At 37.1% G+C, this 72,089-nt stretch overlaps 1 protein-coding gene and 1 long non-coding RNA gene across 3 annotated transcripts in view; one reads left to right on the top strand and one right to left on the bottom strand.

Annotated features, from left to right (window-relative positions):
- Positions 1-9,467: 9,467 nt before the first annotated feature.
- FRK (fyn related Src family tyrosine kinase) lies at positions 9,468-57,762 on the bottom strand. The gene is made up of 8 exons (XM_066315281.1): positions 56,944-57,762; positions 36,144-36,265; positions 29,524-29,684; positions 28,715-28,883; positions 19,731-19,889; positions 14,535-14,720; positions 12,229-12,390; positions 9,468-10,310 (listed from the first exon to the last, which is right to left on the bottom strand). Exons 1-8 carry the CDS (start codon positions 57,372-57,374, stop codon positions 10,123-10,125), a joined length of 1,578 nt encoding a protein of 525 aa, XP_066171378.1. The 5' UTR covers positions 57,375-57,762; the 3' UTR covers positions 9,468-10,122.
- An 833-nt stretch (positions 57,763-58,595) lies between these two features.
- The window catches only part of LOC136359053 (uncharacterized), a 945,479-nt gene continuing 931,985 nt past the window's right edge, over positions 58,596-72,089 (top strand). For both annotated transcript variants that reach the window (XR_010743216.1, XR_010743215.1), the window contains exon 1: positions 58,596-58,657. This is a non-coding gene — a long non-coding RNA (uncharacterized lncRNA). The remainder of the gene's footprint in view (positions 58,658-72,089) is intronic.

The following is a 72,089-nucleotide window of genomic DNA, read 5'->3' on the forward strand; positions in this document are numbered from 1 at the left end:
TAACTTGCAAAGGCTGTGGAACTGCTGGAGTGTTCCTTTTTAATCTGAAACACAGAGCTAGAGAAAAAGCAGAGGAGGAACCAGGGTGAGGGTCAGACTGGAAAACCCCAGCTCTGAAGGAATGAGCTTCTTGGTCGCATTTTCCACAAGTATGAAAACTAGAACTATACTGGTATTTTGTAGCTTCCTATTCATTACAGTAGAAATGTGGATACTGTAAGCTGCTAGATGCTGAGATCGGGTCTGCCCCAGCTCTACTCTGTGCCAAAGAGCCTGGAGACAGAAGTGACTGTTCTGTAACTACATATCTCGTCACTGCAATCACTACAGAGACTGTGCTGAAGGTTTGCTGATGTCATGCACCACATAAAGTTTGAAAAAGCCTTTTGCAAATTGTATCCCAGCACTACTACCTCTTATGCCAACACAAGGAAAGCCAGTCAAACTGCCAAAGGAATTAGTGCCTTTGAAAAAACTTGATGGCTTTCACTGAATTAATTTTTCCTAGCCAAAATAAACAAAGGACATCTAAATCCTTCTGGACTCACATAGTGTCACAATGAGACCCGGACTTTTAACCTCATTATCTTGGAAACATCCAAAGGAGGACCCCAGGTATTTAGCTGTCATGTTCTTGACTGCAGTGCTGGTCTTTAGACAGGAACATTTTATCCCCATAGGCATTCTCACTCTTTGCTTGTCTTTTAATCCTACCTTCACCCAGTTAAGGCAGACAAATTATTTTCAGTACCTTTCACTGTAAATCGAAAGTAAGTCCATGTTTTGCACAGGCCATCCCTCACCCATTAAGTGAATCCAGTAGAGGCATCTGCAGTAACACAGGGTAAAATCAGCATTCAGCTGAACACCTGCAGTGTACTGAGCTCCAAGTCACCTGTGATGGGTAAGAAACAATAGTATTTTAAGAGCTAGCACAAAATGCCTCTCAGGAGGCTCTTAAACTTTCATCTTCCACTTTCAAAACCAAAACACTGAACATGGATGACCAGGTGATAAAGCCTTCACCTAATCAGTTTTTCAGAAGTACAGGGAATATATATCTTCATTGCAGTTATTGAAATTTATCCTAACCTACTTGATATTACTTCATCAGCTACTGCAGGCTAACAGGGAGGCCAATCACAAAATTGCAGAGACTAACTTGGTGATAGTTTTTCCAGCTTTCTCATTAAGTCTGCTAATAGATTCTAATTTTCTACAACTATGTGGTAATGGTACCAAGTTACTTTGTGCTGTAAAGCTTTCTCTATTATATCCACAGAGAATGAAGTAACACCTTTGCCTGCAGCATGGAAATAGCATGGACAAAACTGTTATTTCTTAATTTCAAAAAGCCTCTTAGAAGTGCCAGAAGGTTTCTAAATTGCTTTCAGAGCCACAGAAATGTGTTCATGCAGAGAGCATGCAACAGTAAATTTTAATTTTAGAAGGACAGAAGTTTAATTTTGCTAATAAAATATAAAAGATAATAAAGTAAGGGGTCAGATGTTTTTAGCCTTAAGAAACAGCACCATTATGACTTAGATATCAGTCATAAGTCAACGCCAGATCAATATCTGACACTTGCACTATATTTAAATTATATTGCTCTAAAGTACATTAAGAATTCACTGTTGAGAATACAATTATTCCACCCATCAAGATAAAGAAGGACTATAATAAACAACTTATAATTTTAAGTTTTTTTCCTGCAATGACGTTCCAAAACGCATCCTAAAGAAATCTTTTATAATATCTCATTATAATTCATGATTTAGTTATATGACGAATTAAAGAAAAAATATGGTTCTTCTCTAATACTCTGAATGTTTTATCTCTGCCCTTAAGAATCGTTTCACATGATAACTGATGGCTGGAGCCACATTTCTTTTATCAATGGTGATTAAGAAAAACAAAATTATATTAGAGTTTTGGGACCTATGAGAGGATGTGATATGCACTTATCAGACCACCAGAAGCAACAAGTATATGAAACCTCTTATCACTGTGTGAGGCAGGGATTAGCAAATACCCTTCCTTTATTAGTATGATAATTGATTAGAGGGAATCATAGCTACACTGCATGGTCCTGAAATGAAGAGGGTAAATGTTTTTAGGAGACAAACATGCAGATATACAACCACGTACCACTGCAGTGCCAGGATAGGGAGAGCTGTTGGATCACCCTGAAGCTGTGTCATCTTACCAGTGACCTACCAAGGGACCTGTGGCATTACTGAGCTGTACAGGGCTAAATCTACAAGCTGGATGGGAAATGAGTTTGTCATGGCAGTGCTTCCAACTTTTATCTAATTTGGTCAATTTGACACTAAAAGGTTTCACTTGCCAACGTAAACTAAAATTAGCTAGAAATTCTAGACAATAGTAATATCTTTGGTTAGGACTTGCGTTTCCTGAGAGGGGAAAAAAAACCCCAACAAATGTAAAATACTTCCAAGTTTGAGGGGTAAAATAAAATATCCATACAAACCTGAAGATTTAAATTGATAACTGATTAAAAACCCAATTCATTTATTGCTCTGAGTTCTCTGCTTCCTTTTTATCTCTTATATATTTTCTCTTGAAAAACTACGCTAACTTACCTAGATCATTCTCTACTTCTGCTGATACAGAAAGTCATTGGCAGTAGGATTGGGTCTTCTGCTACTGCAACCTGAGGTCTTGTAAAATCTCTCAGAGGTCATGGAAAAGCAGCTGAGCAGGTTATAAGCACTTTCCAAAACAAAGCCTTTCCCTGCACCATTTCTGAGACAAGAACACAGTTTTGGTTGTGTGTGAGCTCCAACACGAACCAATGTTATTTCAGAAATCAGATGTCTCATCCACATCAAAAATCAGAATGATCCCAATCAGGAACAGCTGTTTTCACATGCCATAGCCAGATGACAGCATCTACTGAAGGCAGACAGCTGAAGCTAGTTGGGATATTCCTACACATATCCACAGTGTACAAGCAAATATTTAAAGTTTGTGACAAGTGTTTGCCTTACAAGGCAGAAGTTTTATAAAAGGTAATTGACAGTGGTGAAATTTCTTCTCAGTTTTGGTTACCAATGTGTGTGTTTGCCTTTTGAGACAAACTCATTAGGAGCCAGACCCTCCTGTAGTCACAATACACATAGAAAAATATCTTGGCAGCCTTCTCTCTCACCAACCAGCCACGTTCACAGATTTATCCTTTAGTAACATCTTAGATTGGGGTCACACCCTGTACCATTGGTTTTTCCTGCACCAAAGTCTAGTCCATTTTCTAATTCTAGCTCCACAGTAAAATGCCAGATCAACATTACACCACCACATCAGGAATTTAGGGAAACATCACATTCTCTTCTGACCCACCATCAATGAATGTCTCTTTCCATCACCCCTTCCCTAAAGAAACAGGCCTGTGTTTCTATTTCAGGGAAGGCTGTTGTGAAGTTTGTAAAGTAGCAGCTCTCATAGTCATCTCTTCTAACTTTCAGGTCATTATTAATCTGACTATAGTAATGTTATTCATTCATAGTTGAGGGTTCCCAAAGATTTGCCTTGAGTCATTTCTCAGCATCTCCAAAGGCAGTCTGTCAGCTGCAATAGGAATCTATGTTGTTATTGTAATCCAATGTTTCTGTGCATGGCAGGGGAGTTAAATAAATGGGAGATGACTTCTGGATTTCTAATACTGCATGTCTCTCTTTCCATAACTGATCTGGTATCTGGCAGAGATGATAGTATGGATGAGAGCCAGCTTGCTAAGGAGACAGCCAGTGGTGATGGTAGAAGAGGAGACAGTTATTATCTAAGTGGTATGGTAAAGAATGTGACTTCAGGTGACATTGCTGACTATGGAGAACTGGTGCCTATATTCGGAAAATGAGGTAAAGGAATGATGAAAGGTACATTTTTCCAATTTTTTGTTTTGTTTTGTTTTGTTTGGGGTTTGTTTTTGGTTTTGGTTTTGGGTTTTTTGTGCAAATTAATCCAGAGCTAATGAGTTCTAGAAGAACAAGCAAGTTCAATTTTCACTCTTCTGGCTTTCTGAGAGGGCTGTGCAACTAAGATGCTGATGATAACACAGAGAAAACAGGTATTTCCTACAAGAAGCTGCCTCAGAGGAAAAAACAACGTACCAAATGTTTTGTATTTTTTCTAGACAATTTTAAACATTTGGCAGAGTAATAGAGCACTTTGGAATATGAGTGGGCTTTGCTCTTTGCAAATGTAAATAAATAGATCATAGCACTAAAACATCCAAGTAAATGCTCTTTTTTTAAATATCAAGAACAGAAAAAAATAGTGAGAGAAAAAAACCAATGTTGAAAACCATGAAAATCTTCATGACCAAAACCAGAAATTTTAGAATGTTTAAGCAGAGATGTAACTGTCCATCTAGAGAGAGAAACACAAAATAAAATATTTTTATTGCTGCACACATATATTTGAATTCTCTTGTATTAAAACACATAGGTCTAATCAGTATGTTCAGATAGTTATATCAAAGTAATTAAAGAAAAAAAAAAGAAATGCAATATGCTTCCCTTTGATAGTGTAAATAGCATAATCAGCTTATTCAGAGCATTAGTTGCACATTCAGGAGCAGCTTTCTGAAATGCTCAATTTCTTTGCTCTGAAATGTTCCCGATTGTCTTTCCTAAAAACATGAACAAATGTGAAAGTATGAAAAATCATTGCTCGCTCCCTCTCTTTTATTTTTAAGGTAGTTTTAGGAAAAGTCTTTAAGGCTTAACTTGTTTTTTGTTGTTGTTGTTGTTGTTTTTTAACTTTAGAAAAAGAACAGAAGAAACCTCTTTATTTCTCAGCATAACTAAAGAGTCTTTTTACTCAGTGGCAGTTCTAATCTTCCTGTAAAGATATTGGTAAATAACTGGGGGACAGAGAAAGAAATCAAGACATTGTATCTGTCTTCTCCATATCTGCTTAATTTTGAGAACCTATTTTGTTGAAAATAGTGGTGGGATCCAAGGTACAATTTCTATCACACTTTTTTTCAATTCTAGTGATGCTGAGATCCAGAAATTGGCTAAAATTAATTTCTGGGCTACTGAATGCTTCAAGCATACATTTTAATTTTCTCTATACCAAAGTAAGGCTAGACTGAATTCTTCAGCCCAATATAGCTGTGAAGATTAAAATGCCAAAGTACTTTTCAGTGATTTCCCCAGCTTGCTCCTACATGCCATTGATTATTTTTTTCCTTTTGAATTAGTCTTTCTTGAGAAGTCTGACACTAAAAAAAAAAAATTATATGGACCTACTAATAGTAAGTGTAGATAGAATTAAGTGTTTTTTTCATAGACCCCAGTTCAGTATTTTGTTCAAGCATAGACAGTTCTGAGCAAACTTTTGCAGCAGTGGTTGAGGCACACACTGGCCCAGATCTTGATGGAACAGAGTGAAAAACACAGCTTTCCATAAAAATATGCCATACATTTATATCCCTTCGAGCACAGTGGAGCAGCTCCTACATGCAGCATTTTTATTTCCTCCAAGATCCATACCCTACAACAGCTGACCAGTGACAATGGCTGCAGGGCACTGAGTGGATGTGTTGCTACAGCAATTTTTAGTATGAAACAGAAGCATGTGGGAGAGAGAGTACAAGGAGCAATCACCAGAATAAGTCATGTGCTCCATTTCTACGTGCTGATAATTTGCTGTGTCTGAACCACCACAAAATAATGCACTCTACTGGTTCAGTTCTTTGTTTGCTGCAAGTTACAAAAACACACAGAGAAAATTTCTGCGTATAGTCAAGTAATTTGGAGACCAAGTACAGGATACAATAGACAGTAAAAGAAAGCAGTACAAGAGACAGAAACTTCCCTGTTACCCTATCATATGCCCTTGAGTGCAGATTAAGTGAGGAAAGTTCTCCAATAGAAGTAAAAAAATAAACACCAGGGACTCTCTAATACTTACTTCTCAATTGCATTGTTCCATAACTTTCTGAGGAATGAAGAGTTTAAGAAAAATAGAGGTTCTTTCTTTATGGCTGGACATTTTTAAGTTATCATTTGTAAAACCACATAAAATGATTTAGTTGTCAAAGAATAACTGAATTACATAAATAAAACATTACATAAAAGACATCTCAGTACAATTTATGTGAAGTGAATTTCACAAGGACCAGTCTATTGTAGGAAATTCAACTTATCTCTTCCTGATCCTTTTATTCTATCTAAACATAGAAATTTATGTCAGTTCAAAAAAAATCTATTACTGGTTCTCATAACTGAATCCATTATTTTCCCTCCATGATCCATCAGGTAAAAACAAGTGCAACAGACAGTTCTAGCAGAGCCTTGAACATAAAAGGCCTCAAGAATAAAATGAGATCTGTTAAACCTACCTTGCTGTGCACTATAACTGCAAATGATAACCTTGAGATTTAATTTAAAACAAGTAATAGAAAAGACTTCTGACTGTAATTGTTATCTGTCACATAAATAAAATTATTATAAAATGGAAATGGGCTTGAAAAGGTACAGTTTTGCTTGTTGCATTGCCTGTAAGCAAATTGAACTCTATGAAGGTTTATCACTCTTTGCTGCCTTCTTCCTCCAGTCTTTCTTAATAATGGATCCATTGACTGCAAAAATATGGAAAGAAAGAGCAGAAAACAAATTATTAATTTTCCCTATTACTTTTTGTTTCCAGAACTTTACTGATTCTGTTGTATTTTGTGATTTTTGTCTCCTTTGTTCTCCTGCCAGCCCAAGGAAAAACAAAAATCCAAAAATAGACCTCATATTACAGTGGTAGTATTTCCCTTGTATAGAAGCAGTTTCCAGACAGGCAAAATGAGGGAGTGAGTGTAAGTGCATGGATTAACCCAAAAAGAGAAACCAATGGATGTTAGATCAGCACCTGCAGTTTCCAAGCTTTGTCTCCATTGGATTGTTCATGGTGGCAAAGGGATCAAATTTAGTGTAAATAGAGCAAGGGAAAAATGAACAGCCTACTTTCCTGCTTTTCCTTGCTTTTCCATTTGCTATGAAAAGGAAGTGCACTGGTCTCAGGACACATAACAGCAAGGTGGCAATGGAGCTCAGGCTTAGAAGACAAAGATTCACTGCACTTTTTCACCTAAAGTACATTTTGGGGAGGCCAGACATGCACAGCCTGCCTCAAAGATGAACACAAAATTAATTTATTTGTTGCAGTGCCTATAATGAGGCACACGAAAACGAACCTACCTGTGGCATTTCAGACAGCACTGCAGGTCTCCCACCCTGGGCCAGCACATAGGAGAGGCAGCTGGCAGACCCAAACTCCATTAAGCAGCTGTGGCTGTGCAAGCATGCAAAGAAAAATCCAAGATAGAGAGGCAGGATGCAACAACAGGGAAAGCAGCAGCCCAGTGTGCCAGGCTGCATCACCTAGGGGCCATCACATGCAGGTGCTTGCTCCTCACACAGCTCAGCAGGGTGCAGCTCACTTGCATCTTCTGCTCCTTTCAGTCTAAGGTGGCTCCTGAGGCCACACTTGGTAAAGGGAGCTTGAAACAGCTGACTGCAGCTTGCACATGTGGATTATTACACACCCTCCTCAGCAACGGGTCTCATCTCTGCCAGATTCCTTCACAGCAGCAAACACAGAGAACCCTGCAAGGGGTGCTTCAGAGGAGAAATAAAGTTTTGGGGCACTGATTCATGATCTCAAAGAGCTTCTACCTCCTTTGACTATAGAAAAAATTAAGGAGACAAAAAAGTCAATTTAGCTGGACAAATAGGCTTCCTACTCCATAAATGTTGGGTTAAGAATATATTCATTGTGCAGGTGGGATTTCTTCAGAATTACTGATGTCACTTAAGTGGAGTTCTGCAATATCCTGTTGACTTCTACCCAAGGGCAGAGGCCAGCACAGAGCACCATAGACCAGTTGGTGTAAGTTGGAATTCTGAAAACTTTCCTACTTTCCTGCTGTCAATACTGATTTTTGTTTGTTTGTTTGTTTTTTCCTGGCAGCTCTCCTGTGAAATGCACACATCTGTACTGGTATTTTATCAGCAGTTTTGTATGGTTTTTTCCATTGGGCAAACTCAACTTTTATTTGCAACGTTCTTAATGCCAGAAGTCTGAAAAATCATGTTAGAAATACTGCTTGAACAGGAAGATCACAAGTTTGACACAGAGATCTTTCCACATAACAGCATTCCTATTATTATTACATAAACCCACTCTGTGCGATTTGTTAACCTCATACTGTAACAGTGGTAAACACAGTTCCTAGCTAGATGAGAGATGCATGGATTGATGGAAAATTGGTAATCATAAATAACATCTTGTTGAGGCCATGAGCCAGAAGCTAGCACAAGTCTCAAAACAACCATGGACAGAGAACAGCAGGAGACTTTGCCTGGGAATCTCCCAGGTCCTTCCATGCCAATCCTTATCAGATGGGTTTGGCAAAGCCATTTAACCTCTTCTTCTTTCAGAGTGGATGATTACTTTCCAAAATCACATGGATGCTGTGACAGCTAATTAATTATAGCTGTATTATGCTTTACAAATTTAATTAGTATGAAAGAGGGTTAGTAGAGAGAAACACTGCACAGAAAATTAGGTTGAACATAGACACAGTGCTGGAAAGCCACCGTAGTGAGTTAGAGGAGAAAAATGATAAATAAGGAAAGGGCTTTTGAATAATGAGTACTTAAGAGGTGTGTATGAAAGAAACGAGCAGTGTGTTGCCTTCCAAAGGCAGAGGAGGGGGAAAGGAAATTAAAAATTAGAAGCAAGGCAAGCAAACAAGATGAATAGATTTGAAATATAAAAAGAAGATAATCATATGGAAAAGATGTAATAAAAGCCACCCAGATCCAGTAATGGATCTTTCTGATATTAGAGGAAAATGGTAGCACACTTGTATTGACCTCACACTAGGTTAACACAATACAGCTCTTAATTCTTAAATTATGTTGTTAAATAATTAACTGATTAATCATAAGTAAATTAAAACTTGATTCTGTAAGTCTCACAACTGAGCATATAAAACTGTCTCAGTGATGTCAGATTTTATCAGTATCAATACTGTAGTTAGGGAAAGAGCAAAAAAAATTTAACATCTATAGCTATATAGACTGCTAGAGGAAGTGCCTAGCTCCATTTCTCCATGGAACAAAATAAAATGGATCATCTATTACTTAAATTTCCTGTATTAAAATTGAATCTAAAGAAGGTAGAAGGACTGCTAGTTACTCTGCAGAATACCTAGACCTGCCCTGTTCATGATTTGAGGAAGCAGGATTGAAAAGGCCGTCACTCTAAAACACTGAGACAGTCTTGAGTTCATGTTAAAATATCTTTTCCTCCTTATCCCTACAATTAAGAATCATGAAATAAATCCTCACAGTTCAATGGACAATAACCTAATGGATATTAACTCACAGATATTTAACAATCTTAAGAAAAAACAGCTTCAAGAACCTAATAATAATTTTGTTTATTCTTGTAAAAGAAGTACAGTAGACAAAATATAAAAAGATCATCCTGTGCATCCACAAAATAAAATAATTCCTTCCCTCCCATGAATATCTGTTTATTTTCAGATACAGCAAAAGCACATGTACTTCAATTCCAAGCAAGGCAATTAATTTGGATTCTGCCAAATCAGAACCATCACAGTCACAGAATTGCTTTTATTATTTTTTACAATGAAAGGACTCTGGGAGCACAGATCCTGCTGTGTAGAGCCATCACATTCTTTCATGAGAACAAACTGATAGGAATGAAAAAATCTAACAGTAAATAATTATTCAATAAAGAGATTACAAAAAGCTACAATAGTTACTTAGCTAGACTCATTTCATTTGTTTGTTCTTGCAACATGTAATTTTAAAATAAATAGAAGACTCTTTATTTTTTAGAAACACCCACTCTCTAGCTTCCTGATGCTTTGTCTTACAAAACATTTGCCAGCAGCAAAAATTTTAAGAGTCTTTGAAGATCAGGGAGGGGGTTAAATGTACCAGGATTCTTCAGCACCCCTAAATATCCCTCAAACCTGGGGTTAGGCTGACTCCAGAGCCTTCATTAGTCATATTGGCTAGGACTTGTCCTTCAGGAGCATCCTGAGGGTTCATGTCCCTTGGCCTGGGCCTAGGCAAAGGAATAACCTCGGAAATAGTCCTCTAGCTTCTCATTGAGGGCCTCAAAGGTGGGCCGCTCGTCAGCCTCCGCGTTCCAGCACTGCAGCATCATCTCGTAGAGTGGTGCTGGGCACTCCTTCGGCTGAGGAAGTCTGTACCCATTGTCCAGCAGCTGGATCACCTGGTGTCCCAGCATACCTGCAAGCCAAAATGAGCTCATCAATCTATTCAGGATCTGTTATGGATATCACGTGTTCCTCTCTTCAGCACAGAAAGCACATCACCATGGAATGATTTGGGTTGGAAAGAACATTAAAGATCACTGAGTTTAAAAAAAAGACATTAAAGATCACTGAGTTCAAAACCCCTGCCACGAGCAGGGACAGCTTCCACTAGACTAGGTTTCCCAAAGCCCCTTCCAGCCTGGCCTAGAACAATTCCAGGGACAAAGCCTCATCCCTTGCTGTTTACCAGCACGTAAAAACCACCTCCAACATTTCCCAACCACCTCACCCTGACTGTGCCAGCTGCAAGGCATCGCAAATAGGTTTGTCTAGGTGTGAGGCTTTTCCTCCACCATTAGGGTTTGTCAAATATTTTTCTGACCTCTAATTAGCCTAAATAGTTCCTAAACGCTTCTAGTCTCGGTGACTACAAAATCTCCTAAAAAAACCTGACCAGCTGCTGAATTTTCCTCACATTTAGAAATCTTTTCCTAAAGTCAGCCCTAGGTCTCCTCGAGGGCAGCTGGACAATGGTACCCTCCCTACTCCATCACCACCAGCCATGGAAAAGAAACCATTCCCCTATCTTTGCTACACCTTTATATACAAAGACTATTGTCCTGTTCCCTTCCAATTTTTTAGTCTTTAAATAAAATCTTGAATTGTGTTAACTTCTTTTCCCTAGATCTCTGAATAGTGTTTCCTCTGCACATTATCCACTGCCACTACAAATCAACATAACCTCTTCTAACTGATTACTGAGGACAAACTTCTGAAAGTAATACCAAGTAAGGAAATAGCCATGGCAAAAAAAAAATTTTTTTGCTTTCAAGATACAGATAAAAATTATGCCTTTGCAAAGGGGTAGTACTGAATGAATTTTCAGATAATATTCAGAGCCACAATGTTACATATTTTTTATATTAAAATTATTTATTTATGTGTGTATGTGTTTCTATATGCACACACTTATAGTTTATATAAGACTTCAGGATATTTCACTTTACTTTTATTTCTTCAGAGCAATTTCACAGGAGGTGAGGGTGGGAATCAAAAAGCAAAATCAATTTTTCCTTTTACAGAAAATACCAGTTTGGGACCCTGTGAAATGTAGTTTATAGGAAACACACCACCCCTCAGGCCTGTACAGACACAACATAACTTTTTTTCCCTTTAGTCTTTCCCTAGTGTTCTACTCACCAGCACAAAATGAGTTACAGTCAATCATCCCACTGATATCTGGTGTTATTGGAGCCACAGTTCCTTGAGCATTTCTCACAATACTAGAAATAGTGGCTGCTTTCAGACTACTATATCTACTTTTGAGGTTCATGACATTTTCTTTTTTAATTATTTAATTCTTCTGATCCTTTCCTTTATGAAGTCTTTTCACTGCAAAAATCAAATAGGACGAGGGAGGGGGGTAAAAACACCCCGATTTATTTTTCAGACACCTTCTTCCTGAAGTGCTTTTGAAGCATTTCACACATAATCTATTCTTCCATAAAATACACTTTAAAAAAAAAAAAAAAAAAAAAAAAAAGGGTTTGGGGAGTAAAAAACTCATCCTTTATTTCTTCCCTTTTTTCACATTCGAAGAATTGCCATATTTGTTCTGATGATGGAGGAAATTAGCCAGCAGCTTAGGCACCTGTGCAGTGCAGGCTGACTCCAGCAAGGGGAGCTAACCACAGCCTTTGCAAATCTGCCAGGGAGCCTGGAGAAGCCAGAAGGTCTAACCCTCTAAATAGACCTCATCTGAACAATTTTCTTTCTCACTTCAAGGTCTTAATCCTTTAACATGCCTGTAGTACAGGCATTCAACTTCTTTTTTTATGTCACTCTGAAATCAAGAAAAAACTAGACGTCATTCTTTAGGTAAAAGTGCTTACCTTGATAAGGCATCTCCCCATAGGTGATTATTTCAAACAGAAGTATCCCAAATGACCAGACATCTGATTTAATGCTGAATCTGTTGTAGTGGATTGCCTCCGGGGCTGTCCATTTCACTGGGAGTTTGGTTTCAGTCCTAGGTTCATAGACTTTATCATTTTCTACCTATCATGGGTAAAACAAAGCAAGCCTGGTTGCACATCTGCTTCAGCAAAGCACTTAAGCATCTGACTAAGATCAGCATGTGCTTAATCTTACCATCTTTTAACTAAACTCTTGTCTTTCATGTAAGTACCCATTTTCTGAAGTCTATCATTGGATTCAGCTTTGCAGTTGAAAAATGTGGAGGCTTCATCAAAGGCCTTTCTAAAGCATTCAAGCAAGCACACAGCATTGGAGTGACTCCTGATTAATTATGACTTGCTACTGTGAATTCTGGACCTGGCATGCAAGATTTCAAAAGTCTGTCAGGAGTGGCAATGTAAGCATCCTGCTGACACTAGAGACCAAATGTCTCCACGTCTGGTCTACAGTAAAGAGAGAAGGCAAGAGCAAGAGCTAATGAATTTCGGAACCTTTCTTCTGTGATTTATTGTGGTGCTGAAGGACCATTGACTTTGATAACAGTCACTTAAGCAGGCTTTCTTCTTGGGGAAGAAAGAATAAACTCTGACAGACTCAAATTCACGTATTAATTCCCAGTGAGCTAATTAATGTAAAGTGTAGGTGAAAGATGCAAAAAAAAATTATTGAGTCGCAAATTTGTAGAATCATGTCCTTAAAGGTTTATCTCACAGACATCTAAATTTTGTGAACATTTCTTCTCTCTTTAATTCCTACATGCAATTTAGTGTACACAAGTTGCACCTAAGTCTTGGTCAAGTTTTTCACATGCAAATCCAGACACACATGTACCAGATTTTGCTTTTGATTGTTTAAATACGGAATGTATGTTTCCCAGCTGCAATGCTCAATAGTTTTGAAAACCCTGGTTGCTATTGGTTTGTATCTCTATACTTACACAGTTGGCATCTTGACCATAACACTCATCTTCAGAAATAAGAAATTATTTCATTACACTACATAACACTTTTAAAAATACAGATTTCATTTCTCACACTTAATCCTTTCTATGTGACCATGTTAGTGTTCTGGCTTAGGAGACAAAATATTCGTAAGAAAGTCTGCCCAAATTACTCTGTGGCTGAGTAAAGTTCAGTTTTAAGAAGAAATGTCAACAGCTGTAAATTATAACTCTCTCTAGTGAGAACAGAAGAGAAATATCCATTATGAGCATTGTTAATTTAAAAAGATACATTTTTTTTGTGTTAAAGAAATTGTAATATGAACTTATGCATATTTAGAAGAATCAAAATGAAATTAAAAGAATTTCTAAAGTCCCTTGATGTTTTTGCTAAGCCATTGTTCTATACTTCAGTATGTAATAAATCTAATTCTGTTCTGAACTTCAATTTCTGCTGTTTGAATGGAAAAACCATACGAGAAGCAGTAGATTTTTTCTTTGTTTTTCCTTCTCAGTGCAAGAACATAAATAAATAATAGTACCCAAACAAACACGGACTCAGAAATTATGAATTTCATATTGAAAGCCATAAAATATGGCAAAATAAATCTTTCCAACACTGACTAAATCATTTTCAGAGGTAAGAAATTTCATTTCTAAACCACAGCCCTTTCGTAGGGAAACTTTGGTCACTGATACTTGGCATTCTCTGCCTTCAAGGATTAGAGAAAAAAGCCAAAATGGTGCAGTGCAAAGAATTTGCAACTGCATCAGATTCAAAGCTCTGAGAGCTCACTTTATGAACTTTGCTGTTAGCTGTGCAGAGGAACAAGGTCCTTTTATGATTACTACCTGTGATCACAAGCATCATGGAGGGATTATGGAGAAGTGAACAAGGAGAGAATATACGCCAACACATATTTATGTGCCCTCCCTCAGAGCACCAGGTGTATTATCTTTCCATCATTCCTCTCCATGTTGCAGACACTGTAGATAAAGCTTGTCCAGCAAAGGGTATTGTTTCCCAGGATCCTTCCTGGGTGGCTGGATGAGAAGCAGACACCAGGATTCTTCAGACTAAGGCACAGACCACACAAAGGCACAGGACAACTTCTAACCTTGCATGGGATAATGCAGGTAGAAGATACAAGTGAACATATTATAGGTCCTTTTCTCCCTGGGCTTGCCTTTGTCTGAATCCATCAATTCAGGGCCACATTTCATTCCTCTTCCACCTTGTTCTCCAGAGATAGAAGCAAGGAAAATTAACGCTCTCACAACCTACCTTAAAAACTCTTGCAAGTCCAAAGTCTGCCACTTTGTAAACATTATGCTCACCAACAAGAACATTCCTGGCTGCCAGATCCCGATGGATATAGTTCTGAGATTCAAGGTATGCCATCCCAGAAGCCACCTGAGCAGCCATGTCTACTTGATGTGTCAGGGAGATTTGAGAGCCTCCATCTTCTATTTAAAAAGGAGATGACAGAAACAACATAAGAACAAGAACAAGATGCTGATTTCAGACATGAATTACTGAAAAACTGACTGGTTCAAAAAGCTGACATAAATAAACCAAACCATGCAATACAATAAAGTAACAGCCCAGCCAAATGATAGGGAATAATGAATGACATCACTTATTTCCCAATAACCTATTTCTCAATAACAATGCTTGTCCCATCTTCTCTAAAAGAGTAGATACTAAATTCAGGAGTTAATGTAGGCCAGGAAGGAGCTGCTGACACAGTCCAAAGAGAAAATCTTTTATCTACTGATAGTATACCATAGTATGCACCTTTCTGATAGGTTCATAAAACTGTTCCAAACTGTAAGAGTTAATATCAGTACCCACTGGTGGTAGTCAGAGCTGACTAAAGATGGAAAAGCACAGAATTATCCTTGTTCCCTGTTCTCTGGTGATTCTGACTAGGAAAAATACCATCTGCTGTCAAGTATAACTCATTTTCACTTTCCAGTCCACTTGACTGCTTCACACTGCTATCACTACTCAAGAGTAGGAATCCTTGAGATGCTTTCAAGCTGCCTGCTTCTCCAGTAGAACCTTTTGAAGCAATGCACATGTCATTCCCACAACACTACGACAAGCAAATTCCAGAAATTGAGATTTGGCAAAGATGATTGTTCAAACAATGCAATAGAAGAACTTGGAGCTGAGGAACTTGCCTCCACAAATTAAGGAAATGCCATGAAAAACAGCAGCCAAAAATTTTAGGACAGTTTATAAAAAAAATAATTATTGGCATATAACACATTAGAGTACAAATTCAGGGCCCTTGTGGCATTTTGGGGAGAGCTAACTCAATGCAAAGAATTTAAACCAGGAAACAATCAATGGTAAACCAAATCATTGTTACATTCAAGGACCACTGTCGCCCAATCCCAAATGCTGCAGCACTGAAGCACGGCTTTCTGCCTCTGTAGCCTCTAATACTCAAAACCATTTCAATTTTCTGTATCAGAACCTTAATGTCAAAAAGCTGAACCCTTGCTGCTAGGCTTATTGGCAATTCTTTGTCATCCAGTTGGTGACTTTTACCTACTGCACATGTGACCAGCTGGAATACACCTGTGTTAGAGAAATAAAACTTTTCTAACTGGCAGTTTTCTTTCATTTATTTTTAATTGATTTGCATTGATAGTGTGTCTCGACATTGTTTTAAATAGCCTTCTCCAGCTCTGGCATTTTATTTGATGTAACCTTGTGATCCCACCTTATGAAGAGGGTAAAATGCCATTGTTTATTAATCTATTCTGCAATCTCCAGGCCTTGAATTTCCTGCTCGTGTGGATGCTCTGACATAATTAGGAAAATAAATTTAAGAATAAATTAATAAATTAAATTTGTCCTGTATGTGTCTTACTCTTCATCCTTTTGGAGGATAAACTCATTGTCATAATAAACCAGGACCAAGATTATTTACTTCTATTGTTGACTCAGAATGTCTTTTCCTCTCCTACACATGTGTTTCATATTGCCTGGACTTTTCAAAAAGAGTGAGGGACAAAAATTGTGCTGTGTGAAAATCCACTCAATCCACAGAATAATATAACACTCTGAATATTTTCAGTTCTGATAACTGGTAGGCATCAAGATTTATTATTCATCTTGTTAGACAAAGGTATAAATCCACAAATGATGCTCATATTTTATTTAATCAGAAAATAACTAAATGGTTTGGTTTTTTTATTTAAACTAAATAAGCACCTTGCATTAGTACTTGGGTTTTGGAAGTTAGCCTGTGTCAGTCAGCTTCAAATATTCCCTTTCACATGACTTAATCTGCATGTGCTGGGAATACTTGCTGGTGAGAGCAGAGAAGGATACCAACAAAGCTGAGCACAGGTTTGTCATTGCTCTGCTGATGCTCCAGGACAGCCTGACTTGAGCTTGCTCCAAGAGGCAAAACAAAGCAATGCAACAGGAAAAAAGGGTAACTCATCAGCATCATGTTTAATGAGCTGCTTCGGTACGGAATAGGAGCTAGAACTGCTAAACCTTCCCTGTTTTATTCCCTGAAAGACACTCAGGTGCACTATACTAAAGGACCACCTCTAGAGAGATCTGCCTCTAGCCCTTAGGCAGCTGAAAGACCATTTCTTTCATTAGGGCCTGTTTGGACTACCGGACAGAGCTGATCTACTGCCTTTAGCCTGTGGGCTGAGGGAGGGGAAGAGGCCATTGTTGCCCTGGCTGCTGCAGTATTTCTTGGATCTCTCTCTGTAAGCTGGTTCTGCATTGCAGCTGTTGTGGAGCTAAAGAAGGAAAAGTTTTTATGAGGAGCCTCAGCTGACCAGGAGCTACGACTTGTGCACAAAGACAGAGGATGAAATCACAGGTCTCTTTGGGATCTGAAGTGTAAATCATGTATGTCTGTATCATAAAGATTTCTTACTACACCTCTGGAACTCCAGGCTGGGCCAGAGAGAGCACAGAAATTCAAGCACAACTTCACTGTATAAGGTATCCCAGGACCTCAGCACCCTCATAGTGAAGATTTTTAAATTACCTAATGTAGACCTACCATCTTTCAGTTTAAAGTGATTCCCCCTTGTTCTATCACTAGTTGACCTTGTAAAAAGTTCCTCTCCAGCTCTCTTGTAGGCTCCCTTTAGGTACTGGAAGACTGCTCTAAGTAGATAGATAGATAGATAGATATAGATATGTTTATATAACTTCCACATTCAAAATCAGGCACTACTGCTGAATTTATAAAATTTTCCCATGGATTATTCTTAACTGATAAAGAAAATGTAGCACCTCCATGTCCCTTTTTACCAATATTTTTTGACAAAACCCTTGACCTCATATGAAAAATTTATTAGAGAAAATATTAAAGAAATCTTTGGGTCTCCACCCTGTTCTAAGCAATCTAGCACAATCACTCATATAGAAAAGACAGGAAAATATTCTCATTGACAGATATCTGACAATAAAAAAGAGAACAATAAATAAGCAGCACTTTTTCCAGTGAGGGCATTGCCTCCACAATAATTCACCAAACTTCAAGACTCCATAACTGCATGAACAAGCCCCAGGTCCATCAGAATTGATAAAAGCACTCATACATTTATGACAATTCCATTCACTTCCAATAACAATGAAAAGTTTTCAGGTGCATTTTTCTCATACTGGTGGCAGCTCAATAACTCTGCATAGCAGTGTTCATCGAGAACTCCCCCAAAGTACATTTACTGTGTGCACAGGGAATTCACATGTCCATCATTATTAAGTAGCTGTCATTATAGAGAAATGTGATAGATAGTAACTGTGAATAAAATATTAGAGACTTTAAAAACTGGAAAAGCATACCATGCAGTTCTAGGAGGGGAATAGGAACAAAGAATATCTCTGGACTTTACTCTGCTCTAGTTTGTCCTATTTTTACCCATAGTGGATACAGAGACAGAAGCCTTTTGGAAATATTTTCCTGTTTCCTGCAGAGGCTGAGTCTCAAGAAAACCTATCAGGAGCTGTGCACTCCAGCTGATATAGTTCACTTCTAGTCACAGAGCTCTATAGAAGCTTCAAATCTTTTTCCTTATTAGTCTCATTGACAGCAATGACTTTTCTCTGACCACAATACCTATCTCTGAATCTCTGCCTCCACCTCTTAGTTCTGTGCACCAGCCATCAAGGAAGGAGAGATACCACTAGGCTGGGTTTCAACTGGACATTTTTATGGAGATCTTGATGGCTGCCTGGACACCAGCTGACTTTCCACAGCCTCTGTTGAAGAGCTACAGGAGTCCTTAGGCAAGGAGCAAAGTGCTGTGCATATGCTGGCAACCGATCCACACACAGGCTGCAGCACAGATTGCTCTGGACATGTTTACTCTATGCACACTAACAGGCCAATTTTCACCTCTGCAATAGCTGTGACTCATCCTGGCATTCTCAGAGCTATTTCTCCAGTGCAATAAATGTTTCCATGCACAGCAATCACTTCCTGATGTGCCAGGCTCTCTCAATCAGATAAGCTGCAATCCGCACACAAAGGCACCAAAGATGAGAATTTAAAGGAAATTTGTGCCTTGCTACCTCTGGCCAGCAAATGCCTACAAAACTGTGGATGATCTGGCCCAAGGTCACGGCAGATCCACTCTGGGCAGTTCCTGGTAGGGCTGTCTCTGTGTCAGAGATTTCTTTAGCTGTAATTGTGTGTGGACAGGCCCTTGTTTAAAAATGGTTCTGCAGAGAAGATTGGGGAAGGCACGTGTCGTGGTAAGTGCTGTCTGTGGTATTACACAGGGCTTTGCTTTATGGGCTGGAAACAGAGAAGAAATTCAGCATGACAGCCATGGCAAACATTTTGTCTTCAAGAAATCATTACAGCTTTAAAGACATTTAGCATCTCACAGACATCTGCTAAACTGAAAATGGGTAACAACACTAGAATCAAGCATTTCCCAATAACAGGAGTGAACTTAAAAGTGCAATCATTATGCTAGTCTGTTCCAGGCTGTACAATTTTATTTTTAATTATTATTTGCCTTCAAAAGAGCACTTTGAAGTGCTGCTGAGATAAAAGCCCTGATGAGATAGGCAAGGGACAAATTTGTAGTGAAAAGCTATCCCTGACTAGTAATAGTTTTCAAAGCTGTTAAGTACATTTTGTGGAAGTGCCTCTATTTCATGTCAAATATGATGACCTATCCTTCTGTATACTTATGGTTTTATTCCTTTGTGTATGTTCCCATCTACTCATAGAACTGGATGAAAAAATATGGGCCATTATAAGGCAAGAATCAGACTGTGAATGGGATTCTTTCCTACTTCTCAAATATTTTGGCATGTCAAACATTCGTAAACATTTCTTTCCACTTTTCACACCCCCACACATGACAAATAATGCAGCTTTTACATTAAACCAGGGTGTTAGAATTCTATCTTTTATGTTAGTGTACTTACTAAACCACAGTACCCTTAAAATGAATTTGGAGTAATTTGCTTACTTTTAAGATATTCTAGAAGACTTCCATGTCTCATCAGCTCGGTAATAATATAAATTGGGTCCTCCAAAGTGCAGACAGCATAAAGCTGTATAAGCTTTGGATGTCTCAAGTTCTTCATTATTTGTGCTTCCCTCAGAAAGTCTCTTGGATCCATTGAACCTGAAACAACAGCATATAACAAAACATAAGCTGAGGTTATTAAAGGGCTTTCTATCAGCCTGGCAGTCTTAAGGGAGTAACTGATATTGTTTTCTGTCTTTGAAAGTACATTAGCATCTCAAATCTTCACAGTTCCCACAGAAAACAGACAGTGCAGCCGAAACAAACAATTAATGAGTGAAACATGCCAGTTGCATAGGGGCAGAGAACATATGTGTCCCAGCCACCAGAAATATAAAGGCTAAAATCAACCACCCCCTGGGCTTCCCTCAAACAGGAAAAAAAAGTGAGGCTAGAATGCTACATTTTAAACAAACAACTGGTTAGCAAAAGGAACAGAAAACGAGGTGAGAGTGTTTAGGTAATGAACATCAAATTTCTGAGAGAAAACTAATGCTGCAATAAAAATTTGTTGCACTATACTTTCAGCTTCACCAATCAAAGCCTGAAAGCACTGAATTCAGTTTAGCATATGCAGAGATGTGTGCATTTTATATAAACAAAAACAAATAGCTATTTATAATGATCATGAAATAGCAACTTTATCAGAAATACCAATGTATGCACAGGTAACATTGATTTTACAATCCCTTAAATACCAAAGTGTCTTAACAGCAAATGATGCCAACTTTTTAAGTGTTATATAAGATCATAACATCTCTAGTTCTATTCATATACATAGTGAACCAATGCAGAAACTGTCAAAAAAGCAATCATAAATGGCACACGAAGCCAAAGTCATGGCAAATATAGGATTAAAGCTCATGTGTCCTGAATAGAGGATTAATTAGGTAAACATGCACAAATAAAGAAGTCAAGCTTTCTAGATGAGTGATCAAGTAGTGATCAGATATTGTCAGATGTCTGAGGAAGTTGGTGAATAATATTTCCTTCAAAATGCTTGTACGAGGAAATGTGAAATTATTCAACTACTCAAAGGTCTCCTTCCTCCAAATCAAAATAATTAAGAAAATATTACTGTTAAGGTTGGGGAGGAAAATATGTAGTTATCCAAGTTATTCTGCTTTATGTTGTGTTTAAAAACAAACTCAACTTATTCAGTAAGCAGGCAAAGTAATTTGAGATGCCAAGGCTGCAAGAGGAAGAGTCTTTATGGGTTTTTTTAATGTTAGGTAACCTATAAAGTTCATTTGGGAGTTTGATTCTGTTCCAAACATGGATCTTTAAATTAAGTGAAATCCTTGGAGGATGTTAAATGGCTCAGCAATAAAATTCCAACAGAAAATCTGTTCTACAAAAAGACTTATGGAAATCAGCCTGTTCACCCAACACATACCTTGAATGCCACCTCCTGAAAAATGCCCCAGCCTATTTCCCAAAACATAGTAATGATGCATGATTTCATATCCTCGCATTAGTACAAGAGGAATGATTCAGAAATGCTCCTGACACAGACTTCAGAAAAAAAGAGCCATTTGACATTGCTGCTTGGGAGACCAAAGATTATATTACAAGGAACAGGTACTCCTCACTTCTGTTTCCTCATACTTCCTTGGCAACCCCATGCTGTCCAATTTGGCAAGACTTTATAGGCTGAGATTAGGAGGACTGGTCAAACTTGATTGACCATTGATTTCCATGCCATCAATAAATGGCAAGCAGCCAATAGTACAACTCCTCAACAGGTAAAAGCTGTACTCATTTTCTTTAGTCACTGTCAGAGGAAAGTGAGGGCCTGCACAGAGTAAATGATCACACCTGGTCTGCATAAAGCAGAGATTATGACAGAGGGAAAACCCAAAATATCTGCAGTGCTTACTCTATGTCCTTTTCTTGTATAGAACAGCACAATCTTTACAGATTTACTTGAAATTTCCACCAATTCTAGATAAAAAAAAAAAAAAAAAAAAAAAAAAAAAAAAAAAAAAAAAAAGTCTAGGGTTGTTTGCATAGAATTTGGACTCACTTTGATATTGATTTAAATTTTTGCCCCATTTGCTTACTCATTTCAACATATATGTATTGTCATAAAAATCAACCTAAAATCTACAGAGAAGCTGCATGGTGTGAAGCATTCTGCTTCCAAAAGCAAATGCATGTGTGACTAATGATTTAGCATTGATGCCAAATTTGACAAGTTGATCCTAAAAAGAATAAACTACTTGCTCACTTAGGGTCTACCAAATCATGGATTCTCTATGGATCATTATACAGGATTTCTTCACACGATAGAATTTGACAGTCTGATTTGTTCCCACCATCAAAGTGTGCCTACAAGGAATTTCTCAGTTTAATCATGCTGTAAACTTCTTCCAACAAACTGAAACCAAGCAACATGTTTTTCACATATGACAACTTTCAATAAATTGATCAAGAAGGAAGTATTCCATTAGCTGAATAGCTGCAAATCCTTTTCTACACTGTAAAAGCAAATAACAGTGACAATAATGATAACAAACCAGAAAAAGATCAATAAGTATTTGCTGCATATTTTGTAGAGCATATGTAACCTTCAATTTTACTTAGTTTACAGCTTTAAATAGTACAAGTAGCAGACAGCCCCCCAACCCCCTACAGCCCTCTAGATCTTACATTGCACTTAATAAGAAGATTGGGTGCCAACTGAAAACAAATTAAGTGTCTTCATGAGTGTTCTGCCTAAGATTAGGTTTCAGCAACTGAATGAGCAAATTAAAATCTGCCTCTAAAAGCAGTCAAACATGTTTGTTACAAATTAGTTGGATAAGGCCTGTCACAGTAGTGGTAAAGAATTTACAGTACATCCCTTTGAGGAAGGACACACATGGACCTTCAAATAACGGAGGGGAAGATTAGCTTCTTGCTAATTTTTGTGTTTTTAATGAAATATACATTTCCACCTGTAAGTGGTAAACACAGGAGGAAGAGCAGGTTACTGTAAGTAGAAACCACTTGGTCACAAAATGATTAGTTAACATAAGCCTTTATTGAAACAAACAGAGGCTTCTTTTGTGCAAGATACCAGTTTGGGAGTAGATTTATCAGGACCTGAAGAAAATACTGTCTTGATAATCTGTTTTTTGAATGAAAAACATTTTTCTAAGTGTCAAAGTCATTCTTAAGAACGGAATGCTGGAATCTCTGTCTTTGAGATGGTCTATGTTGTGTTGCTTTGTCAGGAAGCACCTCTAACTTCAGCCTACTTAAAACAGATATATTAGTTCTGATTAACTTCTCTTTGAAAATATTTTGTTCTAGATCTGAAGAAGCTTCACATTCTAAGATAAACACTGATAATGTGGAAATGAGTTAGAGAGGAAGGTCAGTTATTTGCCAGATTCCACTGGCCTAAATGTAAATGCCCTTCAATGTTTGGTAAACCCATCACAAGACCCTTTGTTTGCAACTTTTCAATAAACCTTCCCAAATTGCTTCAAAGTACCCTTGTACCTTAGGGGAACCTAGTCCTCTAAGCAAAGTTTATAGAAAGCTAATTTAAGTGGAGACTGCATTAAGCATGTAACTATGATCTTCTGAAGAAGTTTATGAGTAATAAAGAAATAACATTTAAAAGCTAAGTATTTGGCAACACAAGAGATTAAAATAGCCTATTCACATTAGCAGATGAATAATATATGTTTCTGGATGTTCTCAAGCTGCTTTGTGACCATACAGAAGTAAACTTACAAGTCAGTGTAAGGCCACATACTGAATTAAATGGAATAAAAAAATCTATTTTTTTTCAGGGAAATTGGGGTACTTCCCTGAGTAGAAAAATTTTATATTGCATATGTATTAAAGAGATGACAAATTAAAGATCTGAAAATGTTATTAAAAATGCCGCTGACACTACCAACCCAGACACTATTTTAGGAAGCCTTTTGAAAAAAAAGAAAATCATGCTTGGACAGTTTCCATGCAGAGAGAAGCTCAGGAGATGCTTTACAACGTGCTAATGACAAATGTATCCGTCAACTTCAACAGGCATAAAGAACTTTATCAGATACAATTAATTGGTGATGATAGATGTCTGCTTCACATGCTGACAGCTGGAGAAGCAAGCTAGCCTAGACAATAGGTTCTAGAAAATCCATCACACTCAACATAGGACAAAGTGCAAATCCCTGTTTCAGTGATTTCTACTTAAATAGAAGAAAACCCAGTGTCTCAGTGAGGAAATAAAAACAGAAATGTGAGATTACATGTTCAGGGTCCTGCATCAAGACAGCACTGTGCAAAGCCAAAACCAGAAATAGCAATTGCTGGTTTTTAGACTGTTTTCTTATTTACTGATCCCTGTGCCTCTTTGAAAACTGTGGGTCAACAGCTCAAAAGTCAGAGATGTTCCTTAAGGCAAAGATGCTCTTAAGTTTTGTTTTTTCATTCACACACTCAGAGCTTTGGTTGTAGCTGGTAAAATGTCATAGATGTCTTCAAAGCAGAAACAAATGAACTAGTGAACAAATAAGAGAATTATCTGAATGAAAGCATGGCATTACTACTACTTTTTGTTTATAATAACACTGATCAACAGATTGTAAAAGGAATAAGGAGAGGTAACGGGCAAGACATTGACAATGATATTTGAGAGCAAAGAGTGGAATGATCTCAGGGAATTTCAGTTGTAATTGTGTTGGAGCAACAAGGGGTGGATTATGTGTAAATTGCTGACTTTGGTTTTGTGATTATGGTGTTTTGCTTGTGGTGTGGAGAATTCTTTTTCTTGAAGCAAGTGAAGTTTATGAATGGGGAATATGCCACCCATACTGGAGCAGTCTGCTCCTGGAGGACTGCATCCCATGGAAGAGACCTTGCTGGAGCAGTTTGTGAAGAACTGCAGCCTGGAAGTAGAACCCAGACTGGCAAAGATTGTGGAGGACTCTCCTGTGGGAGAGACTAATGGAGGAGCAGGGGAAGAATGTGAGGAGCCTTTCCTCCGGGGCAGAAGGAGCATCAGAGACAACATGTGATGCATTAACCACAACCCTCATTCCCTGCCAAGCTGCACCACAGTGAAAGAGGAGGTAGAGAGTTTGGAAGTTAAGCCTGGGAAGAAGGAGGCAGGAGGAAGATGTTTTAAGATTTTTGGATTCCTGGAATCCAGACTTTAAAATCAATATAAAGAAATAAGCTTTAATAGCATGTCATTTTCTCATTGCAATGTGCATTTTTAATCTAGAATATGTTTTATCTAACATATCAGTGAGTGCCTATTTTGTCCTGCTAATTATTAAAAAATCCTGATATAGATGGGATGCCAGATAACTAAAAGGAGGGAAAACGTTGCTAGTATGCTGTACATCAATGTTTGTGAAAGAAACAGTTGTGAAATTTTGAATTTGTATAAAATATTTGAAAAATCATCTCTTGCTCCAAATTGGAATGGAAACACACTTCTGAATACCTTAATCACTCACAATCAGGAATCACACATTTGCATCAAGGGAGAACTGACCTTGGGGAAAACTCATTACTGCCATCTTACCAAAATTCTGGGAGATTAATTTTTCCTATATATAGGAAGGTCATAGAGTCATAGAATCATAGAATCATTAAGGTTGGAAAATATTTACAAGATCCCTTAGTCCAACCATTCACCCAGTACTGCCGTGTTCCCCACTAAACCTTGACCCCAAGCGCCACATCCAGATGTCTTCTGAGCCCTTCCAGACAATTCCATCAGTTCCCCAGGCAGCCTGTTCCAGCTTGACAACCCTTTGCACAAAAAATATTTTCAATAATATCCAATCTAAACCTCACTTGGCAGGATTTGAGGCTGTTTCCTCTTCTCCTATTACTTGTTAGCTGGGAGAAGACATCAATCCTCACCTCACTACAACCTCCTTTCTGGCAGTTATAGAGACTGTTAAGATCTTCCCTGAGCCTCCCCTTTTCCAGACTAAACCATCCCAATCCTGTCAGGCACTTCTCACAGGATTTACCCTTCACCAGCTCCATTGCCCTTCTCTGGACACACTCCAGCACCTCTTGTGTTCTTTCTCTACTGAGCGGCCCAGAACTGGACACAGGATTTGAGGTGGCATCACCGGTGCTGAGCACAGAGGGACAATCATTGCCCTGGTCCCCCTGGCCACACTATTGCAGATACAGGCCAGAGTGTCGTTGGCATCATTGGCTTAAAGCCTTTTAGTAGCAATTGCTAGAGATTAGTTTAAGTCCAGAAAAATATTGTTTGAGAAATGAGAAAGATACTATATAACAAGAAATTGCATTTCGCCTTTTTAAAGACAACTGAAAATTGGTTTAACCCGCTCTGTGTTTACCTCCAGAATGGAAAGAAAAATTAATACATGCTAATACACTACAAGAAGACATACCAAGGGTTAAAGACTGAATTCAGGTGAATTCAAATGTGAAAGTAGGTGCGCAATCTTACAGTGCCTTCATCTTAGGACTAGAGGACTTCTCATTATTGTGTAGTCAAGAACAAGCTGTGTTTTGATTAAATGTAAATGCAATCTCAGCAGAAAGATGACATGTAATGGCATATAATACCAAAGTATTCTGACTATATGTGATCTAGAACTGATGTACAATGCAAAATAATGCTCAACAGAAAAACCCAAAGTAACAGAAATACTTTCTGGCCTTCAGGCCTATAAATCTATGATATTCTGATTGCATTATGCCCTTCTCTATTGTTCAGTCTGTGATTACTCTTGATCAACCTGCTCCTGCTTGGTAATAAGAGCACTGCTTCATATCACAATTTCTTTGGTGGTAATGCCTTTTTAACAGAATCTTTTCCATCTCAGCTTCTTATATTTACCCAATCACTCTGAGTTTAACACACTCCTCTGTTCTTCTGAGCACTTGGTTGTCCGTAGAGTCTACACTGTAAAGCAGCTTAGTGAAAAATCTGTAGTTTAAAATATACCCCGTCCTGTCCCAGTGTAAAGACAAGTGATTTGGATCTTCGATATAAGCAACAGGAGAGGCTCATTTTGCATTGTGTTAAATGTGAAACATTGCTTATGCGAATATTGGAAACTTCAGTCATTAACAAATGTATTTCTTGATTACTCATTAACTATTATGTTTTCCATTCGTTTATCAACTTTAGATTATGGTGAATGAAATTACCAACCCTACCTTTTGCTAAAATTTTATTTTAGGTAAACATTTATTACTTAGATTAGGGTGAGGATATTTTGGTTTGTCTTTAATTAGTGAAGTGTTATTCCTCATAAGTAACAATGAGAACAAGCTATGGAAAACCAATGTGCAGATTACTGTAAGGCAGTACAAATGCCTTCCACTACCCAGTGAAAAAGGCTGTATAGAAGAGGGTAATTCCCTGGAGAAGTAATACCACAAGGTTAAATGTTTACATTTGTGACTGTTTGAACTAGTTTTGTAGAATGAGATAGTTCTCAAAGTATCGTGATAAGAGATACAGCATTAACTACATAATTTATCAAGATGGCTTTGGGAATCAAAGTCTTCATTCTGAGAAACACTGTGTGCAATGCACAGCTTCCTTATCACAATGTTAGGTCACAAACTCTCTGCTATACAAGCACCACATCCAGGTGGGGTTTCTATCTGCCCTGACTCAATACAATCCACCATGCAATCAGTGAAGCTACTGCTGTTGACCCTAGCAAGAGTCAGACTAGAGTGGAAAAAACTGAGATAGAAAAAGTATTGATTAATCGAACCCTTTTTCCCAGGGGAACCATGATACTACAAAAAGAATCACAGTTGAAGGAGTTTCTTCCATTATACTGTGCTAGTCTGTATGTGATAACAAGTTTGCAGTGGGTATTATGTTTATTCCAGTGAAAAAGAGATTTCAAGCTGGTTTCTGTTTGCTGAGTCACTAGGGAAACGCATCTGTTCACTGAAAAAAAAGTATTGTCCTTCATATGAATTACAGAATGTCTTTAGTCTGAGCAGTTTTTATATTTTTCAGTTAAGCAGAGAGGAAAAAAAAAAAAAAAAAAAAAAAAAAAAAAAAAAAAAAAGGTGCTTATTTTCTTTCAGTTTGCATGTCCCAAAGCACAAAAGATATCCTGATACAAGAGAGCCTCAAAACATATGCCTCCCTGTTCAGGAGACCATTGAAGCAGTACTCAAGCATATTGATGTTATTCTGAATCAAAGGTCTGAATCTGTTCTGCTTCCTGAATCAGGTTCATTAGTGCCCAACACAAGCTTTTTCAATTAACCACAGCTCATGTTGTTATCTGTTTTTTTAAAAAAACATGTATATCATCCAGGCTGCCTCTCTTATCTATGCGGTTCTTGCCATCTGCTGGCAGATATTTTATGCTGTCAATTGAAAATGCACAAATTACTTGAAGTTAATGAAACATAATTAAGAAAAGTGCTAAAAGCTGTATTAGTCACTATCTTATATTACATGCAAATAGTGGGTATAAATGTCATGTATCAAAAATTTGAAAAATTTTATTCAAGCAATACTAGGATTAATGCACTCCCTAAGTACAAACTTAGGATAGTAAATATTCTACATTACCAAAGAAATCACTGTAATATAGCACCTAATCACTAGAAAAATCCTACAGAAGACAAACTGCAAAATCAGTTACTTCAACAACAGATTATTCAATCTATAGTTACTCATTTCCATATGAACAATACCATAAAAAATAGGTACAACCCTTGTTGCAGTTGCCTTTTTATGTGACACAGATGTTGAATTAATTCAGCTTTTTGAAACAGAAAACTATATAAAATTCTAATTCAATATGCCAAAGAGTATCTGGACCCAGAGCTTTTCTAATCTTTGTGTCTAGATGTGTGGATTTTAAGAATGAGTGCACATACAGATAGGCTGTAGCATTTAAAAAGTAAAGGAGCATTCTTGCTAATAATTCATGCTATTAACATTCACATACCTGGTTTCAATGTTTTGATTGCTACAGGGGTGGTATTATTCCACAGTCCTTCCCATACTTCACCAAACTGACCAGATCCTAATTTTTTCACTAATTTCAGAGATCTTCGGTCTATCTCCCACTGATCAACAGTTTTGTAAGACAAATCAAAAGTAGCAGGAGTTTGTACCTGTTAAAAGAAAATAAATAATACAATAATTCAGACTTGTAACATTTTTTCAACAACGTATACAAATCATTGTTAACTATATCATTTAAAGCTGGAACAGTCATAAATAATGTTTCCTTAGAGTACACACATGCAATGAAATGAGCCAAGAATATAAAATACAACCCTCATACTGGGTGCTCTTTGTTAGAAAAAATAAATATGCTAAAGAAAGTATCCTGCCATTAAAAGCAAAATATTAGAAATCGTCCCTCTAACATGCTTTTTGAACAGTGAGGTATTGTTTGCCACAACCTTGTGGTTTTGTCTCAGTAATTACATATGGACAGCTAGAGTTATGAAGTTGGAGATTTCATCTCCATATATATTTTTTAAAAGATATTCATAAATCATGTTTTGGCATATTTCCCCCCCCTTCCCCCCAGCACTTGATGATTTTTTTCATAATTGCATGGTACTTTCTTACAGTTTTGTCAGCCTCAAGAATGAAGCTGTAGTATTACTCAGAACTTCCTGAAAACAAGCAGATAATTAACATTCTGAAATGGTAGAAGCAGATATGGAGTCAACACTTTCTGACAGATATCTGATGAGTTAGCTCACAAAAAATACTTTGCACAGTGTAGCATCCGCCCCTTACCTTTAGGCATGGCTGTCCGAGCAACATGCAGAGGCCATCACTGTTCTTGTTATAATAGTCAACCAAATCATTCAGAGTATTGAAAGTTTTCCTTTTGGTTAGAAAAAAGCTTCCATCCATCTTTTTGATCCTATAGTGCTTCACAGATGTACCATCAAAAACTAAAAAGATTTAAATTTATTTAATGTCCAGGAATTATTGCAGTGGCAGAATATCATTTATACCCAAACCATCATAATGTTCCTAAATGTATTTATGTGGACCTTAAAATAAATTATTTGCATTCCAAATATGACAACCATAAAAAGCCCTTTTCAAACAAAAGTGGAAGTACTGCTGTTGACCCTAGCAAGAGTCAGACTAGAGTGGAAAAAACTGAGATATGTGAAAAAGTTCAAATAGCTTAATGCATCTTGTCTATTAGGTAGTTTTCAGCTATTCAAATTTGGAGATTCTCCACCATAAGAACTGATGTAAAAGTATATAAACATATCTTCTGTGAGGCAGCTCATGTTTCCCATCTTTGAAGACACCAAAAACAGCCAGAAGCATCTAATTGACAGCAATCATTTAGCCAGTTTTTAATATTTCTTTATCCTCCTTTATTTTAGTGTTAACATTCCAAATAGCAGCTGCTGGGCTGGCAGGAATTTTAGAGGAAACAGCTATACTCTCTACATAGCCATAGTTCTCTGAAAAGCACTCACATTCTCCAAGAGATGTTTTGAATTTTGTGCATGTTTGGAATATGTAAAAATCTATATAATAATGCTCTGTTTCAGGTAGTTGATGAATTCCTTTTCAGTGGAATGCTTTTTATCCTAATCTGTTGTGTGTTAATCAATAAGACTATTCCTCACCTCCTGTAAGTTACCTATCTGCATGTCTTGACAGCCAAAGTATCCCCTCCCTGTGACCATTGCAGCACTCTCTAGATCTGTCAGAAAAAGCACTGGGCCACTGCATGCTGGGGCTAGACATGGACCAGCACAGGACCAGAGAGAAACAAAAAATATATCTAAATCACACATATACACACTAAAAAAACAAACAAACAAACAAAAACCAACCAACCAACTAAAAAAAAATTTAAAAACCCCAACCCAAAAAACCACCACAAACTTTGGAGACCACTAGTTTGGAGATCTTTACAAAGGAAGAGTAGAAGTAGAAGCAATAGCAGGCTCAGAATCATCAGACAGGGCAGTTCAGAAAAGCTGAAAAGGTATTTAGTTGCTTGTGTGGGGTAATTTAGAAGACACTCCATTATTTAAACATCATTGTCAATGGGCAGTAGAGGGTTTATATTACATACAGAAGGGTAACTGATTTAGCTCCAAAGAAGTCCACAGCTGTTACCTCTAACATTAACAGTGTTCCAAAATAAACCTAGAAGACAGATTTATTTATACTGTACCATTGCATCTTGGCAATAGCATTGGCTATAATAACAGAAGAATACATGGTTACATATTGTACATCGAAAACATATAGAATTGATTGCAGGGAATTAGCAAAGCTGAAAGGAAGAATAATTTCCCTCACCATCTGAGTGATGAAATCAGAGAGGAAATCTCTCCTTCCTTAAGTACTATCGTGGATGATCAACTATTTTTGCATTGTACAGTGTGATTGTCATCCAAGACCACCAGAGAGCAGACAGGAGCTTTTCAAAATACTCCACCTCAGGTAGTATTTTTAAGAATCTGGGAACTTAAAATTCTTCATGATGACAGAAATGAGAATATTTGTTAAATATATTCCACATTACATTGCACTTTTCAAATTACATTTCTTTTTGAATTAACATCCAATATTACTACATTTTAACTGTAAAATTTATTAATGTTTTTGTGAAGTGTCATTTGGAAATGGAGCTGAAGCAAAGTGAAGAAAAGAGTAATTCAATAGCAACAGACTGAAAATGTAATCATTTTCCAAAGTTCACAGGAAAGTTAGTCCAAACAAATTAATTAGTCTTTATGATGCATTGATCAAAAGGCTTACAGGATGACTGTTTTAATCCAGTCTCAGTTGTATATCACAAATAATAGTAGTTTGACTACCTGATTTATTTATTAGCAGTAGTATAACTATTATTTATGAAGTAGCTAATGTTAGTAATGCAAGAGCTGGTTTGAAGGATGTGCTCTAATATCTTAAATGAGCCTTTAACAAAGCCTTATGATTGACAGCATCTAGGTCAGGTAGTAATTTGTGTGAAGAAGCTTGAGAAAATTTCTGCACTGATACGGTCTCATCCTGTAATAAGTAGCTGAGATCAGTACAGTATTTGACAGGAGGTTGTTTACTTGTATTTTAGGTCTGAGTTTGGCTGTACAAGTCCTGCAGCACACATTGGAGTTTTGCAGCACAGTGTGGGTCTTCTGCCAAAATTATCATTCAGGAAAGAACCATCTCTAACCCCTTCCAGTCACCTCTACATCCATGACAGACTACTAACCAGGACAGGGTTGTAACTTCAGTTTCACACAGCTTGATAGTAGCTGGATTTGAAGACTGCAGAGGTTTTCTCCACAACTTGCCTTTTCCAAAAGAATTACAGCTCTCCACTAGATTTCTACATGGCTTCAGTCTAGCAGAAATATTATCCTCTCCCACCTATCCATCTTCACATGACTGGGTTAAGCAGAAGTAGATTTTGCCACCTGAAGAATGTGAATAAAATATTTACTACTTCCCCAGGGCACAAAAATTTATGGTGGCATCAGGAGAGTCAACACCTTCACCATACGAATGGAGGCACTAATATCCCATTACTGCCAAAAACGCTGTGCCCCAACGTGGCTCCTGTGAAGAGTCCTCCCCCAGCACTCGCCATGCAGCACTGCCACCAGCACCTCTGCTCTGCTTCCAGGCCCAGAGTGGATGTGGGAGGAGGGTGACACATGAGATCACTCTCACCAGCACAGAATGGGTGCAGAGACAGACCCAAAATCATCCTTAGTATGGCCATTATTTTGTCAGTTCTATGAGACTGCTGCCTAAAACAACTACCTGTTTTTCATGTGCTGGAACCCAAAAGGAAAGCACACAATATTCTTTTAGGAGCATGATAAAAATAGCTGAAGAAAACACAAACCATTTACATTGTTATTTAATCCAATAAGTCTTTCAGATACCATTATTCAGTGATGGGCTAAGTACAGAGCCTCCTGCTATCATTGGCAATGAACTCAATTAAGCTGAGCACATCTAAATTATGGCTTTTAATTAAAAAGAGGCAACATCTAAGATGGCACCAACATGTTTAAAATTTAATGCATTTCACACCAGATGCTGGAGTCATCAACATAAAAATCTGTCGACAACATGTGCATTTTTCAAATGGGAAAACCTATTTTTAAAATGTCAAACACTCTAAATTTATAATAACACATGTCAGTGGCCTATCTGGCTTGACAAGCTTCCCATTTCACTATTCACAGATGATAAAAATCTTTCTGAACATGAAGTTGTGGTTTTAATTTAAATAATTATTTATTACCCAAATCTTACAAATTGAGAGTTTTCCCATCAAGGCAAGTTAGAAATAAAAAGTGTAATTTTCATGAAAGATTGAATTTTTTTGAATTTTTTTTCTTACTAAGGACATCATTTGTCTCCTTAATTAACATTAAATCTTTTATATATCTCATTACCCACATGAGTATGAAATCAAGCATGAAAGTCATAAAATCAGTTTATGGGTTCTTGGGTAAAAACCTCTCTTCCTTTTCAACTTCTTTGTTACCTAAATGGCATGCTGGACACAGAATTGAAATATTTTCTTAAAGAACTTTATTCTGAAAGCCAAGTTTTCACTCTTCAAGCCATTATCATCCATTCTGCAATGAAACCAAACCAACAATAAAAAGTAGAGTAAAACCAATCAGATCTAGAGAAGATGGAACTTTCGAGGTCTAATGTTTCTGGACTGAAAAAAATGGAAACAGAAATTAGGGACTTATTCCAAAATATTGGGTGGTGACTTCTACCTTGTTAGTGTATCAGCTACCATGGAGATAGAAGCCAGCCTTCTGCCTCAACTTTAGCGTCTCATAATTCCTACTAATGGCACGAAAAGGAAAGATGCAGGAAAATTCTTCTCTGTAGCACCTGGTGAACTGAACAACCTTCTTTCCTAATGCTTCCCACAATACAAACCATTTCATTGTTTGCTTTAGAATGCACTAGCTTTCCAAGAAGTAGACAGTAAGTGATGAGATTATGGGCATAAAACATCTAGCCCATGATGTATACTACTAGGTTGGAAGCAAAAGAGCTTGCACAATACAAACAGATGCCATTCAGTTAAGCCAATTCAGTAAGCAGCAAATAATATTTAGGTTTTTAGGATGAAGTAGAATGTTAAGGATAAATTATGTTCCACTCTGGAAAGCTGCTAAAAGATACAGCAGCACTGGGAAATGATGCCACCAATAGTATCTACAGATTGCTTCAAAGTTTATCCTCTTTCTTTGCCTACAAGCGCACAAATGTTTAATAAATCTGAGATGATAAATACATTCATGCATACATTTTCAGAGGACAACCCATGTTTGTGCATGAAGGAGAGCTGCCTCCTGCTGCTGGAGCCTTTCCTCTATGTATTTTCTTTTCTTCAGTACCATTCTTACCTTCCCAAATCAAACAAACCAGCATGAAATAAATCCACACTGTTGGTATCATACCTTGCTCTTATCAGTCATCATCAAATATCTTCTTCCTAAATAAGCTTATAGAAAAGTATAAAAATGCCTACCACAAGCCTTCATAATTAAATCAAACATACTAGATCAGATGGAATAAATTTTCTATCCAAAATTTGTAATGAAAAAACAAACAGCAGCATCAAAGAATGATCTTATACTACTATAAATGTTGGCTTAATATTTATTTTCCTTCTCTTGGATTTTTCCCTGGAGTATCTCATAGATTACCTAAGGTAATTCTACTTTCCTGTCAGAGAAGTGGTTAAGATGCAGGATAAAAAATATCATATTTTAAATCATTCCTAAAATGCTACAGTTGGAGAATAATAAAAAGAATTTGCATTTCCACCCCCAGATGCACAAGTCAATGATTTTTCATTGATTTTTAGTAATGTTCTATGTATTCAAATGCCATCATTAAGAAGATATTACAAGCTTGTCTTTCCTTCCCTGCTTAGCAGCACCCTGTTATTAGTCTAGCACAGTCCTTGGATAAAATCAGTTCACTGATGAAGAACACTCGAAGGAAGCTGAAACCATGTAATACAGCAATAAGTTGGCACATGGAGAGAAAACATTTTGAAAGGTCTGTGGCTCTGCTACTATCCTTGGATGAAAGTGTGCACACAAAAGGGTCAGCTCTGTCACACCTCAGGAGCAGTCTGATTCCTTGCTAAAGGTAGTTTTCCTTTAAGCACTTCATGGCAAGGACCAATTTCCTTGAAGGCAAACTGAAAACTGGGGAGTAAATTGTCCCAGTACTGTAAACATCACATTTATTTCAATAAACTTCCCTGTATTTCACTCCACATTGCTTTGTCTTGGCAATAAAAATCATTCCTTACATTACCACAAGACATTGAAGGTACATACCTCTACTTATAATTGGGAAAACAAAACCAACAGTGTGTCAAAATTTCATCAAACTGTTTCTGTATAATGTTCAGAGGGTGAATTACACATAATCATCCAGACAAAAGAGGAGTCAATATGAAAGAACTTGGTTATGAACAAGGTGCCTCTTATTTTACTGATATAATTCTGCACATGACTATTCATGGTTTATTCACAAACACCAAAAACTTTTTTGATTCTGGAATTAATATAGGTAGAAAACATTAGGAAGTTAGAGTGTATAGCCCTATTGTCCCAAGGACAACACTATACTTCTGACTCACAGTTGTATGACAAGTTTGATAGGAAATGTTCACAGAAAACAACAAATGAACGTTTACTATCTCAAATGGCAAATATCTACAGCATGAAAAAACATGATTTACTTAGATGTGAGTGAGCAAAATTTGAATGTATCCTAATTTGACAGTCACTCAGATTCAAATAAAGGGCCTAAATTTCAAAACACATCATCATCATCAAATTAATTTTTTACTGATGTTTACATTGAAATTTTCAGCGAAACATCACTGATTCTAAAGTACAGCTTTGAAGATCTTCCTATGATTTTATCCCTGAAAACAAATAAATATAAACCTAAGTTTGAGCTCGAACAGAAAACTTCTTTTCCTAAATTGCAGATATCTGTCAACATGCTTTTATTTTTATTTTTGTTTTGTGTACTAGTCAGAGCAGTAGTATACAACCGTAACGTAATTTTTTTATGTTTTGGTCATGAAAATATTTTAAGGCAGCTAGAACACTGGGAGTACTAAGCATAAAAAAAGTTAACTTCTGTTCTGAGCATATTGATAAACACAGTCTATAAAATATAAACTCAAATTTCTTTTGCCAAGTTTTCTTTATATATCTCTGGGGGGGAAAAAAACCCCATTATTATGAACTTAATTTCAATTTCATGCCCACAGTTTAATGTTCTCAAAGATGAAAAAGCCCAGATCACCTGAGAAATTTTTAAAACATTGCTGCAGAAGAAAAACTAGAATATACCTGAGAGTGAGTATTCTCCTTTTATACTTTCGCTTTCTCGGATTAGGAAGGCTCCTTTCTGGTTTCCAGCATACAACAGTTGTCTCTCGGCATCTGCTCGTTTGATTGGGCCAAAGAACCATCTGAACAAATAAAAACCATTAATTTTACCACTCAGTGAAACACACCAGGAAGACACTTAAGCTTTTATAAACATGCTGCGTATTTACTAAGAGATAATCTGTGCTATGCTAATTAAATATCAATAGTGGGGGGGGGGGGGGGGGGAACCCAATGAGAACTACAGAACAAATTTATTTCTAGAAAACATCGCTTACACATTTGAGAGAAATCTCGATTTTACTGCTGATAAAAAAAAAAAGTCTTACTGCTTTCAAGACAAGTATTCAGAAGTGACAGACTGTTCTTGACCCAGAAAAAAAATCACCAAGAAAATTTGCCAAGGCTACAAGAGCAGAAATTGATGCCAAGTCTATTGATGCCACTCAAATGATGTAGAGGTGAAGGTATGTACTAACAACCCATTTTAAATGCCAAAAGATCTCTGAAACTGCAGAAGGGCTCTCAGATTAAATCACCCTGATTCCCCATTCCACTGCCATGTCAATACCTCAAATGAGTTACTGGCAGTTTTTCAGCTTTTCTGCTTTTTGACAAACAAAACCCGTGTATCCCTCAAGTCACTACAAACATCTCAACACCTGTGTTCTGTGGAACTCTACTTCGATCTATGCCTTGTTAAAGCAATAATTTGATTTGCTCCTCTGAAAATAAAATTTAGATTTCTTGCTGCTTTGAGCTGCGTTTAAATGAAACAAAAATAAGACAGAGATAAGTCAGCATTTTCAACAGGGGTGGTGTTCAGCTTCCTTCAAACAAACTTGCTCTTTCCAAGATTAGTTCCACCTCTTATTTAAAACAAATGATGTTAAATAGATGCCAGAAATATGCCATATGCTCATAGAAGAATTCCTTTTAAATTAATCATAGCTAAAACTAGCATGAAAACTTGAAATATAAATAAATGCACCACAAGTAAGTTGCCTACTTGATTTTTCAGTTACTACTGAAAAATACAGACAGAGTCATCAACAAGTAATTTTAGTATCTGCAAGGCTTGTAGTCATCAAGAGGAATGGAGGAAATAAATGAGAACATTGGGCGATACCTTAGCTGATCAAGTATGAGACTGATAAATGGGTTTGTATTAACAAAGAGGAAATAAAAAGAGGCAAATACAGACAGCACTAACCCACGCTGAATATGCTTTATTAACAAAAAAAATTAAAGACAGATTTTCCAGAACATATTCCTGTCTGCTGAGTTGAAGAAGATTTGGATTAAATTGGTCTTGATACATATTTGGCAAGCAAAGTAATCTCACTAGAAAGCTGTAATGTGTTAGTAGTAATTTTAATTAGTTAAATGTGTTCATTAATTCAACTAATTAATTTAATTAATTCATTCATTAGACTGTAGAAAACTAAGTAATCAATAAATGTTCAAATCCTTGACTAAGGCTCTTGTCAAAGAAATGACAGTACAAGTTCAACTGTATTCAAGACCTAAAGAAAATCTGTCTTCCCTAAAATCTGAATTAGAATCTCTCTGAAATTTCTAAATATATCTGCTCTGAAATCTAACAAAATATATGAGCCAAAAATATTTTAATATTTTCCCTCTGAAGTATTAGATATTGCTCAATAATGCCTCATAAGAGTGTATATGAGGTATTTTATTTTTTGTCTCCTTTGTCCTTGAGTAACAAGGATAGCAGCTTTTCAAAAGAATTTAATTTTGTACCAAACCCGAAAGAGTTCCCAATGCGTTGTAAGCAAGACTGGATTTTATGATAGTCAAAATATAGTCTTTATGTGACTCAGCATTTGAATATACACTGTTATTAACTCAAATTTCTAAAGCTGAAAACTAGAGCAGTACTACAACCTATGCAACTAGAGGAAACCTTTGCTTTATTTTGGAAACATAAATTAATATACTGTTACTCTATGTATGTCAAACCATGCCTACAATAAAAACCATGATTTGGGAAAATAATATGCACATAAGTGCATCACATTTAGGCATAAGAATCTGCTTCTTTGATTTCAAAGCATTTCAACTTATGTGCTTATTTTTATTAGGCTGGAAAAATTTCACTCAAATCAATATGAAATTACCATTAAAGGTTACATATATAATATGTAGGTTCTGACTCTAGATAAGCTTATCAGTTAAAAATATCCTAATTTGCAAAATAAGATAATTAGAGCAATAGTGTTAGAGGAGGTAAGTGTAACTGAAGCAATTATTATGGAGGGTGAAAAGTGGACACATATTGTGTATTACCTCATTTGCCTGACTTTATATAATCTGATTAAAGTGTTTCAGAAAAATACAGGGAAAATTACTTTCAACAGCACTTGAATATTTGATTCTTAGTTCAAAGCCATTTGGTATGCAATAATAATTATACAGTACCAGAAGTAATACTGCATGTAAAAAAAACCAATCGCTTAACTTCAAAGCAAATAATTTAATTTGTAATTCACTTCTTTTTTTTTAACTAAAGCACATCTGAATTTAAAGTACTATTTTCAGTGTAATGGAAGTTAAAATTCCTTTTAAAAACGTGAAGAGCTTATTTAGATTTCTAGCAATTGAACTTATGCTTCAAAAGGCTTAATATTTTACTTCATCCAAAAGTGTATATCTTAGAGGGAAAAGTGCTCTAAAATGTAATAATGAATCAAAGTAATTGCTCACCACAAGATATTGCTCTGCAGGAAAGAAAGGTCAGACCAAAACAACACCCAATCCTTAGTAAATCTATTCAAGTTTTATAGCTCAAAGACAGATGAAAGTTTAAAACAGAACATTTGTAAAACGAGAACTAAACCTGAAGCACTATCCATTGAGCAAGCCAGGTAACTTCTCTGAGATCAGTGCACTGTGTTGGCACTAAACAGTCCAGGAGAAGTTTAAATTAGCAATTCTTACGCATTATCAATGTGAACTTCAGCTGAAATCCACTTTTGGTCATGACTGTTGACGCTGGATCAGTAGATTACCAGGTATGGCACAAATGAGTGCATTCAGAACTGGGCACAGTTTTCCATTTCTAGCAGGAGCTGTCTGGCTAGCACAGCAATAATGCTCTTCTGTCAGCAAGACCCAGGAACATGCTTACTTGGCCAACACTGCATCCAACACCCCAATTCTCTTGTAAGGGTAGGATACCAAATCTGTTTTTTGGGGATTGTTTCTAGCAGCTTCCTCTGAATGTCTTGTTTACACCATCATTCATAGCTATCGGGAATATGTTCATTAAAAATTCCAGGGTATTTCGAGGTCATTTTCACCACCACATATAGGATGACTTTGGAGGCAGAAAACATGACCTTCATATAGGTCCATCACAAACACAGTCCTCACTTGTGGCAGATGATGCTCCATACTGAAATACCAGTTGTTGTAGTTATTGAGAGCATAGTAACCACATCTGTTTTGGCCATCAGTTCCACTAGCACATTTATCGTCACCATATCACATCATGTCTCATAGCAGGTTTTGCTCTATGACTGTGACAGATCATTGCTGAGACCTCTAAAGACCTTCTTCCAGCAAAAAAAAAAAAAATCTTCATCTCGCTGAATACCGGCAATTATGCTTGAAGGGCAATTTTTTTAAGAAACAGAGATCACATCACCTTACACTCATTCCTGCCTACCTATTCAGCCCAGTTTGAGCTAAAATGGAGTCATGAGTTCAAGGGAAGTTGGCAGTGCTACCTGGCTCCATCACTGCCTTCCCTGAGAAGCCTTCTGTCCTCCAGGGTGCAATGAGCTGCTGATCTCCATCTAAATGTCAAAGCTCCATTTACCTGGTTCTGCTTTCTGTCCCCCCGTGTCCCTCAGTTACATAAAAATCCACTAAAATAAAAATAGTGACTCCTGCTTCTGCTCTTTTCTTCCTATAGCAGGAAGATATGGTAGGAACTTTCAAGCTGGACAGTAGAAGAGAGGAAGAGTAACATGGGCAAAGAGCTAAAGCAAAGAAAAATGTGGAGGCAAAGTTCTCCAAGGCTTTATCACTGGCAACTTTTCCTGTGTCTGGTAACATGCCTAGAAAAGGACAAAGTCTCTAGTGGAAAAAGCAAAACCCACAAATATCCCCATAAGAAGAGTATGAAAATGAGTCCTCTCTTGTTAATGCAAAGTCCTCCTCTGATCAAATCTGTCCAATGCACTTATCTGAGATAGAGACTGAAGATTTTACCGAAGATCTCAACTAATCTGGGAACTTTGGGCTTCTCTGTCCTGAAATTAACTCTATCCAACACTCAGAACTAACCCCCTCTCACAAAAAAATGATTCTCAGCCATGCTTAAGATGAAAATGCTCTCAGGGAAAATTTATTACCATTCCTTGGACAACCCCTTTCACAGATCCCTTCATTCAACCTCCCTTCTTGACCTCTCCTAAATCCCAAACGTGCAAAATACTGACTCCAACACAAGGTGTGTGCTGAGCCTTAGCCAAAGCATGTCACTCATAGGAGAGATGAAATGTTTCTTTGGACGTGTCACTCCTCGGGCAGCTCCTTCACAATTATATTCCAACAGAAACTCTATGTTTAAGGATGCTATGAGTATCTTATTTTGGGACATGAGTAAGTTGTTCATGACCAAGCTAAACACCAACCCTGAAATAACATCTGCAATCTTTAGCTTTCTTGGAAATTTCAGGAGATCTGTCTGTTCTTTTATTATTCCCACTGAAAACCAGCAGAGAAAATGACATGGAGGTTTTTCATCTATCTCCTTTAAGGCTAGCCAGTATCTCACTTTTACGCTCTACCATTATTTAGATTTTATATGTACAGGACAAAAGTCAGAATTAACTCCACAATGTCATATCTGAAGTCACTGAGTTTCCTTTAGTAAGTAGTTGCAGCTGGGATATGGGGGGATTATTTCAGTTTTTCATTCAAATTGCAGGACACTGGAAGTAAGATAAGGCTAAAAACAGAGATCTGTGATACAGTCATACTTTTGTTAATGTTCAATTAAAAGCAAAAATCCTGAGGGCTGAGTCAGCAGTAAGGTGCAATCACATATAGAGGCTGTGATCAGTACAACAGGAATGACAAGGGAGGAAAGGGGGAAAAATGCTGAAAAATAGATAGCATGGATATAAAAACAGAATGAATAATGGCAAATCAGTCACATAACACGTATTTTCAAAATTACTGAATATTTTAAAAGGAACAACATAATCCTATCCTGGATCAGCACTTTGCAGCATAAGGGCATCTTGCTTCTCATTTTCCATAAGTGGTTACAACTGGGATTTACTTTCTCATGTCAGGGTAAGTCTCATGAGTGCTAAATGTCAACAGCTTGAGAGGGTTTGTTGAGATTCCTGTAGTTCTCAACCAGAAGTCTTCATTAGGGAACAAATGGTGCTGGCAAAAAGGTTATCTGACCTTCCAGAAGATTAACTCAAGTGTGTTAATTGTGTCTGTAATACTAGGCTGAGGAGAATAAGTTCCTTTGACTGAGAAAAGCAAAGAATTACTGCATTTCGAGCAAAATTCTTGGGTGAGGACAAAAAACCCCAGATGCTATCCATACTGAAACCACATATATCCCAGTTTCTTCTGGAATGAAGAAAACTTGAGTGAGAGCTAAAACAAATATAGAAAAGCTTCAAAAGCATATGAAGCTTACATTTTAAATGCCTCAAAATCTGCTGTCATAGAGAGATGTAACTACACACTCAAGTACTTCAAAGTTAGGACATGACAATATTAATACTGCTTTCATGGCATCCACTCAGTCATTTTCAGAAGATCCACTGTGATACCATCTTTAATTACATGGTCATATCCAGTCCTCCCTACAGTGTTAAAATGAATGCTGCTCACTAAATACTTACCCTCTATTTTGTTTTGTCATTGCATAGATAGAGTTCATTTACTGTTTTAAACAATTTACATTGTTTAGTGTCTGCTCTCAATGCCAGTTACAAAATTACATTAATGGCTTCTTTCCTAGCAGCTTCTATTACAGTGCTCACAACTGTAATATCCAAATGCTTTATAAACATTCATTAAATCCTTTTTGTGGCTCTTTTTCTTGTAGTATACTTCCTGCAGTGGAGAAACAGCCCAGAAAGGGACTAGGGAATATGAAAATACTATTAGTATTTTCTACTAATTTTGGATGTCCAAATTGAAAAGTCCAGGGCCTGCCTTTCAGGGAATTTAACGTTCTGCACTATGTAGTGGCTTATTTGGGCAGCAATAGGCACTAACTTCTGTGCCACAGCAGAAAAGGAGAGATGCATGGAAAGCTAAAGAGACAGAGAAAGTGACAGAGAGATCCTCCAGGGTCTTATTCAATTACTTTCATCATATGAGCACCCTGTGACCACTGCCATTACTCAGCATATGGAAACCTGAACAGCCTTGTGTGCACCACTCCTCACTGCTGTCATCCATGCAGGACAAAGAGGGCTGCTGAACCAGCTTTTAATCCATGCCAGGTTTGCAGTCTGCTGTGGGTAAAGAACAGTGCAGAAACAGGGGCAGAAATTTACCAAGGGAGCCACCAGCAAGTCCTCTCTATGCTGACAGGAAGACCCAAAGCACTTTTGGGTTTTCTCAAAATATCAAAAATACAGAAAGCAACTTTCAAATTTTAATTAATATGTTCAGTTACCTCATATAAAGCCTAATTGTATTTTCAAAGCCTTAGTTATTTGAAGCAAAGTTTTCTTAGCAAAAAAGCACACACTTGAGTGCAGCAATCTTCCCTACTAAATATCAAACCCTTTCTCCAACATGCACGAACAAGAGATCTCTTGTATTGTTTTGAGCCACATTTTTTTGCTTTCAGGAGAAGAAATAGGCAGCCTGTGCCTCACCTGTACCTGGTATCAATCCTGGAATATTTACATCCAATCAGGAAAAGTCTGGAAAAATTAAAAGCAGCTAAACAATTTCTTCTGATAGAAAATATTAGGTTGATTTAATCATATGACTAATGAAGTAATGAAGAGCTGATTTTTTTAAAAAAATAGGAAATATCACTGCATAGATGAAAGTCTTCCAGATATAACATAATTAAGAAAAAAATGCTTTACAAATGATGAGGTGTGTGCATGGAGAGAGTGGGAGATGAGTGCTGGCAGCTTCAATTTTTCCCTATATAGTCTACAATGAACCTGATGACAGTTTACAGGGGAAAAAAAGCAAAGCAAAACAGAAAAACAAAATAAAAAAAGAACTAATAAAATATCATCCACAAAACAAAGCAACAACAACAACAAACCAAAACATACAAAATAAAACCAACCCAAACCAGAAAAATCTTTAGTCAGGCTAAACCATGAAGATGAACATTTGCTAGGAAGATTCCTTTCAAGAGCATTTTCAATTTTTTCCATAACTGTCATAAGAATCTACACAGTGAAAAGTCAGGGATTTCTTTTGGGCAGAATCCAGAAAACCTTAGATTGAATTTCAGGCAAAGCCTTTCCTCCTTACTCCTTTCTACGGGCATGCCAGCGGTCATTTTTGATTCTGTCTGTCTCTCACTGTCATTTATTATCAGATCTTGAAGGGTACGTGGAAGGACAAAATTTAAGAGGAAGGAATTCAAAGCTATTGGTAAAGGAAGTCATAGGACACTGCAGGAGGAAGGGAGACAACAGGACAGTAAAAATTCAAAGCTGAGAGGACCAGAGAATATTAGCAAGTGGATGGATTGAGAGAAGAAAGTCAGAGTTAGTTGGCAATGGTGAGGAAAGAAAGACAGAGCTGAGGACTGCATTCAGAGCCCAAGGGCTATAGCCTGCTGCTGAGCTGCTGCACTGCTCAGCAAATGCTTGGTTTTCATCTTACCCTGCTCCCGCAGGGAGCCTGGCCTTTGGCAGCCATTTCCATCCTACTTGGGAAAACAATTTTACAGAACATCTCTGGAAACAATTTCACAGACTAACTCTCGCTGTGAGGCTTGCTCTATACAGATCTTTTCTCTTTTGCTTTCTTAGTTCATCACACCACTCGTTTTTGTACTTGCCAAAAGAACACTTTAACATTAGTTTTCATCACATATATTTATTGTCTAGAAGTCATTGCTTTAAACTTCATTCACCAAAGTACCATCAGCAAAAAGTGAGTCAGGGGAGGTTGTAAAAAAACGTTTGTGTAACAACACCGTTCTCTGTCTACCTAAGTAAATCATCTGAAATCTTAACACACTGCAAAGAGTACCTGACTTGTACTTGAAATAAAAAAAAATTAAACTGTTCATGTATAGTGACTCAGCACAGTTCTGACTACTTATTTACCACAATTAGAATCTAATTCCCTCCAAGGGAAACCAGAAAATCAGGTTTTCAGGAATGCTTATGTCAGGCATCACACTTAACCTTTGGCAACTACAATGAATTTGCTTCATACGGGAAGAACTGAGTCATGTAAATTGCTCAGAACCCTGTTGCTGAATAACTTATCACAAACTAAAATGAAGACTATTATGTGTGCATTGTGTGTGGGACTTGGAGCTTTTGAGTCTTTTCTCAGTGGGTGGAATAAGTTTGTTTTCCTTTCCTCAGAGAAAAACATAGAATACGTGAATAGATGCGCGTAAGAGTTGCGTAAAAAAAGGATCCATTTCTACACTATGTAAGCAGCAGAGATCTATCAAAGCAACAGAACAACACCAGTTTATGTTGCTACAAGTTTGTCTGTATGTTAGAAAGTGACTGTCTGTAGCAACACACTCTAAGTTTCGCTGTATTTTCCACATTTTGAGATCAACATTGAGATTTTTCTTTGAATAACCATTACAGTGTGAAATGCAGTTTTGGAAAATAACAGATCCCATTTTGCTCTTGGCTTTTGGATAATGTTTTCCTAGTGTTCTTGTCAGCAGATATAGCTGACTGGTTGGTGTTTTTCCAGAAACACTAAATTCATGTTAGACTTGAGTGAGTGTTATTGGTGAGATGGCAGAATATAAGAGGAGATATAAGAAGACGCATAGAAGCAAAAAGGGAAAGAGAATTAAATTATACTTCTCCATCTATTTTCTAAACAAAATTTTATAGTAAATTTGGGAAAGTACTCAATTGGAATAATTTTAAAATTTAAAGAGGTTTTTTTCTGTTTTCAAATGGAAGTTCCAACTAAATATAATCCTTTTTTTTCCTTTTAATTTTCTTCAGAAGTGATTACATTATCTGAACAAGCAATACTGTTCACATAATTTCAGGGCATATTTTGATTTCATACAAAGCTAAAATGAAGGACTCTTGAGAAACATCTCTGCTTCTTTCTTCCAGAAGAAAGGAGACATTTTTGTTTTCTCTTGTCCCATACTTATTTGATAATGAATATGCTCACTAGAACACAAGTGATATGTTCGTCCATGTAAAAGGAGACCTTTAGCTAAAACAAGGCAATTTAAAACTATGTTTCTAATATATTATATCCACTAGCTTGCTGGAGTTTCCAATATTCATAGATGCTTAAATACCATAATATGGAAAACATAGCACTTTAATAAACAGAGGTAATATTTTGAAGACTGAATGTCTATGAGCCTACCACCAAAATTAGGCATTAATTTTGCTACCATTCTTTTGTATAGCAAGATGGGAATTTGCAGGTTGTCAGAAAAAAAAAGTCTTTATACTTCTAGACTGAAGAAGCAGATTCACCACACTTTCATTGTGTAGTGTCTTTAAAAGCAGATGGTTTCAATTTACTAATCACTGACAATTTGACTGTAGCACTGAACAGTAGCTTGCTCCACACAATCTCAATGGCTGAAAATGTAAAACTCCCACCTACCCTGGCAGACTTATGTGTTTCTGAAACTCAAAAGGAGCCCGAGGTTCCACTAACAAATCACTGGGGCAGAGATGAAGAAACTGCAGGAGATTACTTTTTCCTGTCAAGAGGGCAACAGATGTGTCAAAAAGGACTCTGAGCTCCTAAAATCTGTTTTGATCCAAGAAATACCTTTAGTTTTTCTTACGCCATTGTTTTCAACATAATAAATAATGAGCTGTGCCCTAAATAAAGGACCCCAAATAAAAGGCCTGTCAGGGCTTCACAGGCTTTTAAAGTAAAGTAATTGTGTGGGATTGTTTAGATAAGGGAAAATTCAACAGTAAGTTGGTTTCAGCCCACCATAATTGCAGGCATTTCCTCTTCCAGTCTAAAACAAATTTACTGTCTTGTAAACATAAACACCAAGATTACTAGTGCATTAGTCTAAAATTCTGTGACACATTGTGTGTAAACCTTTCCCGCAAGGACACAGTGGGCCATGACCGTACTGTCACCTGATTGTGTTGAAAGGGATTACAAATAATACTGCATTCATTTCTCAGTAGTTGATAATGGCAGCTGACCATGCTGCAAACATGGAAATTGATTTGCTCTGAGTCTGCTGCAGGATGACAAACCATTGCACTTTTGTCTACTCTTGCACTCAGTAATGACAGGAAATGACTGTTTCTCCTGTAGAAATAATATTACAAGGCCAAGTGCATGAGCTGTGTAATTTAGCATAGCTCACCCAATAACGGGTTCACCGTGCAATAGGAACCAAATCACAATCTGATAGGATTAATTTGTGGAAATATCCATAAATACATCTCATTTTGTGAGTCCCTGCTTCACGACTGTGCAATTAATTTTAACATTTGTATTCATTCTCCACAATATTAGTCATCTGCATGCTGTATTATTTAATCTGCTCTGAAGTTCTTTTATATCAGAAAACAAACAGTAGGTGAAAGTGGTATGATATTGCTTTTTAGTTACACAAGTCCTATTTAAGAGATTGAAGTCAACTGTCAAGTTTGTTCTCTGTTGTGGTTTTCCACCTGGATAAGGGTTCCAACGCATTTAAAGCTTGTTCTGAAACAATCTGCATTTGGAGTCAGTGAAAGGCTACCGCTGTCTTTAACATCCATTACTTTAGGATTTGGGGTGTGATATACAGCCGTAGAATCACCTCTTTAAAAAACTCTCGAACTTAAAATGCATTCTTGAGACTATTTCTGCTGCATAGAGTCTTTCAAATAGGATTGTAAAATCTTGCAACCATGTTAGTAGTAACTATATACATTTGTACTTCTATACTGACATAATATATACTGTAAAAATAGCAATAATTCTGCTGTTCATAACCCAGGAACAAAGTGGAAATCTTGAGGTAGCCCTAATGTTAACACTGTACAGAGAACACAAATAACATGAATTAACTTAACACCATGGGAAACAGAAATAGACAAGAAAATTTTCAATCATACATTCACTTAATGTACTGAACTCCAGGTTTACATCCTTAACATCTGCATAGTCTGAGTTTGCCTGTCATTTCCTGATAGCGCATCAGCTAGTGGACCAAGTTTATTTCTGGTTATTGTCGTTGTTAATGTTAACTTGTCAGGTTTGGTGTCCATGTGTTTGATTACCTCCCTTTCTTTGTTGGCAAGGTCCTCAGATAATCCCGAAAAAGAGATGTTCCCACACTCCACATATCCTTTTCTGTCAGTGCAGCTGAGCAGCTCCTCCTCACCACCACCACCCTCCTCGTGTGCCCCTCAAGTTTGTCTGCATGTCTTGCTGTATGGCTCCCTTCACAAGACATCCTTAGAGGAGCAAAGACTCCTTCCCCATTCCCTTACAGAGACTTCCACTAAATGAAAAGATCAGTAATTTCAAAAGGAAAACTGGGGTTGGTGAGTTCTTAACATTTTTGAAATTTATGGTACATATTCATTCCGACATGTGAGTCTTAGATTTCTTCTCTTCTTTTGCAGTGAGTCTTAAAAAGCTGTGCTGCAAAATTTTTTATGCTATAGATACAGGGATAAAAAAAGTTAATTAAGCTAGAAATACAGCTAATTTAGTAAGAGAAAGCAAAGGAAAAATTCTTACTGACATTACTGCAGATAAACTTATAATGTAAATTATTATAGAGTGCTCTGCACAAACGTAGTGCAATGTCAATTAGTGCAATCCTTTACGGAGCTATCATTCTCACTCAAATCATTGTTTTGTTTTTCCAGTTTTTATTGATTAAGGTTAGTGTACCAGCATGAAAAAAAAAAAGTATGTATTTCTATGTCATTTAAGTGATAGAGGAAAAGAATACTTTTTCATGATCAATATTTTGTTTGATCTTCTGAAATGCTATTTACTAGACTTGTCTGGAGAACTGAAAACTGCAAAGATGTAAATTTCCATTCTGATTTCTTATAACACTCATGGTTTTCTTTACACAGATAGGAGTTTAAAATCTGAATGTCAACATTTAAGAAAATTCTGATGGACAAATTTCTCACGTAAAGAAGTTTAATCTCCTATTCTTAAAGGTTTAACACAAGAAGGGCCGTCAAATATATTCTATATAATAGTATTGTTTAAAAATAACTGAAAATTGACTTTTCCTCTTACACAGAGTAAATCTATAATATTTTGTCCTTTTTAAAAATATCATCCAATAAATTATATTCTTTCTCTGCTATCCATACCTTGCTTACATAACTGGAAAAAGAACAAAACATTTTACTACAGAAAAGCATCTGAGGTTGATGGACCATTTTCTCTACTAACCTGTTTTTTAATTAAAGTGCAGGTAAATTTTGTGTCATCTAAACTATGCTGCTGGAAGGCTTCTGAGTATCACAATTTTTGTGATGTCTGCTATAACCTCATGTTGGAACATAATGTCTTTACGATAATAACAGGACATACCCTGGGTTTAGCGCTGCATCTTTGGTAGGAAGCAAAATTAGTTGATGGGTAAATCTGTGTGGGTAAAGTGATTGATGCCTGCAGCCTGGGTTGACTTAGAGGCATTAGTGTAAATGGGGCAGATAGCTGAGATCTGTAAAGGACCAGTTCCTGAATGTCACAGGCACCTGTGCAGTGCTACCATATCCTTTTTTGCCTATGTATTTTCAGCTTTTGTTTTGGTTTGTTTTTGTTTTTGTGTCACTCATGACTGAGCAATCAACAATCTGGAAAAATAAAAGAAACCAAACACTTGTTTAGAAATATAAAACTTTTGACAGAGATGAGAGGGTTTTTTGTGGGGTTGTTTTTTGTCCTAATGGCTTGGTCTTTGCCCACTGACAGAAATAAGGAATTGTGCAGTGTCAACACCTATGGTTTTGCTAAGCAGACTTGACAATAGGTCTGTAATTAGACGTGGCAGTGAGGTACCCTTGACTTTGCTTATATAACAGTTCCAGCCCATGGTGAAGTACAAAGGTAAGAGACCAAAGAGTGTAGATGGGCTTGTGCACTTTTCACAAAATCCTTCTTGAAAGCAATGGTGCCAGAGGGAGCCATTGGTTTGACCTTGTAGGCTATCTCTTATGTTTTTATGTCTTAATCTCTTCAGTACAGATAGAATCTCGCACAAAGAAAGTCTTCTATAACCAACAGTGCTTTTCACATGTGACAAAATAATTCTTCACGGAGATACCTGACCTAGTTTGTATAAAATGAGCCCAGCTTTAGGACTTCTTAGCCTGGTTGAACTGTTGTTACTATTTCTCAGTTCTAAACCTGCTCAGAGATCACTCAGCTCTGCACAGAGCTGTATTGTCCTGGGCAGAGAGCCGTCAAAGACAGCTATTGGGGAAACATTGTACAATATCTGGAGAATGTTTTTGCCAACAACATTACTCAAACACAACTAATCTATGCTAGCATGAACAATGCTTATTCCTACTGAGTCAGAAAAAAACCCACCAAACAGGACTGTTGAGTTGTCTTGAACATTATGTGGTGCCTTTTTTTTTTTTTTTTTTTTTTTTTTTTTTTTTTCCTCTAAAAGACACTGTAAAGGCCACCAAGCCTTAGGGAAAGCTAACTGGCTGTGTTTGCAGGAAGTGTTTTAAAGACTTTTTTTTATGTTCATGTGATTCATTGCTGTATTCTTCATAGTGTGGTAATGAAAACTAGTAGCTAATGATTATAATATAATACACTAATTTTGAATAAAGACAAGGTAGGATGAAATTTCCTAATTTTCCAGAATTTGAATAGACAAAGTCATATATAATTAGAAAACAACATTGCCAGAAAATAGGTGACCTTAATTAGACAAGTTTTCATGAACTGCTCATCTACAATGCCATAACTCCTTCCACTTTTCTGAGCAGAGACACATGTTCTGGACGTGGATATGCACATGGCTGAAAAAATAATACTGGCACTTGCAAAAATTGCCATTTTACAGTTTGATAAAACATTTCTTTTTGTGTTCAGTAGTGTCCTTGAATATTTAAGAAACAAGCAGAAATTAAGTCGAAGTTTGATTGAAGACAGCACTGGAATGCTTAACCATCATTAAAGATGGTTAAATTAATTATTTAACTGTCTTCTTGCAGAATTCCATTGATTAAATTTAAGAAAGGCACGCCCAAGTCAAAAAACATCAAAAACATGACCTAGCTTTGTAATACACAAAATATACTCGTCTCACAGGGATGCATTGCATGATCTTACAAGTATCAGTCTTATAAAATTTCTCTATGTTGTGTGTGTGTACACATGTAAGCGCACACACAAAAAAAAAACCCCTTAGATAGAGTATATCAACTGAAGGAAAAGATGGAATTTCACATATGAGCTTTTCAATGTTTTATACAAAATACATGTTTTGGTGATAGAGATCTTTTCTAGCAAAAAAAAAAAAATATATATATATATATAAGGATTACTTTTGTACTTAGCAGGTTCCAAGAATGCGCAACCAACCTACTAGTACTTTGTGTAGTGATGTTCACAAGGAACAATTTTTACAAGTCCATTTCAGTGCAAGGGTTAGTGGTGATTGTGGTGGTGTCCTCTGGAGTTTGTACTGTGACAGAATAAGGAACTATGAGAGCAAGAGAGAGGGAGCACACAGAAACCACAGTGCATTACATTCAGTTTTCTGAAGTATTCAGCAGAAGCTAAAGATTCAATTTTAAATAAGCCTCTAGACATTTTTACTGTAAATACCACTGTGAAAAACGACCCACATGAACCAATGGAACCCCAAAAGCCTCACTTTGCAGGAAATCTAAAACAGATCAGCGCAGTAGAAGCTTTCTTTTTCACATATAGTAACTGAGATTCATTCAATGTGTGAAATAGTTAAAGCTGAGTCAGGTAAGAGAAGGTGAAGGATCTATGGAGATTGACAAAATTAACCTACAGAACACTTCTGCTTCCAGAAGGTTGTTAAAAAAGCTCATAGTGGAATTGACTGGTGAGGTTGCATTGATTATGTCTGGACCTCAGTTTCCACCAGCTGGGAAATACCTAACTAAGATATAAGAGATAAAAAATACTTTTGAAACTGACAAAAGTTAGAAGCAATTGCTACGATCTTCTTTGACCTAATCTACTAGGAATTTGTATGGATTTGCTTCCCTCAGCACAGCAGTCCTGTGTCAATAATGCTGGCAGGAACCCATGGAATGAATGATGGCCTACGGCACCCTGGCCTGTATCAGCAATAGTGTGACCAGCAGGACCAGGGCAGTGATTGTCCCTCTGTACTTGGCACTGGTGAGTCCTGTGCTCAGTTTCTCTCGTTACAAGAAGGATACTGGATATGTAGGAGGTACTGGAGCATGTCCAGAGAAGGACAATGGGGCTGAGGAAGGGTCTGGAGCACAAAGAGGAGAAGCAGCTGAGGGAGAAGGGGTTGTTTAGTCTAGAGAAAAAAGAGAAAAAAGAGCTCAGAGGTGATCTCATTGCTCTCTCTAGCTACATGGAAGGAGGCTGTGAGGTGAGGGTGAGTCTCTTCCAGATTACAAATGACAGGAAAAGTTATGCCAAGGAAGAGGATTGGTTATTAAAAAAAAAAAAAATCTTCATGGAAAGGATTGTCAAGCACTGGAATAAGCCTCCTGAGGAACTGGTGGAATCACCATGCCTGGAAGTGCTCAAAAGGTATATGCATGTGGCCCTTTGGGCCAGTGGTGAAGACAGTGGTGCTGGGTTAATGGTTGGACTTGATTATCTTAGAGGTCTTTTTCAACCTCAGTGATTCTATGATTTTATAATTGTAAATTGTCTTTCAGTAAACAGCCAACAGATCCATCAGGATGGCAGGGAAGACTCTCCTCTAAATACATTCTATGCTTCCTCTATCAAAACCAGAATCCACGTCACTTCAGCAGTGAGGTGTTATATTTTTGCTTCATTAAAATTAACTGTAGAGCTGGGCTCTATTTTTCATCCAGAACAATTTGCACTACGTCATTTTCTTGTTTACTTTAAACAACAGGCAGTAATAAAACAAGAGCAGGTGAATGTGTTGCTATGGTTCCTGTTTGTAGTGCAGAATAACAGACAGAGAAAAGGAGCACAGAGACAGGAAGGTCACACTCTTTGCCAAGTAGATCTATCTTTTAATTCAGATTTGGGTATTTGTCAAGTTGTTCTTTCTGATCATTCTTTGTTGGATGTGCAAATTAAATTATGTGATTCTATGTGTGATCCCCAATAATGTTTTTTGTTTTCCTTTTTCTAAGTGTTATATGTCTAAACACAGAAAGAAGAGCATTCCAAATTCATGGGATGCAGCAAATACAACCTCATTCAAACTACCTTAGAAATGAAAAATCTGTCTGGCTTGTGGTTCTGGCTGCTACCTCTGGCACAGAGAGAAGAGAAGCACCAAGTGCTCTTACAGTTGCTAATTTATCATTAGCATAGTTTGTGTCTGCTTTTGGTCAGATATTACTTAAAATAATGTTTTTATGATACAGATTTATTTCCTCATGAAGAGAAAGCACATTATGTGACTACAGTTTGCCAGGTTAATGCTTTCACTCCCCAAATGCCTTGTCCCACCTACCCCAGGTGGGGCCAGGAGAACACACCTGCCTCCAGAGACACTAAACACAATTCCTTCACCATCTCTCCACCTCACAGGTTGGTTTTGGTATAAGAAGTACTGCAGGTGCTAGAAGAGCTCAGCAATGAGAAGATGCTTTACTAAAAATATATATAAAAAATGAAGTGCCTTTTTTCCTCCATCTGTCCAAAACGGACTTCATTGTAGCAGGTGTGCACTTCTTGGATGCATTTCATTTTGTGCAGCACATGTTCGGACTGTAATGTTGCAGCAGACAGAATCCAAGCCATGGATTTGCCTATTTTTCCCCCATTCACACAGATTGTTGCTAATTTCATCCAAGACATCCACCTACAAAGAGATCACTCAAGCCAAAGGAAGGAAGCAAAATGACCTTTTATCTGAAGATAAAAAGAAATCATGCACAAATAAGAAGTGTTTGTCTTTTGATATAATTTAGTTCTGTTATATAATATAATATACTAGCAAAATATAATATTAAAATGCCCTCTTCAATTGTATCATACAACTTCTACTAATAATTTTTGGTCTGAGGAGAGCAACACAGTAAAGAAATCTCATTCTTTCTCAGTTCTGATAGCCAAGAATACCTAGAAATTGCCTTTGTTATGAATAGTGTTTATTTTTTGTTTTCCCCAGATGAGATATTGCAAATCCTTTCTGCCCTTTCCCCCAGATATTGATCCACCTTATCAGCTCCACCTCAGTCATATTGGACAGTCAGAGACATCACAGAAGTAAAACTGTTATCTAAAGAAGTTTCTTGCTTTCCTCCTTGCTTTACTTCCTTCTCCTTCTTAACAAGGAAAAGTGAAAAAAGCATGCCTTTCTCCCTGATAAAAATCACAGACACTTCAGCAAGGGGACAAACTGGGCTGCTGCAGCACTTGCTGAGAACAAGCAATAACCCAGCATTATTCTCTGCCAGAACTGAAAACACGGATCCAGATGGGCTGTCTGATCTCTAACTGACTCTATAATTAAGACCATGTCAATATGTTGATAAAAGAGGGCTGGATACATTTGCTTGTTAATACTCTTGAAGGTCACAGGCAAAACTGAAATGATAAGTAAAAGAAATCTGACTCCTCTGCAAGCAGCTCTCAAGCATCTATTGGCTAAACTTATGGAGTGGCTCTGTCATCTCTCACTATAGAACCTTTCATGACCCTCTATTGCTTTGTTTCAGTGACTTATGGAGTAGCCATGCATGCATATGAATGCAATTTTTAAAATAGTTTCTACACAAACATGCTGAAATCAGCTGCTAAAGAATGTAATCAGTCTGGTTTTCTTTCCAAGCTTCCTAAGAGTCACACCATGAATTAAGTCTGTTTCTCAGAACAGAATAGCCAGTGTTTCTTTGTCTAATAAGACGGAGATGCAATCCAGAAATAAAATTCCTGTTGTCTCCACAGATGTACAGAAGCTGGCTGGTGCTACAAAATGTGTATTCAATTAAGTCAAAGACTGTTGATCAACTGTGCCCGGCAAATATTGCAAGTATAAAAACCACGCTGCAAATATATGGTAAATGTGCATTTGTAAACATGAGATTTTGAGTCTTCCATTTTTTGTCAGTTCTGTGCTGGGACTGCCATACAGGATGCATTTAGAAACTTTGCATATTTCCACAAACGTCTATATCATGACCATGAAAATTCGGCCAACACCAAAGGGAATTAAAACCAAAATAGAGAGAGAGAAGATAAACTTAGGTTGGGTAGAGAAAATTATTTAATCTTTGAATTTTAATTATAAAGACACTAGAACAACCTTTATTTAAATGGCAATCTCTCCTTTAGAGAAAACAAAGAGTAGTTCTTTACTCCATTATTACTCCTGTTCTTACTGTTTTACTAGATAACAGAGATGTAAACTAAAGGGGGTGGGATAAAGGGAATTCTTGGAGGAAACTGTAGCAAGGGATCTTCCAATTTGATACAAGGCAATGAAAACCCTCACTGTGAGGATGAATGGCTCAACAGCAAAGAGGTCCATCTTTATTTTGGCCATGTTTGAGTTGGGATGACTCTTCAAATGTCATGCAGAGGTCCTTTCTAACCTCAGTCTACTGTTATATGTGTGCAGGCTGACAGCAAACAGGCTCGTATATATATGAAGACCACTAAAGCCAAGTGACTTAGAAAGAAAGCTGAGAAAAGACAACCTGTTTAGGCTGCATTAATTTTGTTGTGAAATAAAAAGCTCATTTTGGAGAAATTACTTCATCTGAGTGCTGGAAAAACTCTCAATTTTTTCCTCTCCAGTGTTCCAACAATCTGTAGAGAAAAACGTTTTCTTGTAACCTAATCTTTATTGTACAGGGAGAAAGGTATATTTAAAAAGCAAAAAATCATAACATTGATTCAGTAAGAAGTAAAAAAAAACAGAGGTTGCTCAAAAATACACTTTGGCAAACTTAACTTTGCATTTGAAGCTCTAGATACAGAAAGATAAGGACATTAGGAGTTGCAATGTTGTATAACTGAAAAAAAATTGCTTTCAAAGTATTAACAGCATGAAGAAATCTGATGATATTTAAGAAAACTAGCTCTTAAAAGAGAGCAAAGGTGAAACTGAGCTAAATTAGCGCCTACCACCATTTATCTAGTAATGCAGAAACTGCCTTCCCTGCAGATTAATTTCTCCAGTTGGAAGAATTTTTTTGAACGTGACCATCAAAAATGTTGCCTGCCTGAATACAGAAATAGAAACAGCTGGTCAAACTCTGGAAATTAAGGTCTTTGGGTTAGATATTAATCTTAGCCTTGCCCTAAAATGCCTCTAGCAAAAATTCTGCAGCTGATAAAAGACTGGCATAATCATATCTGAGCCAATTTTCCTAACCTGTGGCAGTATAGTGGGCAGATGAGGTCAAAGATGAGGTTTCAGGTCCAAATGAGATTTAAGTAAAAGGCTGTATCACCACCCCTCTAAAGTCAACATTCATTTTGAGACTAATAGTGAACGTCACTTATGGCATTTCTTTACACAGTAATAATTTTTGCCAAGACATATTTCTGGAACTGCAGTCAGACCTGCTTCAGCAAACGTTGCCTCTGACTTCACACAGAAGTAACTGTGCAGCCCAGGCTGAGACTTACTCATCTCAGGCTGAGACTTAATCAGACCTTACTCATCATCACTAGAGAGCCAAGTAACTGGTTCTGTGTGATTCCTGATCAATTTCAGAATATTTCATAAGATCTGGCATGCTTTGAAGGGGCAGAAGGCGATGGGATGGATAATTAACTCTGTGAAAGTTTAACTACTTCATCGGTACTCTGTTGTTATATCCACTCTTGCCCTTTGCAGTACTTGCTGAAGTTAATTTTGTCCTGAGAACAGAGATTTGCCTCCAGAGAAGAAGCACATAGTTTAGAAGAAACCATTAGAAACTTATCTGTTAGGGACTCACCCATCATTTGGAAGAAGATGAAAAGGTGTAAAGGTAGCTTGCTTTAACTGATTAACTGGTAACTTTGCAGCTGGTTAAGCTGAACACTATTCAGGGCAGGAGTCATATATTTCTACTCTCTGGGTATCATCTGATACACACTTATTCTTATACAAATAAAAATAATGAACCATCACAGCAGTAACCAACTTGATCTTCCCAGATGATTTTTAAACAACTGATTTGTGTATACCACAGAAGGAAATTATTTAAAACAAAATAAATCCCCTCCACACTCTGCCTTTGGTAATTTATTTTTCTGTGACCACAATGTCTTTTCCTTGCACATGCCAAGTAGCATTACCACCTCTAGGACTACGGGAGGTTGAGTGTGGCAGGGGAGAAAAGGCTGTGACCTCCTGTGCCAAACCCATTTAACATAACAGAAAAGAGTCTCATTTCACACCAGGTGGGTTACTCACGGCTCAGCTTCAATGCTGTGGTCAGCAGCTATGTAGTTGGCAGGGATGTAGCCTGTGAGCTTGCGGCCAGGACAGACTGACCCCTCTGGCAGGAGGAGCTTGGCGTACCACCATCCCTCATGGGATGCTTTCAACACTTGCAGCTTATCCCCAGCTCGGAAGCTCAAGTCATCCTCGGTGCGAGCCTCGTAGTCAAACAGAGCCACAAAGTTGCAAATGTTTGCTAGATGCTGGCCTGGAAGTGGAGGTAAAGGTTTCTCTTTTATCTCACCGTCCAAGTCCTTCTGTCCTGCTTGGAGGTCAGGTTTCACTACAGCAGGGTTGGCGAAGACCTGGCCCCCTTTGTCTTCCTGCTCACCATCTCTCCCAAAGAATAAGCAGGGAAGGTAAGGCTCCAAACAGGGACAGTGCTTCCGGCAGAAGTTTCCCATCCTGATTCTTTGTCACCTCCTCTGCTTCTGCTTCTTTTTGCTTTTCCTGGTTGCAAGACCCTTAGACCGATTTTTGCACCATCCACATCTTAGCTTTTTATGAACCTCTTCTCCCCTTTCTCCTTCGGTACAAAATGAAACAACTCCTGGCACAGCTGGAAGCTCCTCCCTGGGTCCCACAGAGAGCTCATTACAGACGGCTCCTAAGCAGGGAGTGAAACCATTCAAGTACCAGCACACGTGTGGAGGGAATTTTTCACTTCCTCTTCAGAACAGGAAAGCAACACAACAGCTGTGCTGGGCTGAGCCCTGAGAACAACAGTAAAGTGTGGAGCCTCCTCTGTTACAGCAAAACAATAAAGCCAGAACATGCAAATAAGGGAGGCTTTCCCATTCCTTCTGCTTGGGATGGGTGTTTTCTTATCTCAGATGTGGTCTGGTCATATGACCAGTAGTGAATGTCTGCCTTGGCAATGATTAACCAAACTGACCTGCCTGCTTTCTCAGCAGTCTGACGTGGACAGCTTGAATGAATATTTCTTTTTGTTTCCTGGTTTGTACTGGATTTGGTTCACAGTCTTTGCTTGCCTGAGACTGGCAGACACATTCATTGGGAATGCACCTGTGGCTCTTGCCCTCACACACCCGGGCACATTCCTTGCCAAGTACAGGCCCCACAAACCAACCCTCTGGCTTTTTTTATTTTTTTTATTCAGCTGGGATGGGCACTTTTTACAAGGAAAAACAAACATGGTTTACAGTAATAAAGCAGTATATTTTAAAGCATTCCTTATTCTGTATTTTAAGGAAACCAAGGCACTATCCAAAAAGCATTTCTCTAGGTGGCTGGCTAATTAAATCAACCCTATATAAAAGTAACAGCTGTTTTCCAGTTACCATGTAACCAAGGACACTGCATTGACCAGTATATTCCCACTTCTAAAGCATCTCTAATCCAGCATACAGACCAAGCATGGGTGTCTGGATATTGCAGGCTGAAGGGTTGGCTGCCATATCACAGCAGTGCAACCCAAGCTCGGTAACTCCTGGAAATCACCACAGCCGCAAACGTGGAATGGCTGGAGCAGGAGCAGCAAGCACAGAAGATAATGTGATAGCCTGTCTGCACACAGTGGTGGCATTTCAGTAAAAGACAAACTCTTACAGATCAGAGTCTATTTATTGAGATAAATCAAAACTCACAAACAGATCTACTTCCTGATGATTAAAAAACCTGAATATTTTTTTTTTTTTTTTTTTTTTTTTTTTTTTTTTTTTTTTTTGTCAGAAATTTGGTGCTGTTTTCCCAAACCAGTTACACATCTCTCAGTTCCATTTAGAGTTGCTGACTTCCGTGGTTTTACTTCACTAGAAAGAAAACAACTAAATAACAGAAACCAAAGTCACTTGTTTTCATCATGTATCTCATTTGAATGAGGAGACCCGTGGCAGAGGCAGAAGGATAATGATGAACGATCGACTGTGGGATGACTAAAAGATACCTCCATTGAAAGTGATAATGTTAATATCAGGTGCATCTCCACTGAAGAGGAATGAGGAACTGCTTACACACACTTCTGCAACGCTGCAAAATAAATTAAATAAAGGAGGAAGTATCATACACATCAAGTCATCACTAAACATCATCCTCTTTAGGGTCTGATAAAAAAGGTACACTGATTTTGCAGATAATCTTATTTAGTTTCTGAAGCACCACTGGAAATAATTTTTCGACAGCAATGATTATCACATAATAGTAAGAACACAGATATACAAGAGATATTTACTTTTCCTCCATGTGGATAACATTGTCCGAAGGAAAGAAAAGCCTGTATTGATAAAGAAACTACTTTCATTAGTCTTCTTTAAAGAATTACCTACATTTAATGAAAGCAGAGAGTATTAGAAACTACTACTAAGTAATCTAGCAATTTTCAGTTTGCATATTTGATTGACTTTTCCTGTAATGGTTTTTGGTTCTGGCAACTTGGACATTAGTTTGGCAAAGCTTTGCAAACTGCCCAGAATAGTTTCATCGTGACAACAAAGTCATTTGCATCATACAGAATGAAGCTGTACAATGCACAACTGTTTTCAGGATCAAGTCCCACCTTTACACACAGGAACAAACATACAAATACATTAGAAATCACACTGCATTCACTGAGACCAGCTATTTATAACTGTAGCTACAACAGGGCTTAAGCCTACAAATAGTTGTGTATATGACTACCTAATCTCACTAAATTCTTCTTCTCCCTCAATTTACATCCCTGCTTGGCTTTAGAAGAATAGAAAGACTTTTTCTGGGAGTGATCAATAACTATAAATTAGATTCTCCTCATCCTGGTCTTCAGGACTAGTACTATGTATTAGCCAAGCAAACTTCAACAAATAGCCATTAAAGTCATTAATCAGATTTAAAAGACTTCTCAAAAAGGGAGAAGATAGGAGTTGCTGAGAACCACTAAGCAGATTTCCTACCCCATGTGGGACAGGACAGTAAGTGAGCTGTGGTGGCCAGACACTGCAGTAATTTCTGCAAAGGTTTTTGTTCCCATGTTAGTGACTTTATTGAGGATTCACTGCATTTCTGAAACTAAAGAAGTACTCTTAATGGTTTAGAGACTATATAATTTTATCACAGGCAAGAAAAGAAAATTAGCATGTAATAAAAATGTTCTTGCTGGTTTAACAGAAAAAAATAAAATCTGATAAATACTATAATCCTGATTTTCATATTCACAGTTTGGAATGAATGAGGGTAATCATGTATAATCAGGGGCTTTTCAATATAAACTGTTGTTCAAGTCCTCTACATTTGTATTACAAATAATTTAATAGAATAATCCTTGCATTACTTATTCCTTAGCTTAATTTATTTCTTTTGTCTTGCATACCACGATATTTATTTTTTTTTGCAAAAGGAGGCCAAACATTTCTGTGTTGCTCTTTGGCCTTCAGTATCTTTATTTAATTTGCTTTGGAGTCTGAATATCAGAGCAGAAATTGTTCAAAAAATAAGCTACTGGAGGTAAAGTGACTGTAAAAGACTTAATCAGAGATATTGATTAATTTTATTGGCAAAAATGTTTTGAGGATACAAGGAACTCACCTCATTCTTGCAGCCAGTGCCAGCTAGCAAGAAAGAGTAATTTATTATAACCAGCATGGCACATTTACAGTATGGATACTGAAATTTAATATTTTGGTCCCTGTATTATAAAAGATGCCAAACACTAATATTGCAGGTAATTTCTAAAAATATGCAACACCTTGAAACAAAGATTGATCATTTAAAAGCTGTGTCTGACAGGACTACATGAACTTAAACTTTAGAAAAGAGAGCAAATCTATTCAATCAAGCAGTAGTTTCCCCCTTCAAGCTAGGTAATTTCCCATTGCTTTTAATGTATATTTCCTTGTTCCACAAAGAAAAGAGTGCACACTGATGTTATAGGTTTGAGGATGACAGATATCTGAAGTTACTTTTTATATTCTATATATTGCCTATAAAGTCCAATGTAAGTAAGACTCTCGCAAGGAGCCTTATGCCTGCTTAAAGGATTAATTTGAAGTCCTCTAAATCCATTAAATCAAATTCTAATTAACTTAGAGTCAATATCCCTTAGGCCTTATTCTACAAAACAATCATGTTTAAACAGGGTGGTGAAACATATTTCTCTTAGTTGACTAAGAGAATGGACAGAAGAATAATGTGCTAACATTACATCATTTAGTAAACTTAATACAAAACTAATCTGCAACACTGACATTAATTGAAGTGATTTTAGAATCAGGTCCTGTTCTGCATGAATTAAGGTATCAGACTAAGTTATATAAAATAAGTACAGATAAGATTTGAACCCACAATATTTCAAAAGCCTGGTTTTGATAAAAGTTCGATTTGTGTTCCATGCCTTTGAAAATTATTTTGTATGAGTTTGCATTAAGATATTTCCTACAATTATTGGTTTATATGTGCTCTGTATGGAACTATAGGCATAATTGCATAAAAACTTGGGAGTTTCCGAAAAAATGGATTCTTCAACACATAAATATGCTGATTCATATTTCAGAGACAAGGAGTGAACATCACTGAGACTCAGTCTTCAGTACTGATGATATGTGGTGCTTGAAACTATTCCCCTACATCATGCAAAGAAGAACTGCAGTCTGAACCATGCTCTGCTGGGATAAAAAAAATATTCCAAGGCAATATCCATCAATAGTATTGCTATGAAACATGAGTCAGTTTAAATTGGAAATTGAAAAGGAGAGTAGTTTTTCCTATGAGATCACAACAGAAACAAACATTTTCCTTCATAATTGCATTGAATTCTGTAAAAGGAAAAAACTCCATGTAGGGAAATGAGAAATTAAGGTATAAAATACAAGAATTGTAATAAAATAATCTATGATGCCTGAAGCATCAGTTTCCATACTGTATAACCTTTTTCAAGCCAAAAGCTATACTGCTGCATTTAATGCATGTTAGTTTAAATATTTGACATTATTACCTTGCTCAGAAAAACTTCATAATGCATTATGACAAAGCAAGTCAAACCTTTCAGCAAAGTAAAATATTCAAATAATGTGATCTTTAAAGAAGTTAGCAGAAAACCAAAAAAGCATATTGCTTTGAATCTGTTCTTGGGGAATAATTTAAATGACTAACCATCTTAAAGTTGTGTAGTTTTTTTAAGGTAACAAACTGAAATAAAGCATAGTGATTTTTTTTATTACAGCTGTCTTTTCAGCTATATTCCTTTCCATTTGCGCATTAAAATGGAACACTTTACTACCACTTTGTAGCTTTTTTATATTCCTTTTAATCAGCACTTCCATTTTGTTTCTCTAATTTGCAAATTGCCATTTTTTTTAGTGAAAATGAATTATGTGTATAATTTTGCCCTTGACAAAATTGTTTACTCTTATTGATTAATCCCTTTCCTGATTTTGTCTATTATCTTACACCATAAATCCACAAAGACGTAGAGATATACTTGATTCTGCATTTTCCAACTTGAAATCTTTTTGAATTTGTAATGAGAAAACCCTGGCTATTTATTTCCATAAGGCTGATCCAGTAATCCATCTCTACCCTAGAAAACATTAAAAGTATACTTTCAAGTGCTTTGGTGATGAAGGTTGCTTATTTATTAGCAGAATTTGGACCTGAAACACACTACATCTGACAACAAATTAACAGAGAGGAATAAGGTTCTGTCAAGGCTTGACAGAATAGAGACTTCCTCTATTTGTTCAAAAAAACAGATCCCACTTTGCTCAAACTTAATGTGAGTTTTGCCATTATCTGCAATGGGACCAGACCTCAACCATTATTTTTCAGTTCACTGTACATTATTCTAAATGATATACAGTCCACAGTGTTAAAAATTGTAACTTAATTTGCTTTCTATGAAGCAGCCTCTGAATAAAACCAAAGAGCAATAGCTCTCTAAGGCATGAAAAACACTTCTAATCAAATTTATCTCTGTGTGGGAAAAATATGGCAAGTGGATGACAAAGAATTATCAGCAAACATGACTTTGCCATTCTTTTAAGAAAATATATTCCAAACCTGACCCTGTTATGAGTAGCATTTAAATTTAGAATGTGTATATATTTATGAAGATTTTATGATGGGTCAAGATCATTTCTCACATAACTCTATAAAACTTTGCATTCTATGACATAGATGGCTTGTGAACATGATTTACCATTTTTATCTTAAGTCAGAATTGTATCAAAAGAAGCAGAGAAGTCCAAAGAAAGATGGATGCAAAGAAGAAGTGTATCACAGTACTGTGCTCCTGTACTTTCACCTGTGAATGAAAGTGCCTGGGTTTTTTTTTCCAAAAATAAAACCAGCACTCTCTCCTGACCTTCCCTGTACCTCAAAAAGGCAGCATCTCACAGACAGCTAAAATTTACTACGAGAATTATTAATATACTATATAAAGGAATATATCTTATTAGTTACCTTAGATTACTGAAATATGACATGCAAAACCAATAGAGAAACTATCTGTTTTTTTTCTTTTTTCTGAGCAGAACAGGACAGTTCAGCTGGAGATGACCTGTAGTGATCATCTGCCTGACCACTTCAAGACTGCCCAAAAGTTAAAGCAAGTTTTAAAGGACATTGTCCAAACATTTCTTAAACACTGACATGCTTGGAGTGCAAACTGCCTCTCTAGGAAGACATTCCAGCGTTTGACCACCCTCTCAGTAAAGAAATGCTTCCTAACATCCAGCTGGAACCTCCCCTGGTGCAACTTTTAACCATTTCTACACACCCCGTTACTGGATCTCAGGGACAAGAGATCAGCACCTCCCTCTCTACTCCATCTTACTTTTATTCTTCCTGCTAGAACATATTTAAACAAAACTCATTTCCATTAATTGTGCATGCATTAGGATTTTATATATCTAAAATCTCTCTATAGGAAAAGGACTGCTTCTGTAATGAGTTTCAATATGAATCCTGTGCATGGTCCACCCACCTTCCTGACTAGGTGTCCCTCTCTCCTTGTATGTTTTCTAAATGGTTTTCTACTTCTTGTTTTCTTTCTGCTGTATTTACCTTTCACAGTGAGATGCCATATAAAGAACAAAAGGTAAGACACTCTTCATAAGCCAGAGGAAACGGAATTGAAAGTGCCCCACAGCAACCTCAGGATGCGCACTTACATATTTTCCCCATGAAAAGGAAAGGATAGGCAGAAAGAAAGCTATAAAACTGGCGTATACTTCAAATTTATGTTAATAAGTAGCAGCCAGTGTATGTGTTAAACTCTGGAACCCAAAATCTTAAACACCATAGTGTGGCCATGGCCAAGGGCACAACTGCTTTGAAGAACATTATCTTACCTACCCATCTTCAGATACATAGGTACAATCTGAGGGTCAACAAACATCAATACTTAGATGACCAATTTCTAGACTCGATCCAGCGTAAAAGGCTTTAGAATCATGTTTGTCTTACTATGAAGAAGTGGCAAGATACTCACTGGTTTAACTGAAAGTAGGATTACCTTTTAACCCTTAGTTCCTGTATCATTATTTTTTAATCTGTTTTTGACTTACATTTAGAATAGTTTTTCTGTAAAAGTAAAAATATGGTATATGAAGTCATTTCTTTACTGTGCTTCAGCATCTGTCTGACCTGCTTCTATGTGCTCAAAATCCAAAGTTTCACGAACAGATGCAACTTGTCTTGCAACTATGTATCTTCTTACTGTTCTTCCTTTCATTTCAGTATTCTTTTCTCTCCCTAAAGATGCAGAAAGTTTCCGTATAGTTTCCTACCTCCTCTTTTCTTTCTGCTGCATGTCTTTCACAGCTGCACAATGAGATGCTGTACAAAGCATTGTCCAACATGCAAGACATGATCTTTATAAACACAGAGAAAGGGGAGAGGAAGCCAGCAGCTTTGATGATTATCCTTACTTTCAGTAAGGACTTCTGATACAGAATTTGCTTGTTGTAGAAAAAATAATTCACCTTCTTTCTCTGAAATTTTTTCGCAAATTTATATTCCTTTGTCTTTGCTTCCATAACTTTAAACCTCATCAGAATTGCCTCTCTCCCTGTCAAGAACATGAAGGTAGCTAAATGCAGACATAGTTTTTTTAAAAACAGAAGAGACCTGCTTCACTGACATGCAAAAAAACAGAGTACAGATATTTAAACAGTTATATTAGCATGATGGACTCTTCTTGAAGCTTAGTATACATTCCTCCACATCACCTCCATCTTATCAAAATGCAGCATACTTTTTTTTATCCTTCCATCAGACCACTACTACACACCCTCTAGAGGTAGAAGCAGAACAGTAAATATCAAATGCAACTTGTACTCAAAATAAGCTCCTATATTTTCCATTTATAAGCGTTAATATTAACTTTTTTGTTATTGCAGCCCCAAGGAATATCACTCTCATTATAATCAGCAATAAACACATACAGAAAAAATATGTATTGAATAGCACTTTAAGAAAGGGCTTATAATTAAAGAAGAATAAAATTGATTTCTCTACTCATCATAGTGATAGGATAAAATTTGATCTTGAAAATGCCAGCATGGTAAGGATTGTAATTAATTTAGTAACTTTAGTATGTTAGTTTGAAAGCACAGATTGCTGTCTTATGTTACAGTGGGGATAAATTGTTCTGCACTCAGTCCTAGTAAGATCGAAACTAGAGCAACATGCCCAGTTTTTGATCCTGTATTCCAGAAAATTTGATAATGACCAATTTGATAATGGAGTGATGAATGAATATCGACCAGATAGAGAATCAAAGATAAGCAGGCTCAAAACCTCTCAGCCTTTAAGGAAGGAACCTAAACAATTAAATAAAAGAAGTCCATGGGAAAACATAGTAGCAGTCTCCAAATAAAAGAAAGGTGCATAATGATGTGGTTCTCACATCTACTAGGAATAAGACACAACACAAGAAAAAAAGATGCATTAGAGCAACAGAGACTTTGTTTTGAAATGAAGGGAGGGTGAAAACTCTGTGTTCTGCATATAAGGATTATTAACATTGGAGGAAATTGCCTCAGTGGCTCTTTCAAAGAGATACTTTTAAAGAAGTTGACAATTGACTTTTAAGGATGTTTGTAGTCAGATTGATCCTGCCCCAGGGCAGAAGAACTGTTGTTACAGTGTTCCTAGTTCTGTTATCTTCAAGTCTGCAGTGTTACAGTTGTGGCATTTCCCACCAGCTGTTCAATAGCCCTGTTCTTTTGTACAGACTGGGTATTGGAATACACTAGATTTTTTTTTTTTTAATGCAATAACCAGCAAATGTCAAGCTTGAAATGTAAGCCTGCAATTTACTTGAACAACTCAAAGATTTTCAGAATGTCTGAATTAGACATATTCCTGTTTTACTTAAGAAGAAATTGAAGCTATAAGCTATTTAAATTATCTGTTCTTGAATATACCATGAATAAATGGGAAATGAGGACTGAGAACTGAGTAGTCTCCTGTATTTTATGCTTAACATCCAAAAAAAAACCAAGAAAAGAAAAAAGAAACAGGAAAAATAAGGCAGTGTCCCGTAGGTCATAGAAACTGCACAGTTCTCTGACTATTAAATACAAACTTTGGAAGTGTGGTTTCCCCAAAAGTCCATATTTCTAGTGCAATTTGTTTTGACTAAACATAACAGTCATCCAGGTCAAAAAGAAAAATCTTTCAAAGTACCTTTAAACAACTATGCCAGGTTTTAAAATATATATTCACTAAGGGTCCAGCAATCAGTCTTGGTTATTAATCATTCTGACAAAAAAAATTGATTTTCATTTCCTTCTTTCATGTTGTGTGGGAACAGCCTGAGGTAGATTACAAGATCTGAGAGAGATGATAAGGGCAGTAAGAAGGCTTTTGAGAGACTGAGTACCTAGTGGATTACTGCCTGTTTAACCTTTTGATGAACTATTGGGTTTAGTTTTGGCAATCTTGTCTCTTCAGTGTCCTAAGACTCATTTCTATGCTGGTGATTTAGAATGTAGGGAATACATATTCTATTCTATTCTATTCTACTATACTATATTGTATTATATTATATTATATTATATTATATTATATTATATTATATTATATTATATTATATTATATATCTGGTACTGAGGTGCCAGATATAATTAGATGTTCTAATCCCAGCAGGACACTATAAATTTTATGTGTTTAATACCACTAGAAGGTTGATGTGTTCATATTTTGTACCATATAAAAAGGCACCTAAACAACCCAATAAAGAATAAAACTTCTGAAATCACTGGAGTTTAATCGAATCTTAAATCCTGATCAATACTTAAGCATATTCACCAAGTTTCTCTACCTAGTAACAAGGTATCCTGTGTGCCACAGAGGGATGCCTTGAAGATTATATAGTACTTTGTTCAACTTTTAAAAATCTACTAAAGGAATAGTAAGTGATAGTGTTTTTCAAAGAAAATATATTCTTGACAGATTTCGCTGTCTTGCAGAGATAAAGCTTACCCTTAATATAAGTTAGTGTTGATAGACCTATTATTTCCAAAATATCACTCTGTAGTAAGTCATATTCCTAATTCTGTATATCCTGAACTTATTCTAGTGATGGTTCCTAAACAAATGTCTCTTTCTTAGTGTCCTAACCTTAAAATCAAGGAACCAAACCAAACAGTCCTCTATAAATGCATGAAGAATCCCACTGAAGCATCATAGGATGCTTCAGGGTAGGGATACTAGGCTGTGAGACATTCTTATATCTGTGCACTGAACAACTTCATGTGTTAAAAGCTAAATCAAGTGCAAACCTGAGGCTCATCTCTTAGCAGGGTGCTAAAAAAAAACATATTTAAAAACCCACCAAACCCCAACACTTTTGGTTTGACAAATGTTACTCCAAAAGTATTTTCATTTGTTAAAAACTAACAAACTAACAAACTAACAGAGAAAAAATCCAGAATGTTCTGAGATTACTTCTGTGTAGGAATGTGTTCCTTGTCTAAAATGAAAATGATCCATAGTTGTTCAAATTCTTATTTTCACATATCATCGTTGCCTGTAACAATATGAGGGTCCCTGCTTGCTTTTTTTTTTTTTTTTTTTTTTTTTTTTTTTTTTTTTTTGTGCATGTGTGCGTGTGCAACTAAAAAGCCTTATAACCCTTGCCAAAGTAGACAAACGGCTACAACTGCATAGCTGGCACAAAGAAAGTCAACTTACACAGTCTAAGGATAAGAGATGAAGTTGAAGGAAAGTGAAATAGACTAAGGCACAGATGGTTCTCAGCTAACTCAGAGGGATGCTCCAGTGTATTGTACTGCTGCCCTCTTAAGGACAAAGAAAGCCAGGAGCTGCACCACTCGTCTTTTTCAGAGGCCTTCAACTTCTGTGTGACGGCTAGGATTTTGACACTTCTCGTGCTTTTATGTATGTTACCACACTCAGTTATGTCCCTTTTGCTCTGCAGGACATGCTAGTATGCTCTTGCGCTCTAAAGGTACCCAGTGCTAGGAGCCTGTTCTGCATGGAAAGCTGGCATGATGAGGCAGGATGGAAACCAAAATGCTCCTTTTCTGTATTTCTAAAAGGCTTTGACACATCAGATCGCCCACTTCACACGTTTCCTGCACATTGCTAAGCATTAGGGTGCAGAGGGTGTGCAGAAGCCACTGCCCTCTCCTCCTGGCTCTATGGGTGTCTATGAATCAGGACAGGGAATGTTCCTCCAGGCAGCCTTGCAGCCCCAGCCTGAGGAATGCTGGTCTTCAGGAGTGCTACACCACAAGAAAATTTATCTCCTATAGAGTGACCAGTTAGAAATTTCCCCTACGAGGACAGGATTTGTGATTTTTTTAAAAAAAATTTGCCAATTACCCCATATTTACAACATAAAAGAAATTATTGTGATGCATAAATTAACCATGGGGCAAAAGAAATTCAGTTAGGATCTGATAGCCCAACAGTTCCACCTCAGTTATGTGGACATCTCTGAGTGTCTCATGGTGCCATCAAACCTCAAGGACAGGGCTGAAATAGTGTTGTAAATACACTAAGGTACTTCAGTTTTTGCAGATGATTTTCATTAAAGGCAGCTCTTTTCTGAGAAAAGCCCTAGAATGAGACGTCAGCATATTTTAAAAATTCATCTGAAAAAGAAACTGAGAGACAAAATACTTTTAAGATAACAGAAAAAGAAATAAAATATGGTGTATATGTGCTGAAAGTAGACTGCCAAAACTATTATCAGGCTTGTGCAGTGAATACTGAAGATAAAGCATTATTCTCTCATTTATCTTCTCTTTCCCCAGAACTGAAAACCAATTCTCTTCATCAGTATTTTCTCTATTTCTTGTTGTCAAACTTCTGATTTAATCTTCAGCTTCGTGTACCTGAAATTTAACTTGCTGAATCCCTCCCCAGGTGAATATTGTTCCCTACACAAAGTGGTTTAAGATAAGTATGATTAGTACTTCTGCACTGTAAATTCTATGATAGCTTGTCATTGCTACCAATATAATTGTGCTGCATTAACAAAATCTGGATGTTCAAGATTACATTCAGTTGACAGTTAATACAGTGACCACAGGGTTAAACTAGATGATCTTTTAACCCAAATCATCCTATTATTTCTATCAATGAATACATAGTTTTTAATATCTATTCAGATGTTTCAACACTTTGGTGTGTTAAGTTTCTGTTTTGGTGAGATTTTGTATAAAATGTTTATTAGCAAGAAAAGTTATACCTTTTAAATGCCATAACCTAAACACTATCTTGGAAGTTACCTGAATCCTTTTCAGGAAAAAAATTGTAACTGCAATAAGATAACTGTACTGATATAATCCGTGAGGCAGACAAACTTCACATGTGAATAGCATGAAATACTAACTGTGGGTCACCTTTTGGACCTTCTGAAGTCAATCAAAATTGTGGCCATCAACTTCAGTGGGACAGGAATTTGCTCTGTGTTTTCTGAAGTGAGCAGCTTTAGGAAGGTAAATTGTCTTGGGCTCTGAGTTTCCAGGCTGTTGCCTCATCTGTATAGTTCCTACCCCTCTTGTGTGTTAGGTCTCGGATGTACCTTTTTTATATGCTCAGGTTTCATACATGTTAATTTTTATGTATTTAGGCATATATGTATTTCTTTAACATATGTCTAAAACACATGTACATATCATTATACATAATTTATGGTATGTAAACATATATAATGTATGGTGTGAGTATATAATATATGGTACACATATATATACAGACAGAGCAGCATTAGAAAGTGTATTAGTGTCTGTGGGAGATTCGGAGAATCTTTAAAAGAAGCTGCTGGTAAAGTGGGCTTTGGGAAAATTATGCAATCCATTTCTATCTTGCTCTGACACTTTAAATGCTCATCCTGTCCTACTACTAGCGTTTTTGAATTTTATTCCTAGTTTCTATGTATTTTCCTGTCTAGTTCATTTCCTAATTTGATACTGAACTCTGTGGTATTTTTAAATGCATGTGAGAGGTCATGCTAGTCAATTTCTCTCATCTGTGTCTACATGAACATAGCAAACTGAATCTTAATATATAAGTACATGATATCTCTTAATATATAAGAAATTTGTATTTATTTACTATTTGAATGTATTTTCAAAAGCCTCTTTCTCTATAATACCAAAGTATCATTGAGTAATCCTGCAAAAGTCAAATGTTAATTTGGTATAATCAAAATTTCTGCTGCACCCTGCTATGGTTATGAACTCAAACTTATCCACCTACAAAACACAGCACTTACAGCTGTGCACAGGAAGGCGACACTGGAAAAGATGATTTGCATTAAATGTTTTTTTAACAATTGCTCTCAATCCAAAAACCTTTTATACTATTCTATTTTTAGCCATATGAGAATTTTAAAAAGAAAATATATTTATTTACAATATATTGAACTAGGATCTTTCATGTTTTGTGAATCAAAACAAAGTTTTAATGGTGTCATTGGTCTACAGAGAGAAGAATTGAGGAATAAGGAGGTCCTTCAAACAGGGCTAACAAGCACAGTTGTTTTAACATCCTGAGTTCAGTCCTTATTATATTCAAGTTCAACCACTGAGAACAAGACTACCTCAATGCAACTCTCATCTGTTTGCTTTTCCCCAAATACAGTACCCTCTCTCAGACAGCACTTTCTTTCTAATTGCATTACTGCATTATTTATCCAGCAGATGCCTATCAAAAGCTCATTTGTTTATGTATTCTGGACACAGACTGTACTGTTCCTAATGTTATTCTTTTTTTTTTTTGTTTGTTTCTGATTATCGAACCTGTTAATAAATTATGGTAGCTATGGAATTACCTATGGAATTTTGGTTTTTCCGCAGCCAAATGCACAGCATAGTGTGGTTTACTGTATACAGTATACCCTGTAGGGACTTTGATACATAGAACTATAAAACAGTTTGCCTTGGAGGTGACCTTTAAGATCATTGGGTTCCAACCCTCCTGCCATGAACAAGGACACCTTCCACTAGGCTGCTTGGGGCCCCATCCAACCTAACCCTCGACTATTCATGGGATGGTGGATCCACAACTTCTTTGGGCAACCTGTTCCAGTGCCTCATCACCCTCATAGGAAAGAATTTCTTCCTTACATCTAATCCAAACCTAGCCTCAGTTTAAAGCTCTTCTCTAACTACATGCCTTTGTAGAAAATCCTTCTTCAGCTTTTCTGTAAGTTCCTTTAGGTACTGAAAGACTGCTCTAAAGTCTCTTTGAAGCCTTCTCTTCTCCAGGATGAACAACCCCAGCTCTCTCAGCCTGTCTTCATAAGAGAGGTGCTCCAGTCTTCTGATTACCTTTGTGACCCTCCTCAAGACTCACTCCAGCAGGTGCACATCTTTCTGTTGTTGGGAATATCCCAGAGGTGGACATAACAGGAGCGGAGTAGACAGGAAGAATCCGCTCCCTCGCCCTGCTGCCCATATTTCTTTTGATGCATCCCAGGACACTGTTGGCTTTCTGGGCTGGAAGTGCGCATTGCCGGGTCATGTTGAGCTTCTCCTCCACCAATACTCCCCAGGTCCTTCTCCTCAGGGCTGTTCTGTGTCCAGCCTGCACTTGGGATTGTCCCGACCCAGGTGCAGGACCTTGCTCTAGGTCCTGTTGAACGTCACGAGTTCTCAAGCCTGCCAAGGTCCCTTTGGATGACATCCCTTCCCCACAGCGAGTCGACT

This window comes from Sylvia atricapilla, chromosome 3 (genome assembly GCF_009819655.1).
Source record: "Sylvia atricapilla isolate bSylAtr1 chromosome 3, bSylAtr1.pri, whole genome shotgun sequence".
Classification (NCBI taxonomy): domain Eukaryota; kingdom Metazoa; phylum Chordata; class Aves; order Passeriformes; family Sylviidae; genus Sylvia; species Sylvia atricapilla.

Bases quoted from the DNA above. Each gene is read 5' to 3' on its own strand.
- FRK (XM_066315281.1), bottom strand. From the start codon at position 57,374: ATGGGAAACTTCTGCCGGAAGCACTGTCCCTGTTTGGAGCCTTACCTT. The intron at 19,890-28,714 runs GTATGTGAATGT...CTGTTGTTTCAG, and splicing joins AATCAAAACATTGAAACCAG to GTTCAATGGATCCAAGAGAC. The intron at 12,391-14,534 runs GTTGTGAGAGCG...CATGATAGGTAG, and splicing joins TGCAAGAGTTTTTAAGGTAG to AAAATGATAAAGTCTATGAA.